The sequence below is a fragment of the Bidens hawaiensis genome, unplaced genomic scaffold, assembly GCF_021521415.1.
Source record: "Bidens hawaiensis isolate Kalapana, Puna unplaced genomic scaffold, B.hawaiensis_p1.1 tig00023712_1, whole genome shotgun sequence".
Taxonomy (NCBI): domain Eukaryota; kingdom Viridiplantae; phylum Streptophyta; class Magnoliopsida; order Asterales; family Asteraceae; genus Bidens; species Bidens hawaiensis.
Window position 1 is genome coordinate 2,303 of NW_027493727.1, and position 72,089 is coordinate 74,391.

The 72,089-nt window shown below is 40.7% G+C and overlaps 3 protein-coding genes and 1 pseudogene across 4 annotated transcripts; 1 reads left to right on the forward strand and 3 right to left on the reverse strand.

Moving 5' to 3' along the window:
* Nucleotides 1–27,842: 27,842 nt before the first annotated feature.
* On the forward strand, nucleotides 27,843–29,675 carry LOC143567922 (lysM domain receptor-like kinase 4). The gene has a single exon (XM_077054198.1). The coding sequence runs from the start codon at nucleotides 27,843–27,845 to the stop codon at nucleotides 29,673–29,675; it is 1,833 nt and encodes a 610-aa protein (XP_076910313.1).
* Nucleotides 29,676–34,982: 5,307 nt separating this feature from the next.
* LOC143567910 (alpha carbonic anhydrase 7-like) lies at nucleotides 34,983–37,005 on the reverse strand (annotated as a pseudogene). The gene is made up of 7 exons (XR_013141487.1): nucleotides 36,918–37,005; nucleotides 36,599–36,816; nucleotides 36,309–36,415; nucleotides 36,133–36,235; nucleotides 35,511–35,678; nucleotides 35,353–35,406; nucleotides 34,983–35,191 (listed from the first exon to the last, which is right to left on the reverse strand). The product of XR_013141487.1 is annotated as an alpha carbonic anhydrase 7-like (transcript).
* A 16,566-nt stretch (nucleotides 37,006–53,571) lies between these two features.
* Nucleotides 53,572–55,347, reverse strand: LOC143567912 (alpha carbonic anhydrase 7-like). The gene is made up of 7 exons (XM_077054190.1): nucleotides 54,992–55,347; nucleotides 54,690–54,907; nucleotides 54,506–54,612; nucleotides 54,284–54,386; nucleotides 54,010–54,177; nucleotides 53,863–53,916; nucleotides 53,572–53,774 (listed from the first exon to the last, which is right to left on the reverse strand). The coding sequence occupies exons 1-7, from the start codon at nucleotides 55,077–55,079 to the stop codon at nucleotides 53,688–53,690; spliced, it is 825 nt and encodes a 274-aa protein (XP_076910305.1). The 5' UTR covers nucleotides 55,080–55,347; the 3' UTR covers nucleotides 53,572–53,687.
* A 5,990-nt stretch (nucleotides 55,348–61,337) lies between these two features.
* On the reverse strand, nucleotides 61,338–63,038 carry LOC143567911 (alpha carbonic anhydrase 7-like). Its single transcript, XM_077054189.1, has 7 exons — nucleotides 62,872–63,038; nucleotides 62,552–62,769; nucleotides 62,318–62,424; nucleotides 62,096–62,198; nucleotides 61,834–62,001; nucleotides 61,677–61,730; nucleotides 61,338–61,594 (listed from the first exon to the last, which is right to left on the reverse strand). The coding sequence occupies exons 1-7, from the start codon at nucleotides 62,957–62,959 to the stop codon at nucleotides 61,508–61,510; spliced, it is 825 nt and encodes a 274-aa protein (XP_076910304.1). The 5' UTR covers nucleotides 62,960–63,038; the 3' UTR covers nucleotides 61,338–61,507.
* Nucleotides 63,039–72,089: the final 9,051 nt, after the last annotated feature.

The window sequence follows — 72,089 nt, forward strand, 5'->3', positions numbered from 1 at the left end:
TGGCCGGAAAATGGTGGTGGTGGACGATGATGGACTATGGTGGTGATGGTTGATATGGGTATGAAGAAAGATTCAATATTTGAACATAAAATGCATGGAAAGATTATGAGTTTGATGTAAAAAAGCAATCTTTAGAGATAAAATGCATGGAAAGATTATGGTGGTGGTGTGGTGGTTGGTGGTGGAGTTTTTAAAATGTTAGAACTTACAAATACTTATGCAAAAGATAATTTTAATCTAAAAAACCATCGACTCCCATAGATTTGTAACAAAATTTATCTTATTTGACAACTCTTCTTTCAAAGCAAAAAAAGATGAATTTAATCTAAAAAACCATCTTCAACGCAAAAAAAGATGAATTTAATCTAAAAAACCATCGAATCCCATAGATTTGTAACAAAATTCATCGGATCTGACAACTCATATTTCAATGCAAAAAAAGATAATTTTAATTTGAAATGCGTCCGAGGAGATGGCTTTCAAAAAAACGCGGAATTCGATGACTTTTGAAAACTCACGAGCTAGATAGATTTCATTGGAAAACCATGGTTTCTGTGAGAATTATTTTGGATTGAAAATTAGCGGGGAAGACATATTTCAATGGAAAACTCACGTCACCTTTACACGTGTCAACATTTGACTGGTAAACGAAATCCCATGTCACGAATCCAAAGGTGTTGACGGATATGAATTTTCAAGGACTAAAATAGGAATTTTGAAAAGTTTTGGACTATTTTGGATTTCTCTCTCATATTTTAGACTATTTTGAAATTTTTTCCTTTTTTTGAAAATCTTTTAGGAGTTTTTATCTTAATAAAAAATAGTTTTCAAAAAAATAATAAAAAAGTCACAACTCAAAATATAAATAAATAAAGTAAAATAAAACTAAAAAGTTTCTTATGTTGTCCTCGTTCAAAAAGAAAAAAAATAGTCCCGAAACCTGCTTTGACTCGATCCCGTCCGACTGAACCAAAACATCTCTTTTTTTAGTTGACCTGTTCTGACTCATAACCCGTTTTAACCCAACCCAGCCCTTTTCCACCCAAAGTGACTACGTCCCAATATTATGCCCTTTTGTTTTACGTGAGCAATAGTTGCAACTAGGGTTGTTCACGAACCAAGCTGAACCGAGCGAGCGTCTGCTTGAACTCGGCTCGTATTGAAACTGAGCGGCTCGGTTCGGTTCGAATACTGGGAAACGAGCAGAAAATTCCTGCTTGAACTCGCTTGGTTTACAATCGAGCGGCTCGGCTCGGTATTGGTCGTTCACGATTTCAGAAAAATGGTGACTCCCGTCCACCACTGATTCCATACCTAGTCCGAAGACATGGCATGACCAGAATTAGCGTTATCGTTGCTGCAACGACAACTGATGTTAATCGGTGACGATTTGAAAGGATTAATAACCTATAAGCGTTCACAATCTAGTGTCGATTTGAGGGATATGTGGAAACGAAGTTCCAATAGCCCAATAGGCGTTCATAAGCGTTGTGTCTTCCTCGTTCTAGTACTTGTTTAGCGCTGAATTGAAACAGTTAGTCTCCAGGAGAATTTATAGGGTTTGTGTACAGTGAGAATGGTAAATGAAAATGATGGTGGGTGGAAAACCTAGATAACATATTCAGGGATCAAAATATATGCAAAGTGAAACTCATTCATGAACCAAAACAAAACCTTTTAAAATACAAAGGACTAAATATGTAAGATGTATTTCATTCATTTGAATTTAAATAGATGATAATTATATATCAAACAAATAAAAAAAATATTCGAGCTGAACCGAACCGAGCAAGGCTTTGCTCGTTGCGTGGCTCGTTTGGAAACCGAACCGAGCAGAGCGGCTCGTTTACAATCGAGCAAAAAAACGAGCGAGCAATTTCCGAGCACTTTTCGAGCGAGCGGCGAGCGAGTTCAAACGACGAGCGGTTTGAACAGCCCTAGTTGCAACTTGCAAGGCCCACATGAGTTATCTAATTGGTCCGTGTGTTTATCAAATGCCGTAGCCCCGTTTGAGTTGGGGTTGCCCATTTATTCAACACATTCATTGTTTAGCTTAATCCCACCAACAATTAATTATGTTTCCATAGTTAAAAGTTGAACCAATGAAAAATGCATATCAGATTTATTTGTTTACCTTTTTGCTCAATCTAGTTTCTAGGCCACTGACAATCTGACATCACGACAACATTTTTAAACTTCAATAACACGGGTTTAACAATCTAGATTTTTTAAGTAATAAGAAACTCAACATACATAAAATGTTCAATAAACATGAATATCCTTAAATTACATTTGAACCATAAATCATTTCAAACTTTTGTAGATCGATGACATTATTACAGTTTTTTTTCTTGTGGCCTATATCACCACGTCTTGTCACAAATTTTAACAACTCAGACATATTATACATACAATGAGATATTATTGTGAGCTAACATATAACCTAAATAGACTAACATATATGTACATCTTTAAACTTTTACACGAATTGATTCTTCTTTGACCCGCTAGTAGGTTAAAAGAAATCAAGATGCAGAAAATGTCATTTTTAGATATTTAACCTCTATCAAAGCATAAAATACCATGACAAAAAATATTGACTTTGAATCTAAATCAAAACCAAATTTTAAATTTCCAAAGCAGTCTTTTGATCGGTCACCAAAGTCATGACCCCAAAGATTTGTCACCAAAGTCATGACCTGAAAGTTGAAACACAAATTTGTCCAGTTAACTCTTTTTAAATAAAAATGCTTTTAAAAAACCACCTCAAGCTGTATCAAATTATGAATCGATTAACAATATTTTGCAGTAAAAACGTCGTTCCTAAACTGCCCTTGCTAGAGATTTTGGCCCGTTAACTCTTTTTAAATAAAAATGTTTTTAAAAAACCACCTCGACTGCATCAAATTATGAATCGATTAACAATATTTTGCATAAAAAACCGTAGTTCCTAAGCTGCCCCTGCTATTGATTATAACATGAAATCAGTTTTTTTTTTCAAATTGTTTTTTTTTTCCAAATTGTCCAAAACCCTTGATTCAATTTAATTAATCTATTGTAAAAAATTGACTATAACAAAATACTCTTTTGCACTCATAAACTTATAAATTCCGATGTTCAACCTTTATTTTCTTAGCTACCTTGTTGCCTTTCACACGTCTTTGTTGATTACTAAAAAGCTAAGTATAATAGAAATAATGATGATATAAATAATATTAGTAACAATAATATTGTTGTTATTTCATATTTATTACTAGTTTGTATTTGTAATGAGTAATTATCACTTATTTGTATTTATTAGTTTCTATGTGGTAAAGTGGAGGATTAGAAAGCCTTATGTAGTGTCACATAGGATAAAGATGTGTTAGGAGATGCCATGCGGCATTATGGGTTTCTTTATTACCCATGTAAGATGTAAGATGCAGATTTCATGTTCACGTGTATCATTTTTAGCTTTCATCTCTTGAATTTGGAGTCTTTCGTAAACCTTCTATTGATTCTAGGTTTTCATTTTATTTCACACTTTTCATTATTTTAATCTGAAACACGTGCGTATACTTTCCGATCTCCCCTAAACTCCAAAGCATGCTCATAAATAATCCAAATATGTATCTTTAGTGCTCAATAGCCTTAAACACATAAACATGTGTGAAAGTACCATAAAACTAATCAAAACTAATAAAATAATACATATATATACACGATTTATACCTGATAGTCACCTATCATTAATAAGTACACATAAATATCTAGATCCTCTTTTAATCAAACTACATACCCTCCTTGGTCTGGTTGTATAGTTTCAAGCCTTTGATAAAACATTAAGAGTAAATTGCGGTTTTCGTCAATGTAGTTTGACCAAATATGCTATTTCAGTTCAATAGATTTAAACTAGCTATTTTCATCCATGTAGTTTAATTTCACTTGCAATCAAGCCCGACCCCATTAACACTGTTAGAGTATTCAGTCAAATAAAAGGCATTTGGGTCTTTTCACTTAGATATATAGGCCCGCTCTTTTTTGATCAATTTAAACTTAAAAATTACAAAAATAGAAAATACATATAAACTATTAGGGGTGCAAACGAGCCGAGCTGAGCCCGAGCTCGATTTCTCGTATCTGGGCGCGATGTAATGGTTGTGACTTGTGAATATGGATTATACCCATTTGATTTTTGTTCAAAAATTGCTGTTAATTTGATGTCCAAATTTAACCACCCTTTTAGTGAACAAGAATTCTGGGGATCATCGATATCCATTTTATGTTGTATTGTTGAGGGTGTGATCAAGTGACAACAAAAAAAGATCAATGGGAGCACCATTTTAGCCGGGAAAACAAAATAAGATCGGTGTGGGGTGGGGGGTGATGGTTATTTATTTTAAACACTTATTTTTCTTAATGTTAAAAAGACCATATTGCCCCTTCGTACTTTAAGAAAAGACTGAAATACCCATTCACTTAACAGAAATATTTAACAGTGTTAACGAGGTCAGGCTTGATTGCAAGTAATATTAAACCGCATGGATGAAAATAACAGATTTTAAACTATTGGATTGAAATAGCAGATTTGATCAAATCATATGGACGAAAATCGTTGTTTACTCAAACAATAATTTATTTTAGAGTAAAGTGCTAAAATCGTCCCTAGGTTTGATTAATTATGCGAGTTTGATCCAAAAAGTTTTTTTTTTTGCAACTGAACCACAGAGGTTTCCCGTTTCTTTTCAATTACGTCCAAATCATTAATAGACCTGTCATTCTATATATTTGTTATTTAAAAAGAAAACCCACACTCAAAACAAAATCCCTAAATAACCATTTTCTTCACTGAAGTGCCTGTAACAGGACAAAATCCTGTGACACCATCACAAGATCCAGCAGTACCACCGCAAACATACCATCGTTCTCCGGCAAAAAAAACCTATCCCGCCATAGTTTTCAGGGGCAAAGACCTATCCCCATGCCGGCAAATCGTGTCACCACCGTCGTCGCACAATCGCCACAACCACAGCCTCTACTAAAGCCGTTGTGAAGGATGGTTCGTGAGGGGCGATGATTGTTCAGATTTGGAGATGAGGGGACGAAGATGATGGTGTGTGACTGAAAAGAGAACGAGTGGGGACAGTGGCCGGAGATGGTGGTGGTGATTGGTGGGCGTTTGATTTAGGATTCCGATCTTTGTATTTATCTGTTTGTTTTCTAATCTGTACCCATTAAAACTGAAACCAAGAAGTTGGTCACACCTTGCCGGATTCAAATTATTTTCTGGGTGGTCGGATTCAGATTATGGGTTTTCAAAATCCATCTTCATTTGTTTTTTTCTTTTATTTTATTTTTTGTGACTTTTAGTAAATTAACAAAGGGTGTTTTTTATTGTTTTTATTTTGTTTAAATAACAAATAAGTAAAATGACATAAATGCCCTTGACCTAATGTTAAAAACTAAAGAAGTTAACGATTTGGACGTCATTGGCAATAAATGGGAAACCTCGGAGGTCCAGATGCACAAAAAAACATTTTTGGACCAAAGTCGCATAAATGACCAAACCTCAGTGACGATTTTGGCACTTTACTCTTTATTTTATAGTTTGAACCATTTCATGAAATTTTTACTTTTATTTTGAAAATACGTTTTTTCACACTTGAAGAAACGTAATCGGTAAACATACTTTGTCATTTCCTGATATGACATTTTTTCTTGATAAAGAAACTTAAATGTTTGTCACAACCTTCACATAAAAAATTGTATTGTTTCAGTTTAGGCTTGACTATACTTCAGACTAGGGCTCAGCTAAATTAACATATTAACTAAACAATAACATATACCCTAAACGTTTACACTACTTAGTGATTCGACCTATTATACGCCGGGTGTCGGTAATTAATCGGACACCCTTTCTCTCTCATATCTTGATCGTCTCTCTTTCTCTCTCCTTTCTCTTAGAGATCACATGCCAGTCGTTTGTCTACTACTTTAATGTTGTCGGGTTCCAATTCAGAACCCTAGGTGATAGTGATGTGGTCCGATGGATACATTTATCTTTGCAGGGCTTTATTTAGGAACCGTTGGCGGCGTTGCATGGTGGCGGTGGTAGTGTGATAGGGGTATGTGCTTGCCAAAATCGAAGCGGTCATATTAAGTGTTTCATCTACTATTGCCGGGTTCTATTCCAGAACCCTAGGTGGGGGTGGTGTGCTGGTTCTAATGTAAAACAAAACAGAAGCTTTAAACGGATGAAATAAGTAAAATAATTGTTGCTTGAATTTCCTTGTCATAAACATTTCAAATTATACCTGTCTCTTTCACATTTATAAAGTAACAAGACATGTACCAAAATTGACAATTTGACACGTCTTTTATTCTCCCCAAACTTCAATTTCTCACCTGTCAAAACCTTCGAAGAAATTTGTAAACAATCATTACAAAAAGGAAAAAAACTAAATCAGAGGTTAAGTCTATTCTAAACACGGTCTTTGCCTCTTTGGTCAAAAATCAAAATCAGTCTGCCATTTGACCCTTTTCTTCTTGAAGAGGTAGGTCCCAGCAGAGCCCAGTTGGACCCGCAAGACTCACCTTAAACAGGGAAGTCTGCGCAGAGACCAACTGGATCCGCAGAACCAACCATGCTCAGAGACGTGACGTCCTTACGCGCAGTACGCAAGCTGGTCCCGCAGGAAATGCCTCCCAATGGTGAAGGACTCCGCCTGTCCCCGCAGCCTCGGATACAAGCCATTAGGGAAGGCCACCCGCGCAGCATGGCTACACGCACAAGGCACTTAGCTCTCGATCATTCAGTATCACCTGAAGGAATGAGCCAAGCCGGGAGCAATCCCGCACAGAGGCGGGAGGGGGAATACTCCCGCCCAAATAAGCCAGTCCGTATACTGAAGGATCTTTTACTGTACCTGACGAGGTATGGGCGAAAGATCTGATCAGAGATACGACAGCTCACTGATACAGTATGGCGAGCAGCATGCTCCTGTACTGTATCACTATTAGCCGCTGCCTACTCACCAACTACTGTCATACCACGTGCGTAGCCGGCAGTTGGTGGAAAGGGAATAGTACACAGCAGGCCTGGTCACTATCAGCCGCTGCCTACCCACCAACTACCAACAGGGCACGTGCGTAGGCTACTGTTGATGAACAGGAACACTGTAGCAGCCGGCCATACCTCCTTGGAAACCTACCTTCGGCTATAAATACCCCAAATGGTATGATCATCTCAACATTACATTATCACATTATCATCATAATATACCTGATATCTGCTCTAGCAATCTCTTAATATACTTTTATATTTAAAGAGCAATCTAGTCTGATTCTCACGCCGGAGGGTGGTCACAAGGAGGAATCCCCCCCTTCTCAGTGACGAGCTCACGGTGTCTGTTTTGCAGGTTATCAGAAGAACCATCTTCCAAGGGTCTAACCCCTCGTGGGAAACATCTATCTAACCCCCAGGTTACCAGTAATCTGCCCGGGGTCCGGTTAGTGTTTCTTCATTGGCGCCATCCGTGCATAAAGCTAGAACTACAATTTTCTCCAGTTTTTTCAAACTTTTACAAAGATGGTTAGAGAAATTCCGGTAACCACAACCCCAGCTACTGGAGGGAATACCGGCAACACAGTTTTTACAAACACTACCCCGGCTACCGAAGCCGGGGCAAGTGAAGTAAATTTTACGAACACTACCCCACTTACCAAAGCTGGGGCAAGTGCAGTAAATGATCACCTACTGGGATCCACCGATATCCAGTTTGAGAAACGAAGACTCCCCCGCCAGACTCTCGATGAAGTTAAGGCATGGGCGGAGGCACGACAAAAGGAATTCCAGGCTGAGTTGAACGAACGCTTGCGTTCCGTGCAACAGGCCGACGAATTCGAATACTGGGAGGATGACTCGGAGGAATCCGACTCCGACGCGAACCCTCGCCATAGGGCAAAAGGGAAGCGTAAGGAAACGGAATCCCAACCGAAAAGGCATTTTGGACAAGCCTTCAAACCAAAAAGCACAGGTGGAAGTCCACGAGACTTCTCTAAAACGTTCAGACCAAACGTTGCAAATGCAGGAACGTCCAAATTTGCAAGGGACATTGCTGAAGCAATCGCCCCAAAGAGTGCCAAACAAATGCCCAACATAGGCACATATGACGGTTTATCTGATCCAGACGATCATTTGAACAGGTTCATAGCGGGGGCAACCGTCAGCAATTGGACGGAACCCACGTGGTGCTACATGTTCCAAATGACGCTTGTTGGGGCTGCTAGAGCTTGGTTTGATCGTCTACCGGTCAACCACATCTACGACTGGGCAGACTTCCAACAGAAGTTTAGCCAACACTTCAGCCAGCAACCGAAGTATACCGAGGAGCAATGGACAATCCTCAAATGCTTACGAGAGGAAGATGAATCTCTGCCAAACTTCATCACTCGCTTCAACTCAAAGAAGCTAAGTTTGGGCAATATCAGCGAAGATCTTGTTCGCGCTGTCTTCATCCAGGGCGCACATGACCCAGAGCTCATCCGCACCCTAACGGGTAAAGATGGCATGCCATCCACATGGGATGGCATCATGACAGCAGCAAAACGCTATGCGGAAACAGAGAAGCAACTGGGTAGAGATCTCCCACAGAGCACAAACCTCTACACTCAGAAGACGAGAGAAGACAACGTCCTCACCGCCAGACTAAATAAAAAGCGAAAGCTAGGCATTTGGCAGTCAAGGGTAAACTTTGACACCTCATCCGGCTTGCAACATCGAGTGGGCGGAAGGGATAATGTACAGTCGCACCGGAACTCCAGATGGACGCCACTTGTAACACCCCGACCAAAGGCGGATTATACATCGGGGCGCCACATATTGTTTCATTACTCGTGACACTATTGGGTGTCAATATTTAATAAATACATTCATTCGCGCACGCGCAAAGCAAACACAAATATAAATCAACATAAATCAATATATTATAAATCATAATATCCGAACAGCAATAACTTGTCTTGATACATTTTAATCTAGGTCAAAAATAAAGAAAACTTCCTATGTGTCCACAAGCTCCAAAACAGCTACTGCAAACCTGAACATGTGTTAAAATAAACGTCAAACACTTGCGTGTTGGTGAGAAATCAAGTTTAATACAATACATAGATAGCAATAAATCTGCGCGCAACATGTGTATGTCTGGTGTTTAACAAGGGTGCAATCAGATTGTGATCAAGCCTAAATAGATCATAGCTCATAGTTCATAGTTCAATCCGTGCTCCCAATTGAGCACAAAAACGAAAAAACATCTGTGCAAGTGTAAACAAAGAAAACCGTAAACGATAGGTCTCCCGTGTTCATCTAATGGATCCATGAAAACTGCGGAATAGGCCGAACAAAGCGGTTAATGATACACACATACAAATAAACAGCCAAGTAAACGTCCTCAACACATGGGATACTGCGCGACTAAAGCTCATAAACAAGTTTAAGACTCTAAGTTTGTATGAACACATGAACACCCCAAAACATTAAAAGCAAAAAGGGATTAGGTACGAGATTACTCACTTGATAAACGATGCGGTGTAAGATAAAGCAAGAACCAACTTTAAACAAGCACAAGTTAACCTATAATTAAAGATTATTGTTTTAATGATTGGGTTAAGTCTTGATTATAAGTTAGCATAATTAATAAGTTATTATATATAATATATTACCGGAAAACAGGGCAGAGGAGAGGAGAAAACGGAGGCAAGAGAGGAGGGAGGCGGCTGAAGAACAACGGCAGAGAGCAAAAAGGGAGGAAGAGAATAAGTGTAGTGTGTGAAGTGTTAAGAAAATAGTACTATATATAGGCAAACCCTAGGGGACACAAACCCTAGAAAAGATCTCCAAAAGTAAAAGAAAAGATATCAACAGTAAAAAGTTCTGAAAAGTAAAGATATCAAAAGATATGGTAGCAGGGAAAAAGAGAAAAAGACTGACAGGATTCAGAAAAAGGCATGGGAGAGGACAGATAAAGTTACAGGTCAGGCATGGAAAAAGCAGATCTCAAAAGATTATGTCAGTCACTTTATCTGTCAACCAATGGGGTTGGTGCGCATGCTGCGCCGAAAGTAACTTTTCAGACATAAAACAGATTAGGTCAACAGCTCAAAAGATAAGACAACTCAAAAGCAACGGCTAGATTAAACAGAAGAAAACTCAAAAGGGGTTAGCGCGAGAAGGCTGACACAAAAGGTCAAGAGAGCGCGAGCGCGAAGGTAGACAGAACCAACCTTAACGCGTCGCGGAAAGAACTACATTTCTAAGCGCGCCGCGGGAAGAATCACATTTCTTAGCGCGCCGCGGGAGGAACTAAAATTCCTAGCGCGCCGCGGGAAGAACTATAATTCTTCGCGCGTCGAGGGATGAACTACGATCCTTAGCGCTGCGAGAAGAACTACAAATCCTTAGCGCGTCGCGGGAAGAACTTCCGTTCTTAGCGCGCTGCGAGAAGAATTACAATTCTTAGCGCGCTGCGAGAAGAGTTCGTCTCGCGTAACGCTGAAACAGGTGGTCTTCACGCAGGATTCCTTGTAAGGGAGTCTGGCGCGTGGAGCTGCGCAGACAACCTTAGGCGGGAAGGAACAAAGGACAAGCAAAGAGTTAGAAGAAAAAGAGGGAATCAAGGCGTAAGGGCGGGACGGCGACAAGAGGGAAAAGAAGGCGGAAAGAGAGAAGGAGAGGGACGGGACGGCGGAAAGAAAGAGAGAGAAAGAGGCGGGAAGGAAAATATATATTATTATTATTAAAAGTAAAATATAAGTATAAATAAATACTAAATCATAAAAGAAAGAGATCGGGTCAGAGAAACGGGTACCTGGGTCGGGTCGGATCGGGCGGATGTCACAGTCTCCCCTACTTTAAGAAATTTCGTCCCGAAATCTATCTCGAAGTAGGTTGCGCAGAGAACAGGTGCGGGTACTTGATCTTCATTTGATCTTCCCTTTCCCATGTAAACTCGGCTCCGCGCTTGGACTCCCAGCGAACTTTAACAATAGGGATACGACTGCGCTTGGTTTGCTTAACCTCGCGATCCATAATCTCAACAGGCTTCTCAACGAAATGCATAGATTCATCAACTTGAACTTCATCAAGTGGAATGTGAAGGTTCTCGTCAGCTAAACACTTCTTGAGATAGGATACATGGAACGTTGGATGCACATTACTGAGTGCGGGCGGCAGGTCAAGTCTGTAGGCAACTTTTCCCACACGCGCGAGAATCTTAAATGGTCCAACATAACGAGGAGCAAGCTTACCTTTCTTCCCGAAGCGGACAACACCTTTCCAGGGCGACACTTTGAGGAGAACAAGATCACCAACTTGAAATTCGAGAGGCTTTCGCCTACGATCTGCGTAACTCTTCTGTCGGCTTCTGGCAGTCAGCAGATGATCACGGATCTTGGCGATTTTATCGGTTGTCTCTTGAACAAGTTCGGGTCCTGTGATTTGAGTTTCACCCACTTCGCTCCAACAAATCGGGGAGCGGCATTTACGACCGTAAAGTGCTTCAAATGGGGCCATACCGATACTGGAATGATAGCTGTTGTTATAAGAAAACTCGATCAAAGGCAGGTGTGAATCCCAATTACCTCCAAAATCAAGAACACAAGATCGGAGCATATCCTCAAGAGTTTGAATAGTTCGCTCAGACTGACCGTCAGTCTGAGGATGATATGCCGTACTCATGTCCAAGCGAGTTCCTAGCGCAGATTGGAGAGATTTCCAAAAGCGAGATATAAAACGGCCATCGCGATCGGATATGATGCTCAAAGGAGTACCATGGCGGCAGACGATTTCCTTGACATAAAGCTGCGCGAGTTGCTCAACACGGTAGTTTTCACGAATGGGCAGAAAGTGAGCAGACTTAGTCAATCGATCCACTATTACCCAAATGCTATCATGTTTGCTTGCTGTCAAAGGTAACTTGGTAATAAAGTCCATCGCTACACATTCCCATTTCCACGTAGGAATTTCTGGTTGTTCGAGCAAACCAGATGGGCGTTGGTGTTCAGCTTTTACTTTAGAACAAGTCAGGCATTTAGCTACGAACACAGCAATATCCTTTTTCATACCGGGCCACCAATAAGTAATGCGCAAATCCTTGTACATCTTATCAGCGCCAGGATGAACGGAATATCGAGATTTGTGCGCTTCACTCAGGATATCAGTGCGAAGATTCTCATCAAAGGGAATCCAGATGCGATTAAGATAACAGAGAATTCCACTCAGATTAGGGACAAAGTGCGCTTCCGCGCCACACGCTAACTCGGCGCGAAGGTTACCATTACTGATGGATGCGCGCTGCGCGTCACGAATACGCGATTCAAGGTTGCTTTGGATCGGCGCAAAGTGAAGCTGCGTGCGCGGCAAAATACAGTTAAGTTGGCAGGGTTTTCGGCTGAGCGCATCGGCTACCACATTAGCCTTACCAGGATGATACCGGATCTCACAATCGTAATCGCTGATGAGTTCGTTCCATCGGCGTTGCCTCATGTTAAGTTCCTTTTGATCAAAGATATGCTGAAGGCTTTTATGGTCAGTGTAGAGGATACACTTAGTACCATAAAGGTAGTGTCTCCAGATCTTCAAGGCAAAAACAACTGCACCAAGTTCGAGATCGTGAGTTGTATAATTCTTTTCGTGAACCTTGAGTTGCCTTGATACGTAAGCGATAACCTTGCCTCGTTGCATAAGAACACAACCGAGACCTTGGTTAGAGGCATCGCAGTACACGACAAAATCATCATTACCCTCAGGTAGCGCAAGAACAGGAGCTTCACACAACAAACGCTTGAGCGTTAGAAAGGCTTCTTCTTGCTTCGAGCCCCAAATATACGGTTTACCTTTGTGCGTTAGAGCTGTTAAAGGCAAAGCGATTTTCGAGAAGTTCGAAATGAAGCGCCGGTAATAACCAGCTAAGCCCAGAAAGGAACGGATCTCAGAAGGAGAGGATGGCGTAATCCAGTTCTTGATTGCTTCAATCTTGGATGGGTCGACATGAATACCCATCTTGTTTACAACATGACCAAGAAACTGTACTTCATCAGACCAGAATTCACACTTGGAAAGCTTAGCATAGAGTTGCTCAGCTCTAAGCTTTTGCAACACCAACCGAAGATGTTGCTCGTGCTCGGCCTTGGTCTTAGAATACACCAGAACATCATCGATAAACACAATCACGAATTTATCCAAGAAAGGCCTACACACCCGGTTCATTAGATCAATGAAAACGGCGGGTGCGTTGGTTAGACCGAAGGACATGACCAAGAATTCAAAATGGCCATAACGAGTTCGAAAAGCAGTCTTCGGAACATCTTCATCGCGGATGCGCAACTGGTGATAGCCAGAGCGGAGATCAATCTTCGAGAAACAAGAGGCACCTTGGAGTTGATCAAAGAGGTCGTCAATACGCGGTAAGGGATACCGGTTTTTAATGGTGAGTTTGTTCAACTCGCGGTAATCAATACACATGCGAAACGATCCATCTTTCTTTTTAACGAACAACACCGGAGCACCCCAGGGCGAAGAGCTAGGGCGAATGAATCCTTTAGCAGTCAACTCTTGAAGTTGGCTTGCCAATTCTTGCATCTCAGCGGGTGCAAGACGATAAGGAGATTTAGCTACGGGGGAAGCACCAGGGACAAGATCAATACGAAACTCGACTTCACGAGCGGGAGGGATACCAGGAAGATCATCAGGAAAAACTTCAGGGAAATCACGCACAACAGGGATATCGCGAAGCTTCTTCTCTTCAGCAGGTTTGACCACATGGGCTAAGAATGCAACACACTTCTTCCGCATGAGTCTTTGGGCTTCGGCGCAAGACATAAGTTTAAGACCGCTGGAGGGTTTTTCGCCGTAAATATGAAGATCACCATTTTCTCGAGGTATGCGAATCAATTTCTTGGCGCAAATAACTTCGGCGCGATTCTTCGAGAGCCAGTCCATACCAATGATAACATCAAAGCTTCCAAGAGGCATGGGGATGAGGTCAATCAGAAAATCGTTTTCGTTAAGGTTAAGCGTGCAATCTTTAATCACTGAGTTTATTAAAATAATTTCACCATTAGCCAATTCAACTGAAAAATCTTCTTTTAAGTCGCTGCGCGGTCGCGCAAGCTTCTGCTCGAAGGCGCGAGAGATAAAACTTCGATCGGCGCCAGTATCAAAAAGTATAGAAGCATAAAATCCGTTAAGCAAAAATGTACCATTAACTACGTCATTATTCGCTTGCGCTTGGTGCGCGGTTATGTTAAAAGCTCGTCCACGCGTCACTTGGTTCGAAATCTGGTTCACCGGATTCGCTTGTGTGATTTGCACTTGTAGTCTCGGGCACGCGTTCCGGAAATGACTGGGATCACCGCAGTTATAGCACGACCTGGGTCGTGGGTTTTGGTATGTTGGTTGTGGATTCTGCGGGTAGACTGGTGGTGTTGGCGCAATTGGGTTGGCGAGAGGGACTCTACAGTATTCAGCAGAGTGACCAACGCGGCCACATCGGTTACATTGACGACACGGGGTTTGGGTTGGGTGGTGAAGTCTACAGGTTGGGCAAAAGGGTTGATTTCCTGTGTAAGGTTTCTTAGGTGGCGGGGCAGGGAGTGCGGGATTGGTTAAGGCATAGTTGTGGACTATAGGAGGTGTTGGGTAGGCTGACAGTGGGTTAGGCGCATAAACTGGAGGTTGGTAGGTGGGTTGCTGGACAATGGGCGGGTTGGTAAGCGCATAGGCTTTGCGCCTGCGCTTGAGGTTGTTACGGTTTGAGGGTTCAGGTTTGGTTTCTGTTGGTTCAGGGACAGTCTTGGTGAGTTTGGTCTTCTCAGTTCCCCGCAGGAACAGGGTTCCTGCTCTGACATGGTTGTCGCTGAGCACAGCGGCCAACTCAATGGCGTCAGAGAGGGTAACTGGGTTTCTGGCCCATACAGAATCTTGAATTTCCATGGGGAGACCCCCAAGGAATTTCTCTATGGCTCGGCGGGAAGGGGTAACAAGGTGAGGGACAAGCAAACTTAGTTCATGGAAGCGCGTCGCGTACTCGCGCGCTTCACCGCTGTATTGCTTAAGATTCCAAAATTCCTCCTCTAGGCGCTTAATTTCGTTGGGAGGGCAGAATTCTCGCGTAAGAATTTCCTTAAATTCCTCCCAGAGCATGCTGGAAGCAGCTTCTGCGCCACGCGCATGAGCTACTCCATTCCACCATGTAAGCGCTCTGGATTCCAGGACACTGGAAGCATATAGGGTTCGTCTGTCTGAGGGGCATTGGGTATGGAGGAAAGTGTTTTCAATCTTCTCAAGCCACTGGAGCATCACGGTGGCTCCTTCAAGACCTGTGAACTTTGGAGGGTTACCCGCGTTAAAGGACTTAATGTTATAACTCGAGGTATTGTTTTGGCTCAAGGCTTGGGCTATCGCGGCGGCCATTTCCTGGGAACGTTGCTGTCTACGCATGCGCGAGGCTTCTCTTCTCTGAAATCGGCGAGATAGCGGAGGCATTCTATAAAAATTTTAATTTTAGTTAATATCTTGGTTTTAGCGCAAAGTTTTAATCTTATAAAGCTTGGTTTCGCAGGGTTAGATACTATCAAAAGTTAAAGTAAAATAAATGACCCAAAATGCAGACTTAATGAAGGTAACAAATTCGAATCAAGAATCGACAATTCATGTATCACCATGACTTTCCGAATTCCCAATTTAAAATATACGAGCAAACGAGTATTGGAGATTGACGATTCATGTATCACCATGACTTTTCAATCTTCAATATAAAACGTACAAGAAAATGAGTATTGGAGGTTGACAATTCATGTATCACCATGACTTTTCAAGTCTCCAACCTCAGAACATAATCGCAAATGGAAATTGAAAATCAGTTATTCATGCATCACCATGACTTTTCGGACTTTCAAATCCAACAAACGAATATGTAAGAAAAATCAATAAAAATCGAAATTTAGCAAAAATCGAAATATCGCGAAATAAAACATAAAATCATATACTGCGCAAGCGCGAGCATACTCATAAATAACGAGTAATTAACAATAAGCGCGCGAACATGAGATTTCTCTCATGCGCGAGAAGGGACTCTTAGGTATTCTAGGCCGTTACGTCTAACCACCTATCCTAAAGTCAACGAGCTCTGATACCAATCTGTAACACCCCGACCAAAGGCGGATTATACATCGGGGCGCCACATATTGTTTCATTACTCGTGACACTATTGGGTGTCAATATTTAATAAATACATTCATTCGCGCACGCGCAAAGCAAACACAAATATCCGAACAGCAATAACTTGTCTTGATACATTTTAATCTAGGTCAAAAATAAAGAAAACTTCCTATGTGTCCACAAGCTCCAAAACAGCTACTGCAAACCTGAACATGTGTTAAAATAAACGTCAAACACTTGCGTGTTGGTGAGAAATCAAGTTTAATACAATACATAGATAGCAATAAATCTGCGCGCAACATGTGTATGTCTGGTGTTTAACAAGGGTGCAATCAGATTGTGATCAAGCCTAAATAGATCATAGCTCATAGTTCATAGTTCAATCCGTGCTCCCAATTGAGCACAAAAACGAAAAAACATCTGTGCAAGTGTAAACAAAGAAAACCGTAAACGATAGGTCTCCCGTGTTCATCTAATGGATCCATGAAAACTGCGGAATAGGCCGAACAAAGCGGTTAATGATACACACATACAAATAAACAGCCAAGTAAACGTCCTCAACACATGGGATACTGCGCGACTAAAGCTCATAAACAAGTTTAAGACTCTAAGTTTGTATGAACACATGAACACCCCAAAACATTAAAAGCAAAAAGGGATTAGGTACGAGATTACTCACTTGATAAACGATGCGGTGTAAGATAAAGCAAGAACCAACTTTAAACAAGCACAAGTTAACCTATAATTAAAGATTATTGTTTTAATGATTGGGTTAAGTCTTGATTATAAGTTAGCATAATTAATAAGTTATTATATATAATATATTACCGGAAAACAGGGCAGAGGAGAGGAGAAAACGGAGGCAAGAGAGGAGGGAGGCGGCTGAAGAACAACGGCAGAGAGCAAAAAGGGAGGAAGAGAATAAGTGTAGTGTGTGAAGTGTTAAGAAAATAGTACTATATATAGGCAAACCCTAGGGGACACAAACCCTAGAAAAGATCTCCAAAAGTAAAAGAAAAGATATCAACAGTAAAAAGTTCTGAAAAGTAAAGATATCAAAAGATATGGTAGCAGGGAAAAAGAGAAAAAGGCTGACAGGATTCAGAAAAAGGCATGGGAGAGGACAGATAAAGTTACAGGTCAGGCATGGAAAAAGCAGATCTCAAAAGATTATGTCAGTCACTTTATCTGTCAACCAATGGGGTTGGTGCGCATGCTGCGCCGAAAGTAACTTTTCAGACATAAAACAGATTAGGTCAACAGCTCAAAAGATAAGACAACTCAAAAGCAACGGCTAGATTAAACAGAAGAAAACTCAAAAGGGGTTAGCGCGAGAAGGCTGACACAAAAGGTCAAGAGAGCGCGAGCGCGAAGGTAGACAGAACCAACCTTAACGCGTCGCGGAAAGAACTACATTTCTAAGCGCGCCGCGGGAAGAATCACATTTCTTAGCGCGCCGCGGGAGGAACTAAAATTCCTAGCGCGCCGCGGGAAGAACTATAATTCTTCGCGCGTCGAGGGATGAACTACGATCCTTAGCGCGCTGCGAGAAGAACTACAAATCCTTAGCGCGTCGCGGGAAGAACTTCCGTTCTTAGCGCGCTGCGAGAAGAATTACAATTCTTAGCGCGCTGCGAGAAGAGTTCGTCTCGCGTAACGCTGAAACAGGTGGTCTTCACGCAGGATTCCTTGTAAGGGAGTCTGGCGCGTGGAGCTGCGCAGACAACCTTAGGCGGGAAGGAACAAAGGACAAGCAAAGAGTTAGAAGAAAAAGAGGGAATCAAGGCGTAAGGGCGGGACGGCGACAAGAGGGAAAAGAAGGCGGAAAGAGAGAAGGAGAGGGACGGGACGGCGGAAAGAAAGAGAGAGAAAGAGGCGGGAAGGAAAATATATATTATTATTATTAAAAGTAAAATATAAGTATAAATAAATACTAAATCATAAAAGAAAGAGATCGGGTCAGAGAAACGGGTACCTGGGTCGGGTCGGATCGGGCGGATGTCACACCACTCACCAAAAGCGTCACTGAGATATTCGCCACTGAAGAGCTCCCATGGCCAAAGCCTCCAATAATCCGACATCGTCACGATGCTGATCGGAGCAAATACTGTGACTTCCACAAGACAAAAGGCCACAACACTGAAGAATGCATAGACGTAAAGGACATGGTCGAAGCATTTGTCAGAGATGGGACGCTCGCGCACCTCGTGGCACAATAAAGGCTGAGCAGGCGGGTGCGTATAGAACCTCAGCTGGGGAAGACACGAATCAATTCCAGCTTCAAAATCGAGACTACATGCTGCGTAAAGAACGAGATCCAGAACCAGGTGCGTATCGGCTCGATGGCACTCCCATCCCAACATGGAAGGGAGCTCATTTACACAGTCTGCATGTAAATCAATTCCAATTTGTAAAGAAAAGGCCAAGAGCCACTTCTAATGGAAATGATTCTCTTTAAGAACATCGAAGCTGATGATTTTACATTCATACTTTTCTGAACACTAATATGCCGGTTTTCACCGCATAATTACGTGAAGTCATTGCATGGGAAGGCGGTCCTACCCGCACGAACCCAATAACGTGACAAACCTTCACGCAGGTCAGTTTGGGAAAAAGTTCAGCACCCAAAAATGAAAGTGCCGGTCTATCCGCATGAATCATTAAAGGAAACTGAATAATAACCTATCAACAACCGCGCGTCGAACGGTTAAACTATGCAACACTGGTGACGGCGTTCACATTACGTGAAGTCGTTGCGTGGGAAGGCGGTCCTACCCGCACGAACCCAATAACTTGACAAACCTTCACGCAGGTCAGTTGAAGGGGAAGAGTTCAATTATCCTATTAAATGAAAGTGCCAGTCTATCCGCATGAATCATGAAAGGAAACCGAACACTAACCTATCGACAACCGCGCGTCGAACGGTTCAAAACAAAATTCTTAAAAAGGATAAGGAAAACCTACACGCAGGTCGGATAAGGGTAAAGTTTTGCCATCCTACTAAGTGCAAGTGACGGTTCTACCCGCACAATCACGAAAGAGGAAGCAAGACTTCCTGTTATCAACCACGTTCAAAGGTTAACTTATCCTCAAAAGGTGAGAAAAACCTACACGCAGGTCAGATAAGGGTAAAGTTTTGCCATCCTACTAAGTGCAAGTGACGGTTCTACCCGCACAATCACGAAAGAGGAAGCAAGACTTCCTATTATCAACCACGTTCAAAGGTTAACTTATCTTAATGCCTTAGAAATTTCGAAAAGGAAAACCTACACGCAGGTCAGATGAAGGTTAAAGTTTAGCCATCCTACCAAGTGCAAGTGACGGTTCTACCCGCACAATCACGAAAGAGGAAGCGAAACTTTAACCCATTATCAACCACGTTCAAAGGTTCTTATTCTAAACACTTGGAAAATTGCTAATTTAAACTAAGTATGCAAGTCATAAGTTTATAAAGCAAGGAACCCAAAGAAGGAAATAACAATCTTATACGCAAAAAGATTAATATTTCAAGAATATATTACAAGAATGGCCGGGTAACTACCCGCCTAAGAGAATAAAACTATACAAGTCTTAGCAATGGGAAGGGATCTTCAGGATCAAGCTTCAGGGACGCTTCCACTTGGACCCGCTCCGTCAGAAGAACGGGGTGGTTCGAGGAACGCTCTGAGGACAGCTAACCCATCATCAGCAGCAGCTACTTCGTCCACCTCTTCCACCACTGGATGCGGGAAGGCGGCGTATTGGTTCAATGCTTGGTCATAAATGGCTTCGGTATCCACATCGAACAAAGGGAAGTTGGAAGGCGGGACGCCTTTCTCAACAAACCCTAGACCAAGCAGGAAGCCGGCCTTTTCCCCATCCTCATGAGAAGCGTTGAGGGCTGCGGTCATAGCATCATCGTAAGAGGTCTCTGAAAAGACCCGACGCACAACCTACAAAGAAAAAATACAAGTATTAGAACCTTTTCTTACAAAAGAAAAGCGAGAAGATAAAGCTAAACATACCTGAGGCAACGCTTCTCGAAGAAGCCATTGGAGGGCAGCTTGAGCTTCGTTATGGGCGCGTTCGGCTTCGCTCTTGTTAAGGTTGGCAAGTAAAACTTCCTTTGCGGCAGCCTCTTCGACGCCCTTAAGCTTCCGCTCGGTGTGGTCAAGCACCCCTCTTTGGTCCAAGATTTCCTGGAGTTTCTTGGCATCTTCCATTGCCAAGGCATCATGAGCGCGTTGGAGAGCCTCTAATTTGGCCTTGAGCTCCTCATTCTCCACACGCAAAGGCTCAGCAACGGCTTCAGCCTTGGCAGCCCTCTCGGTTGCGTTTCGCGCAGTCTCCCTGGCCAGCCGAAGCTGTTCATTCACAGCTTGGGCAGCCTTGGAGCGGGCCTCGAGTCGCGCCTGAACTTCAACCTCGAGGGCCTTGAAGGCCTTCTCCTTGTCGGCGGCAGCTGCCGCCAGCTGTTGGTTCTCCTCCCGAAGAGCACGCGCCTCAGATACGTCCTTGGCGCGAGCTGCTTTCAACTTGTCGTTTTCACGACAAAGCAGCTCGACGCGCGGCTGCATCCGGGCTTGGAGAACCCGAAGCTCATTGGTTAGCCTACCCTCCTGGTAGCTAGCCATGGCTTCCCCCAACGCACCATGAGGAGCAGCGTGGCGAGCCCAGTCCACGCACTCCACAGGGGTACGAAGGGTTGTTCCTCGGCGTATGTTCCATCGCGGAACATACACTTCATTGGAATCCGACACTGCAAAAGAAACAAAGGCAGTAAGGAAAAGATGATAAAAAACATAAGGGAAAAAGAAAGGAACCCTACACACCTGTAGGGTCAATGACAGGCCGATAGCCGCCAAACCCATCACCTGAACCTAAAGGAAATCCATCCAACAGGTCAGGCAGACGGGAAGGGGGCAAAGATCGGCGGGAAGCCCTGCGCGTACCTGATGGTACGGCCGTAGGTGCCGGTGGCGCGGGCATGGTGGCAGCCGCCGTGGTCGCCGTTGTGGTCGCCGCCGCGGTCGCCGCCTCCTCAGCAGCAGCAGTAACCGCCGGCTCCGTGAAGGATGCTGTAAAAATCGCACTCACGGCCGGCGGTGACGTCATCTCGGCCGGAACAGTTGGCTCAAAGGAACGAGCAACTGGACCAGCGGATGCGGGCGCTGGCGCCTGGGTCGACGCCTCAGGAAGGCTGACCGAGCCTACCGTCATTGGCGGGGAGGTACTCCCCTGCGCTTCACCCCGGAATGCGTCAACATCCACGCCTGCACAAAGAAGAAAGTGTTAAATTTAAGAAGTAATAAATCTGCAAAGACATTATGATTGTACTTACGGGTTTTCTTGACCCTGAACGTACGGACGGGCGGGGAGGAACCCGATGGAGCCGGCCTCTTGGTACCGGTCACCGTCGTCTTCGTTGGTTCTCCGGAGGTAACGGTCGTAGCCTCCGGAACAGTGGTCTTCTCACCACCGGGCTTCCCCGCCACCTCTTCACTATCTGACTCCGAGTCAGATAGAACCACCGGACCAGCCGTGGAGGCCTTCTCCTTCCCTTTCCCGCCGGCAGCAGCTTTCTTCTTCCGCACCAATGGAGGAGCATCTGAGGATTCCTCAGAAGAAGACAGGTCAAGAATTCCAACAGCGGGTACAGCATTGAGAGATTGAGGAAAGAATATCGCCTTACCTGGCCGCCGGTGGCTCAGGATCTCGTGGCCCAGCGGATAGACCTCCACAAAACGATCCGCCGTTTGCTCCAGGATGGGCAACTCGCCCTCGTCCAGAGCACGAGTACCCATCCGCGCGGGACCGTCGGTTTCCCGCGGGAACAGAAGCGACTCCAAATTATTTCCCTCTGAAAGAAAAGAAACAGTTAGAAGACAAACTTGTATCAAAAAGAAAGACAAGACATACCATAGGGAATAGAGTTCAAACCGTATTCGAGAAGGATGGGAACCTGAGACGCATCTTTCCACACCCGGCTCATCCCTAACATAACCATCCCGGATTCCGCAAACCGGTAAACCGGAGATTGGATCCGGGATATCTTCGAAAACCATTCCGCCTCCTGGTAGTTGGGGGCGTGAAGGCTCGGTATCGCTTGGCCATTTTTAAACTTCATGGCAAGGGGGATGGCGCGGGCAGAAATGTAGAAGAATTCCTGCTTCCACGCACGAAGACTGCGCTCGGTGTCGCAAATCTTCAGACCCTTAATGCGGGTCGTCAGGGTGTACCACCCCTGGATGCACCTCCAGGTATAGAAGGTCATCAGGCGGTCCACATGGGGTTCGATGCCCAAAATCCGGCACACCCACTCAAAATGGCGAATCTTGGCGATCGCCATGGGGTGCAGCTCGGTCAAATGAACACCGTGCCTCTCAAGGACACGGTAAACAAATTTTGTCAACGGGAATCTAAGATTCCCATAGACAAAAAATGCAGCATAAACCCCGATCTTGCCTCTGGGGGCATCATACACGGTCTGGTGGGATTCAGGAAACTCAGGCTCGAGATGATCGAGCATGAACTTCCTGACAACATACCGGTACTGATCGCCGGGCAGAGCACACTGGCACTCGCCAGCAGTACCCCTGTCGTCAGCTATAGCTTCAGCATCACGAGAAGACATCTTGCAGAGAAAGAAGAGAACGATTTCGAGAGAATGCTCGATTGAATAAAGGAGTATTCGCCGGAAATCGCCTTAAAGATGAAGAGAAGAGTGAAAAGTGTGAATTGCAAATAACCCTCTCCCCCTTTATATAGTAATCGCAATTAATGCGGTGAATTTAATGCGGGGGAGAGAGAAATCGAATGTGCAATGAAACTATGACACGTGGCAAAAAGCAAGCTGGCAACAGCTGTTGAAAGGACGTGTGCCAGTAATTTCGCGGCCACGCGCCCGAAAAATCGCGCCCACGCGCCTGAAAAAGCGACTGGAATGACCATGTTCTGTCACGTCACCATAACTTCCTGCACGTCCTGACACAGTCAGAAGAAACCGTCGCACGACGTTTCAGAGGTTTGGACTGTTCTGATCTTTTCACCAACTCTTCGAATTTCAAAATTCAAAATTCGAAAATATTAAAAAGTAAGCGGGAAAATACCCCTTTACACCTTGGCAAACAAGTAACCGTAAGACGGATGCGGGTACAGTGTAAAGGCAAAACCCTTCACATACCTAGCACCCGCAGGGAATTGAAGCCAAATAAACCTTGGCAAACAAGTAACCGTAAGACGGATGCGGGTACAGTGTAAAGGCAAAACCCTTCACATACCTAGCAGGGAATTGAAGCCAAATAAACCTTGGCAAACAAGTAACCGTAAGACGGATGCGGGTACAGTGTAAAGGCAAAACCCTTCACATACCGAGCACCCGCAGAGAATTGAAGCCAAGTACCTCGGCAACCAAGTAACTATAAGACGGCTGCGGGTACAGTGTTCAGGCAAAACCCTTCACATACCTAGCACCCGCAGGGAATTGACGCCAGGAATACCTTGGAAGTAAAGTAACCGTAAGACGAGCGCATGTACAGTGTTAAGGCAAAACCCTTCACATACCTAGCGCTCCGCTGGGAATTGAAACCAAGAAGGATCTTCTGGGCAATGCTTGCGGAAACGAAAATAACATCCCCGCATAGCGGGAACGTCGAGAACTATGTTGTTTGAAGCTCCATGATGGAATTGGTGGTCTTAACATAATTGATCACTATGTTCAAAACTACCAAAACCTCATGGAAAATCCATACAACTGGGACTCAATGCTCCTGACTTGCGAGGAGGTTACAGACCTACCCGCATCATACCCAAAGACCAAGCAGGAAACTCGGGCATTTCTGCAAGTGACAAGGACTTCCGCGGAAAGAATCCCCATGGAAAACCTTACAAAACCCTTTTCAAAACCCTTTGCTCAAGTCCAAAAGTTCACCTCACTTTATTAAACACTCATGAGAAGAACATTGGACTGGGGGGACTTGAAGAGGTAGGTCCCAGCAGAGCCCAGTTGGACCCGCAAGACTCACCTTAAACAGGGAAGTCTGCGCAGAGACCAACTGGATCCGCAGAACCAACCATGCTCAGAGACGTGACGTCCTTACGCGCAGTACGCAAGCTGGTCCCGCAGGAAATGCCTCCCAATGGTGAAGGACTCCGCCTGTCCCCGCAGCCTCGGATACAAGCCATTAGGGAAGGCCACCCGCGCAGCATGGCTACACGCACAAGGCACTTAGCTCTCGATCATTCAGTGTCACCTGAAGGAATGAGCCAAGCCGGGAGCAATCCCGCACAGAGGCGGGAGGGGGAATACTCCCGCCCAAATAAGCCAGTCCGTATACTGAAGGATCTTTTACTGTACCTGACGAGGTATGGGCGAAAGATCTGATCAGAGATACGACAGCTCACTGATACAGTATGGCGAGCAGCATGCTCCTGTACTGTATCACTATTAGCCGCTGCCTACTCACCAACTACTGTCATACCACGTGCGTAGCCGGCAGTTGGTGGAAAGGGAATAGTACACAGCAGGCCTGGTCACTATCAGCCGCTGCCTACCCACCAACTACCAACAGGGCACGTGCGTAGGCTACTGTTGATGAACAGGAACACTGTAGCAGCCGGCCATACCTCCTTGGAAACCTACCTTCGGCTATAAATACCCCAAATGGTATGATCATCTCAACATTACATTATCACATTATCATCATAATATACCTGATATCTGCTCTAGCAATCTCTTAATATACTTTTATATTTAAAGAGCAATCTAGTCTGATTCTCACGCCGGAGGGTGGTCACAAGGAGGAATCCCCCCCTTCTCAGTGACGAGCTCACGGTGTCTGTTTTGCAGGTTATCAGAAGAACCATCTTCCAAGGGTCTAACCCCTCGTGGGAAACATCTATCTAACCCCCAGGTTACCAGTAATCTGCCCGGGGTCCGGTTAGTGTTTCTTCACTTCTTCTTTCTATCTACATACCAAATAGGCAAATACAATAGTCAAAAACTTGTACTAACCAAAAAGAAATGAATACTTAAGGCTTAAGATTTCCTTCAATATTCTTGATTGTTCTTTTCATAATCTTTTGTTTACCTTCTTGTTTTTTTTTTTGAAAGGCAAACAAATTTGATTAATCCTTTTATAGTTCTATATCTCAAGAAGTTGGTGAGCTCCTATAAATCCATAATCTGGGACTCAAACTTTTATCTTTATCATATTTTATAAGCCTTTCATTTAATAAAGATAAGCTTATGGTTTTACTTGTCCATGATGTAATAGGGTTAGTCCGAAACAAGTTGAAAACCATAAGTTTATCTCAAAATAGCAGTAACCGTGAACTTGTGGTTGTTCTATTTCAAAATAGCCGTGAACAATATATAGAGGCAAACATATGGTTTTAGCCGTCCAACGATGCACACTTCTAAATGAAAGGCTTGTAAACTATGATAAAGATAAAATTTTATAGAATATGTATCGATGTTAACTTACAGTTACATGCAAAATAAATACATAAGTGGTGTACTAATTAATTATATAGCTTATTATGCTACATGATGCAGTATCTAATCAAGGCCGGTTCAACCATTAAATAACCGTTTGATAAAACTTTATAGACCGGATGATCAACCAAATAACTAATCATTTACACCATTTCTTTTCTATTAATTTATAGCTCAACGTCGTAAATGATTGAATTCATTTGTATGCATTAATAATGATTTTGTAAGTCACTTTGCTTATTTTGTGTTTAAAAAAATGTTTGAAATGTGTAACTATCTAGTGAGGAAACCCCGTACGTACAATTATGTTTAAATAAACATTCAGTATGATAAAATATTTGCATATTTTGCTAATTGTATTATTTAATGTGAAAATTATATTTTTTTGGCATACGCATCCAATTTAGTCTTCATATTTGTCTGGCCATTTGACAATTATTAATTTAATCACAAAGGATCATTGCAAAAACTTGTATCTAATATGTTTCTAAAGGGCCTTTAGTTGTCCTTTTTCTAAGAGAATCACTTAAATGGACAACGATAAACGACACAAAATACATATTAATTACAATTAATACTTAAGTTTTAATTAATCACAAATCTCAATGATTTTATAAATTATAATTTAACATATTTTAAATTATTGGTCGATCACTAACTAAAGGTCGGATGCGACTGTACAGGTTGGTAATATCTTAGAAAGAAGGCGTTTGATGATTGAGTTGGTCTAATAGTTTTCTTTCATTTTATAAACAGCTTATTTATATATGATTGGAAAATAATATCATTAGAATAACTTTTTTGTTTTTTTAGTTTATATTGAATCGGTCTAGGTTTTGAAGGGGGAGACAGGGAGGCTCACTATTAATGGAGGTTTGATTTTAAAATCAATCTTAATTAAATTTACTTTTCTTTTGAAAGGACATATAATTTCCACGTAATTGCCATATTGGCATCAGAATAAAACCAATATATATGACCTGTTAACTCATAACCTGATAATTACGTAAAACTAGAAGAGTAAATCAAACCTAAGTGACCTTTGATAAAAAAAAAAAAGACAATGTTAAGTTATTTTTGTAGAATAGAATACAAACTTGGTTAGTATTTTATGAAGTTTCAGTTTTTAATTTACGTATTTTTGTTGAGTTACTTTTTTATCTTTTTCACAGTGTTTGTGAGAAGGGTATATTTAATAACACTATTTTTTTTAATTATGAAACAATATGACATATTTCTTTTATAATAAAAATTTTAGGATTCGTTGTATGTCGAATATCACCTCATATGTACTAATAGTAACAATAACAATATATCATATATATGCTACATTAATTTTTTTGAATTGTCAAACTCACAATAGAAAACTGGTGATATGCATTGTTGTCCGACGACATAAGTTGTTGGTAATCAAACGTTTGACTATCCATCGACGATCTTGTCCATAGATAATAAAGCTAGACGTCTACTGATTCGTGAATAAGCTGTACACACTACCAATTTTTACACCCACTTCCATTGGCGGATTTATTCGTGTGTGAAACCATATATATAATCCCTCGTGACTCTTCGAAATTTATATGATGCCTAACAAACTCACTAGACAGAAACAGAAATAGCAATGCAATGGATGTTACACTAGAAGGATCACATATGACATGTCCAATTATCCATATCATTTAACTACTAAAAAAGTTTTTATTTTTTTAAAATAATTTCTATCCCTATTTGATAACCAACAAAACAACAACAACCGCTCCCAGTAAAAATCCCACTAGTAACTTATAACCAACGGAAGAAAATAATAATAATAAGTTTTCGCAATTGATCATCAGAATTTGTATTACTCATAGATTTCATATGTAGAAACTTGAAAGTGCATGTGTTTCAATTTTGTCAAAGATATCCTCACAGCTAAACTACAAACATATATTTTCAAACTATAACTGTACACATATATTGGAGACTACTTCATCGGCCGGCTAGCTCTTGATGCTGCTTTCAATCAAAATCAGTCTAGTAATTAATTTATTATTTCCAACTAAACTATTTTGTTAATAAATAAATAAATTGTCTGTTAATTACATCATTCATCACTTCTTAATACACTCTAGCTTAATTACTTTGCTATTTGTTGGAAAGAATATGAAATGTTCCATAGCAATTATTAACATGATGATTCATATTTGGTTATTCATTTTTGTGAGCTCGATCTACTCTAGCCGCGGGCAAGCATTCTACGATCCAACATCTTGCAGAAAGGCTGGTAATGCTCCGGGCACAAGGTACACTTGCGGTAACAACACGTTTTCATGCCAGACTTTCTTGATTTACCGAGCAAGCGAACGTTTTCCAAACATCTCTGCAATCTCCACGCTGTTTAATTTGCCACCCGACGCGTTATTTCAACTAAACGGTATTCATTCATCTTCAGAAAGTCTGTTTATAGGTAGAGAAGTATTTGTTCCCATTAATTGTTCTTGTTCGGGCGAGTTTTTTCAAACTAGAGTCAACTACATGATCACGGATAACACGTCAGTTTCAGAGACTGCTTGTGGGATCTACGAAGGATTGGTGAAAGCGGTTACAATTCTCGAGGAAAATCGGAATCAAGAAGTTGTTAAGGTTGGTTTTGTTCTTGATGTGGCTTTAAAATGTGCTTGCCCTAATAATGAGTACAAGTTATTGGTTACATATCCTTTGGTTTCAGGAGATTCTGTAGATATAATAAGTGCAAAGTTTGGTATTTCTAAAAGTGATATTTTGGCAGTTAATAATCTACAACCTGATACAACTGTTTATCCAGAAACAACCATTTTGGTACCATTGCGTTCAAAATCAATTACTTTTATCGTGTCGAATCTTCAACCGCCAGCACCAGAATTTCTTCCAACAAAACCTGTTGAAGGAAATGCTAAATCCATGAAATTAAAGAAAGTGTACATTGTTGTTTCGGTCATCGGGTTTAGTTTGGTGCTTGTGATATTAATTGTCACTGGTTTATATCTAAACGTGTTAAATAAATGCAAGCGCGACGTTTTTATCATACCATCCACCCGTAGAAGCTCTTTTACGTCGTTTTCAACACCTCCAGCTAGTTCCCCAAGGTCAAGACCAAGCCCGGCCACAAGAAGCTCGCCGAGCTCATGTTTGTCACCGGATCTCCTTGCTAGCATAAAGTACTCTTTGTATAACTTCTCTATTGAGGAAATTAGAAGCATCACAAAAGATTTTAGTGTTGATTGTAAAGTGAGTGAAAATACTTATAGAGGGTGGTTTGATGATATGCAAGTGCTGATCAAAGAGATTGAATTCTCCGAAATACGCCATGTAATTGATCTACATTCAAAGGTTAACCATGTCAACATATTGAAACTACTCGGGGTATGTTACAACGAGTCATCATGGTCATATATCGTACTAGAGCACCCGGTAAACAAGAGTTTAAGGGATTGTTTGATTAACTCTTCTAGTTTGAACTGGCAACAAAGAACTCAGATAGCGTTTGATGTCGCAATGGGGTTGCATTATTTGCATTACTGCATAGTCCCTCCATATATGCAAAAAGGACTATGTAGTGAAAATATTTTTGTAACGTCGAAATGGAGGGCAAAACTGGCTGTTTTATCGCGAAATTTGAATCCTGGAATCATGGGATCATCAACCATGATCCTAGGATCGGAGTATGAGAAGTTCGATGTTTTGAAAACATTAGAGAAAGAAAATATATGGGAATTTGGAATGGTTTTGCTTGAAATATTATCGGGGAAAGTGGCGATCGATAGAACATCATTACGCGAATCAATCGCTTTTTTGGGAGGAGAGGGTGCTGAAGGAGGGTATTTTGAGAATTTGAAGAATTTTATGGACCCTTGTTTGAAGGAGGACTACCGTTTGGCTGAGGCTTTGTGTTTAGGAGTGTTGGCTAAAGCTTGTGTGGAAAATGATCCTTTGCATAGACCATCCATGGAAGATATCCTCAAAGTTCTTGCTAGAATGGTATGATTTTCAAGGGTAGGAAACATGAATCTAAGGGTGCTTTTGCCTTGTATAATACAAGTAAAAGTTAATTTGTACACAATATTCAATATATATATTTCACAATCTTAGGTTTTGTGTCAATAGTTCTAAATTTTCTCACATTAATATTTGGTATTTTGTTTAACATAAATATCTATCAATTGTTGGGTTTAGTGGAGCCTTGATTTGGGGCGACTAGAAGATAAATTAAAGTGACAAATTAATTAAACCGAAGACACTAGTTTTGTATTAATTAGCCGTTATTTGCATTCCTGGGAAACAAGTTGAAAACCCTACTGTAATATTGCACTTTGTAATTCATCACAAGTGAACCAGCACAATAAAAGAATTATCCTACGAGCTAGTGAGACAATGTAATAAAAGCATTACCCTGGTTGCAGCATGTAGGTTAATCTACTCCAAACCACGCCGTTTATTTGCTTTCGTGTTTGTTTCAATTTCGTGTGTGTGCATATCCTAACATCAATCGTGTTTAATACCCGTTTAATATATACAATATTTAAATGATTTCACTATTTAAATTAAACACGGTTTAATTAGTTTACAAAAGTCAATTCAGAGATTTTTTACTCGTTGATTTCAAGTTAGCTGTAGTTATTTATTTATATGCAACAATTTGTGAAAATATACGGCATATTTATATATATATATATAAAGATCAAGTGTTGGTGCCACAATATATGTTATGTGTTGCTAATATATAAGATTTATTTATGGGTTAAAAAACCATTATCATTGTGTGGTAAGCTTGCTTTGTTAGTTTCAATGTATTTATTTAATTTCGGTGACTTGTTCAAGTTCGAGACCTTTACATGCCAATCTCTTTGTTTTTTTTAAATATTTTTACAACTACTACAAATTTTCAGCATTTACGTTACAAACGGCTTTTTTAGAATACTTTATTTGAATTCCTTTTTGTTTAAAATATGTTTTTTTAAAATATATTATATAACGAATTCATATTTTGGGTTTAGTGTCCGACTGTCCGTGTTGTAATGAACCCAACTAATACCAATCGAATTCGCATCACTAGCTATCGCACGCCCGAATTTAACCAATGCCTAGGTTTACCGATTTTTGTTGTCCTTCCATTTTTATGTGTTCCTTTTACGATCTTTTATGGGTTTAGTGTCAATACGCAATGAACCTAACCGATACCAACCAAATTCGTATTCTTTCGATCAAAAGTTTGTACGCATATAGATTTTTGAGCGTTTATAGATTTATATATTTGTTTTGGTATCGGTGACGTAATAAACTAATTAGCCGATACCAACCCGCCGCCGCAACGCTGCTGGTATTACCTAGTTATAGTTTAAAAGCATGCTAAACGACACAACTTTTGGTAAACTATAAATATACAATATATTATAATTTTCACCCTAAACATATTTACAACAATATAGTAAGACCCTTACTTAGTACTTGGTAGTAGTACTTAGGCCATGTGTAGTAGAGGAGCTACAATTGGAGACGAATTGTGACAAGTGGCGTCCAGTCAGGATGGAGTGGAAATTTATTTTTGGGGTGTAATGGTGCAGGGGCTACAAGTTGGGCCAACAGTGTGTTTTTTATTATTTTCTTTTTATAATTAAACTAATTAAATAAAAACCAATTTATTTAAATAATTAAATAAAAATATATTAAAATTAAAAAATAAATACAAAAAAATACATAAAACTAAAAAAAAAAATACACGAATAATAAAAATAAATTATAATAAAAAAACACACCACAACAAAATACATATAAAAATACAAATAAAAAAACTAATCTATTCGTCTTCGTCCCCGTCCTCGTCATCGTCCTCCTCCTCGTCTTCTTCCTCGTCTTCGTCCTCGTCCTCGTCTTCGTCCTCCTCAACGAGACGATTATCCCACACGTGTTGAACCAAATCCGTTTTCAGTTGGTTATGTATATCACTTGATGTGAGCTGGTGAATGTTATACGTTCGTTGGTCTTGGGTTGGTTCAGGGAACTGTTCTGGAACACTTCCTGGTATATAGTGTTGACATATTGCTTTTCCCTCGTCTTCTAAAATCATATTATGCAATAGATACACGTATACATGGCATCACTCATTTTTGTCAACGTCCATACACGACAAGGGTTTTTCACATAATGCCAATGTTTTTTTAGAACCCCGAAACACCTCTCGATATCTTTTCTCGCGGACTCTTGCTTCTTCTTAAAATAATCTCTTTTTTCTTCGATAGGGTCTTGAAACGTCTTGACGATAATCGAGTACTTTGGATATATCCCATCTCCCAAATAGTATCCGTGACGTAGAAGGTATCGTTGGCATAAAACGGTAAGACCGGCATGCTACGGCTGATGTAAGACTCTAACACGGGTGACGCGTTGAGAACGTTTATGTCGTTGTTGGACACGACTGAGCCGAAGTAGGCTGACCAAATCCAGAGGTCGTGTGAACAAATGGCTTGAAGACTAACCGTTGGAACTCCATGGTTACCACGAGTGTATTGACCTCGCCATGCGGTTGGACAGTTGGCCCACTCCCAATGCATGCAATCTATACTCCCGATCATGTCTGGAAAAGAATGTTTGCTTTCGTGTACATCATATATGCGAGTCAGGTCGTTTGAAGTAGGAATCCTCAGATAACGACGAGAGTATAATTGTATTATCCCTATACAAATAAATTATTAAACAATATTTATATTAAAAACAATAGTTAATACAAACAATTTAAATATTACCGATGCAAAAATTCTCCAACGCATCTCTCGTTGTTTTCTCAGCCATCTTTAAATACTTGTCATTGATATCGGTCGTATTGTCATATGCGAGGATGCGTAGAGCCGAAGTACACTTTTGGATGACGGAGAATCCTAAATATTCTCTTGCGTCGGGTTTCTGTTGAAAATACTCATACTCCCGCTCCATATCTCCAACGATGCGCAAAAATAAACGCTTGGACATCCGAAAACGACGTCGAAACATAGCGTCGTTAAATGTAGGTGTGTTGTCGAAGTAGTCCTTCATTAAACGAGTGTTCGCTTGCATACGATCCCGAAGGATATATGACCGTCTACGTGGTGCCGTAGATGGAGCAAAGCCGGACACCATGTTATTGGCGGCGGCCCGAACCGCGTTCGTGACCTCTAAATGCTCTTCCGTCACTTGTCGATGAATCTGATGAATTCTTCGACTCTCGTTGATTAATTGATCCCAAATCTCGGCAGAGTTCGTGGAATCCGGGAACTCATTGGGTTTGAAGAAGTATAAAAATGATTGGTATTTTTATGTTTGGGGTTGTGTATGATAGGGTGAAAATGGTTTAATTGGTTTGATATTTATATTAATTTTTTAGATTAATTTTTTTTTATATATAGCCGTTACCCCCCAACGGTAACATTATTATTATTATATCATTATTTATTCAATCTCGCCGGCGGCTAACTAACCCCGCCCCCGCCCCAAATCGCCCAAATATCGCCCAGAGGGGCGGTGTTTGCGCCCTTTGTCGCCCAATATCGCTCCAAACCGGCGCCCACTACATATAGCCTTTGTAGTTTAACATTGTTTCTTGGTCGATGAAATGACAAGAGGTAAATGTTTTATATTTCACTTAATGCAGTATTTCTTGGTTGATTAAATGATAAGAATCTCCATGAAATGTATAGTTGTATTCTTAATTAGTTCAAAACAAGCACTTTTGGCTTATTATAGTTTCTGGTCTGATTTGTTGATGTTCAAAGGGTCACTGCAATGACCCAATACACATTTTGCTCCTATCTTTTAAAAGCATTTATGTACTATATCATTTTTTTTTGAACAACTACTTTTGTTTCCTTGAGGCTTGAACCCCATTACTGGGTAGCACCAACAACTTTACCCGCCACACAAGGGGTGAGGCATTTACGTAGTATTACCTTCTATTATTTGGAAGGATCATGTTTTATTTTCGACTTCTAGTTTTGTATTTTTTAAGTGCGCTCTCTCTTTTTTCCGAAGTATGTGTAGAGTCGGTTTCTTTAATTTTGCTAATCATATTGCTTTTCCATCTTTTATGTAGGCGGAAAAGCATGCACGTGTAGGGTTATTCGGTATCACTACCAAATATTTCCTCACTGATTCTTTTTAACTCTAATCACAAAGCGGTAACAATTCATTTACTAAAAAGGGTCACAAATCAATAATTGCTAAAAAGCGGTCACAAATCATGCAAAAAGAGCCAGTCACAAAATTTCTGCTCCTAATGGCAAAAACAACTGCTAATTTTGGACCCCAAAAAATATCAGCGTTCGCAAAGTAGTCGCGAAATAAGATTATCGTAAGTAGTCGCGAAATAAGATTATCTACGGAGGTTTTTGTGACCCCAGTTCCGGTTGTAAATACGCAGTTTCTATCTGTTTAAATTATAGTAAACCTTAACTCTATCAAAATCCCTAAATGAAACACTGGCATCAGACCTATAGGTAGTGACTGGTGAGTTAAAATTATAACAAACATTAGTTTTGTAAAAACTAATAATGGAAGCAACTGGCCTGAGTGGATTTAAAATAATAAAATCATTGAGATTTTGTGGTTAAAGATACTACTTTAATTTAATTTTTAATTTAATAAATATTTTATGTCGTTTTATCGTTGTCCATTTATATGATTCTCTTGGGAAAAGGATAACTAACGGCCTTTAATTAGAGACTTATTAGATACAAACTGTTGCAATAATCACGTATAATTGAATTTCTAATTGTCAAATGGCCAGGTGAATATGAAGACTAAATTGGATGTTTATGTGAAAAATATATTTCTACACATTAATTAAATAATACCACTTCTAAGTTAATAATCCAAATATATTATAAATCACTATGTGATTTGAGTGTTTAAAAGACTTTATCTTTACTACTAAGTCACCAACCCCATGATAACTTCGCATATTAGTTAGCTTCGCTACTTTTTTCTTTTTTGCAAGTTGACGTTTTAAAAACAAGACTGATAAAGATTTCTAGTTTCGATCAGTTTAGTCAAGAAATTAAGTCGATTGATTGGCTGACCAAAAGGGGTGAGTTGGCTTTAGTTGTTGCTTTGCACATGCTTTCGTCAATTTTGTGGTTAACCCAAAACGAACATAATATGTGCCAACACCATTAGCTAGTAGTTGAACCGACGACATGAATAATTGAGGTTTAGACTATCAAAACTGTATGTTTTGGTTGGATTTTCAAAACACCACTTATTATTGTCGTGTTATATTTTTAAGCATAATAGTTTTCCTTTCTAGTGTTCGTACGTTTCAAACATTTTGTAAATGTAAAAATAGCAAAGTAACATTTAATCTTATTTATGCATACAAATAATCATACAGAATAAATTAAATCATATTCGACTTTGAGATATAAATTATCAAAATTTGATGGAAGCAATTAGCTATTTGATTGATCATCGGGTCTATAAAGCTTTATCCAACGGTTGTTTAAAGGTTGAACCGGCCTTGAGTTAGCTTCCGCATCCTGAAATAGAATAAGCTAAAATTAATACACTACTTATACTAATAATTTGAGAAAGGTGTGTTAAATTTAACATCATACATTCAGTATACGGCAATATGTCTATATATTTATCGTATTTTATATTGCATTTCGTATAACAAAATATACATGCAGAAGCTTACATGGTGGACAGCTTCCCGGATTGCATGGAGTTGTTCTCGAGAAACCGTTCTCACCTGGCAAATTTTAAAGCAATAATTGTGTTAACTAATATTCCAAATTAACTAATTAAGTATCGACTAGTGTAAAAGTAAATAAAATTAATAGTTATCAATTTTACCTTTTTAACAATGGTCCAAATAACATTTTGGTAGCAAGGTGGAGTAGTAAGTGATCCAATATATCGATAATATTTTCTGCTCCCAACTTTTATTTCTCGGGGATCCATAATCCCAACGCTCATCTCGACTCCTTTTGTAGAAGCCAGCGATTTAAAATACGGTTCCATCTAGCATATCGAATAAAAGTACGGGTAGAATCAAAATCTTTCAAACATAAAACCTTTTTAGCAAAAGTTCTTTTCACAAGGAAAAAAATTAGACAAAATCTGTAATGAGTTTTCATATTTAATAGCTTCTAAAAAATATATAACTAATAATAAATATATTAATTAACTTAAAAAAATTATTTGATTCCACCTTAGTAAAGAAAGAAAGTGATATAAAAATGTCCATAAAAAATGACAAATAATCCTTCCTATATTGCTGAGAGAAAAAGTTAGTTAAAAAACTTTATTTAAAAGTGACTCACAGACACAAACTTTGCAAGTAGTTTAAACTTGTAAGGTCTTTTTAAATGTTAGTGGGTATGAAATTAACGATCGCTTTTTGTAAAAGGCAAATGAATTAATAAAACTATAACTAAAAGTTTAATATTATCAAAAGAAAGGTTTATAGACATACCAATGATAAGATTGAATCAGGGCGACCAATTTTGTACACGATTCCAACCACAGCAATTTTTCCATCACTACTCTGATGAACCAAATGCAGCTCCAGATTATATCTATTCATGTAGCAAAAGTTAATATATTTATATAATCACTTTTTTCTTTACTCAATATGATAATATATTGTACCTTCGGCCATTGATGGTATGCTCGGTAGGGGTGTGCCAGTGAAGCTGGTTAAGCTGATACTTTGTTCCGTTAATATTAATACGTCCAGCTCCCTTGGTCCATTTCAACTATAATATAGTCATATAGATGTCATTATATATGATCAAAGATCATCAGTACTTATAATTATTTCTACGTAGTGACGGATTTAAAAACTTATTTTTAGTTTTATGAATCGATATCACTCAAGTGTCGTATATGTATATAACTAACACATAATTATAACACATAAATTAAAAGCAAGTACGCACCATCATATCATGGCCTCTATTAACAAGAGTTGCGTTGGCAGCCTTATAATCTCTATCAAGCCTTCCAAGACTTGAAGTCGTTTGAACCCGTTTATGTGTGAGATCAATTGGAGACTGCAAGTCTCCTTGATTACACATGCTCCACTCCGGATGGATCTCTCCCCAATGATTCGGTCCGTTGGGACTATTCACATCATATGTGAACTCATGTTCATCCTCTACACCAACATTAACATTAGTATTTTAATTAGATCATAAAACTTAACAAAGAAAAAAAATTTAAGTTCAAGAGGATTATATTATATATATAGAAGCTCACCAACTTCTTAAGATTTAGCACAAGGTACACACAAGATGATGAAAAGAACAATTACGATTGAAGAAAGTCTTAAGCCTAGGTTATCCATTTCTTTTTGGTTGTATGAAATATTTTCTGGTTAGACTGTTCTTATCCTTACACGCTGACGTCCCTTCAACGGTTAGACTGTTCTTATCCTTTCACCAACTCTTCGAATTTCAAAAAGATTCAAAAAGATTCAAAAGTAAGCGGGACTATACCCCTTACCTTGGCAACCAAGTAACTATAATACGGGTGCGGGTACAGTGTCAAGGCAAAACCCTTCACATACTTAGCACCCGCAGGGAATTGAAGCCAAGAATACCTCGGCAACCAAGTAACTATAAGACAGGTGCGAGTACAGTGTCAAGGCAAAACCCTTCACATACTTAGTAAGCCAGGAATACCTTGAAAGTAAAGTAACTATAAGACGAGTGCGGGTACAGTGTCAAGGCGAAACCCTTCACATACTTAGCACTCCGCAGGGAATTGAAACCAAGAAGGATCTTCTGGGCCATGCTTGCAGAAAGGGATATAACATCCCCGCATAGTGGGAACGTTGAGAATCAGATTGTTGGAAGCTCCAAGATGGAATTGGTTGTTTAACATAATTGATCACTATGTTTAAAACTACCAAAACCCCGTGGAGAATCTACACAAGTGAAACTCAACGCTCCCGACTTGCGAGGAGGTTACACACCTACCCGCATCATACCCAAAGATCAAGCAGAACAGTGGGAAATTCTGCACGTGACATTAGGAAACCCGCGGGAAGAATCCCCGCGGAGAACCTTAAAACTAAACCCTTTTCAAAACCCCTTTGCTTAAGTCCAAAAGTTCACCTCACTTATTAACAATTCATGAGAAGAACATTGGACTGGTGGGACTTGAAGAGGTAGGTCCCAGCAGAGCCCAGTTGGACCCGCAAGACTCACCTCAAACAGAGACGTCTGCGCAGTCGGACCCGCAAGACTCACCTCAAAGAGGGACGTCTGCGCGGTTGGACCCGCAAGACTCACCTTAGAGGGACGTCTGCGCAAAGACCAACTGGATCCGCAGGACACACCATGCTCAGAGACGCGACGTCCTTACGCGCAGTACGCAAGCTACTCCCGCAGGAAACGTCTCCCAATGGTCGACGTACTCCGCCTGTTCCCGCAGCTACGGATACTAGCCATCAGGGAAGGCTACCCGCACAGCAAGGCTACACGCACAAGGCACTAACTCTCAAATAATTCAGTAATGTCACCTGAAGAAGGAATGAGCAAGCCGGGAACACTCCCGCCCAAAGCCGGGAATACTCCCGCCCAAATGAGCCTGTCCGTACGATACTGGAGGATCTTTTGTACTGTACCTGCCAAGGTATGGACAAAAGATCTGACCAAAGCTACGACAACTCACTGACAACAGTACGACGGGCAGCACGCTCTAGTACTTAAAGTCACTATCAGCCGCTGCCTACTCACCAACCCCTGTCGGGGCACGTCCATAGCCTGCAGTTGGTGGAAAAGGAATAGTACACAGCCGGCCTGGTCACTATTGTGACATCTGACCCGATCCGACCCGACCCAGGTACCCGTTTCTCTGACCCGATCTCTCTTTTATTATTTAATATTTATACTTATATTTTACTTTTAATAATAATATATATTTTCCTTCCCGCCTCTTCCTTCTCTCTTTCCGCCTTCTTTTCCCTCTTGTCGCCGTCCCGCCCTTACGCTTTGTTTCCCTCCTCTTTGCTTGTCCTTTGGTTCTTCCCGCCTAAGGATGTCTGCAGCTCCACGCGCCAGACTCCTTACATGGAAGCCTGCGTGAAGACATCTTGTTCCTGCGATGCGTGAAGAGAACTCTTCTCGCAGCGCGCTAAGAATGCATGTTCTTCCCGCAATGCGCTAAGAATGTATGTTCTTCCCGCGATGCGCTTAGAATTCTTGTTCTTCACGCAGCACGCTAAGGATTTGTGATTCTTCCCGCAGTGCGCTAAGGATTGTTGTGCCAGCCTTCGCGGCCTTCCCGCGCTTAACCCTTGTATCTTCTGTTTATTCCAGCCTGTATGCTTTTGTGTTGTCTTATCTTCTGTGCTGTTGACCTAACCTATCTAATGTCTGAATAGTTACTTTCGGCGCAGCATGCGTACCAACCCCATTGGTTGGCAGATAAAGTGACTGACATTATCTTTTGAGATCTGCTTTTGCCATGCTTGACCAGTACCTTTATCTGATCCGCCCATGCCTGTTACTGTTCCCTGTCAGCTTTTATCTTGCCCCTGCAGCTGCCATATCTTTTGATATCTTTTGCTTTTGGATTCTTATGCTTTTTGATATCTTTTGCTTTTTAAGATCTTTTCCCCTTTTCTAGGGATTATGTCTCCTAGGGTTTTTCTATAAATAATAGTAGTATTTTCTTAACACTTCACACACTACACTTATTATCTCTTCCTCCCTTTTTGCTCTCTGTCGTTGTCCTCCTGCCGCCCCCCTCTCTGCCTCCGTCTTCCTCCTTGTTCTTCCTGCTTTTCCGGTAATATATATTATATATATAATAGTTTACTTATTAATTATGCTAACTTATAATCAAGACTTAAAACCAATCGTTAAAACAATAATCTTTAATTATAGGTTAACTTTGCTTGTTTAAGAGTTGATTCTTGCATATCTATCACCGCATCGTTTATCAAGTGAGTTATCTCGTATCTAATCCCTTTTTTATTTTAAATGCTTTGGGATGTTCATGTGTTCATACAAAACTTGGGTCTTAAACTTGTTTATGAACTTTAGTCGCGCAGTATCCCATGTGTTGAGGACGTTTACTTGGCTGTTTATTTGTATGTGTGTATCATTAACCGCTTTGTTCGGCCTATTCCGCAGTTCCGTTGGTACCATTAGTTGAACACGGGAGACCTATCGTTTACGGTTTTCTTTGTTTACACTTGCACAGATGTTTTCTCGTTTTTATGCTCAATTGGGAGCATGGATTGAACTATGATCTATGAACTATCTTAGGCTTGATCACAATCTGATTACACCCTTGTTAAACTCTAGACATACACGTGTTGCGCGCAGATTTACTGTGATTATCTATGATTATCTATTAAACTTGATTTCTCACCAACACGCAAGTGTTTGACGTTTATTTTAACACATGTTCAGGTTTGCAGTAGCTGTTTTGGAGCTTGTGGACACGTAGGACGTTTTTACTTTTGGACCTAGAATTAAAATGTATCAAGACAAGTTAATGTTGTTTGAATGTTATAATTTATAATATATTGATTTATGTTTGATTTATGTTCTTTATTTTCCCCGCTGCGCGTGCGCGATAAAATGTGTATTAATAAATATTGACACCAATAGTGTCGCGAGTAATGAAGCAATATGTGGCGCCCCGATGTATAATCCGCCTTTGGTCGGGGTGTTACAGATTGGTATCAGAGCTCGTTGACTTTAGGATAGGTGGTTAGACGTAACGGCCTAGAATACCTAAGAGTCCCTTCTCGCGCATGAGAGAAATCTCATGTTTGCGCGCTTATTGTTAATTACTCGTTATTTATGAATATGCTCGCACTTGCGCAGTATATGATTTTATGATTTATTTCGCGATATTTCGACCTTTGCTGAATTTCGATTTCTATTGATTTTTCTTGCATATTCGTTTGTTGGGTTTGAAAATCCGAAAAGTCATGGTGATACATGAATAGTTGATTTTCAATTTCCATTTACGATTATGTTCTGAGGTTGGAGACTTGAAAAGTCATGGTGATACATGAATTGTCAACCTCCAATACTCATTTTCTTGTGTATTTCATATTGAAGATTGAAAAGTCATGGTGATACATGAATCGCCAATCTCCAATACTCGTTTGCCCGTATATTTTAAATTGGGAATTCGGAAAGCCATGGTGATACATGAATCGTCGATTCTTGATTCGAATTTGATACCCTTATTAAGTCTGCATTTAGGGTCATTTATTTTACTTTTAACTTTTGATAGTATCTAACTCCGTGAAACCAAGCTTTTCGAGGTTATACTTTGTGCTAAAACCAAGATATTAACTAAAATTAAAACTTTTATAGAATGCCTCCGCTATCTCGCCGATTTCAGAAAAGAGAAGCCTCGCGCATGCGTAGACAGCAACGTTCCCAGGAAATGGCCGCCGCAATAGCCCAAGCTTTGAGCCAAAACAATGCTAATACCTCCAGTTATAACATTAAGTCCTTTAATGCGGGTAACCCTCCGAAGTTCACAGGTCTTGAAGGAGCCACCGTGATGCTCCAATGGCTTGAGAAGATTGAAAACACTTTCCTCCATACCCAATGCCCCTCAGAAAGACGAACCCTATATGCTTCCAGTGTCCTGGAATCCAGAGCGCTTACATGGTGGAATGGAGTAGCTCATGCGCGTGGCGCAGAGGCTGCTTCTAGCATGACATGGGAGGAATTCAAGGAAATTCTTACGCGAGAATTCTGCCCTCCCAACGAAGTTAAGCGCCTGGAGGAAGAATTCTGGAACTTGAAGCAATACAGCGGTGAAGCGCGCGAGTACGCGACGCGCTTCCACGAGCTAAGCTTACTGGTCCCTCACCTTGTTACCCCTTCCCGCCGAGCCATCGAGAAATTCCTTGGGGGTCTCCCCATGGAAATTCAAGATTCTGTATGGGCCAGAAACCCAGTTACCCTCTCTGACGCCATCGAATTGGCCGCTGTGCTCAGCGACAACCATGTCAGAGCAGGAACCCTGTTCCTGCGGGGAACTGAGAAGACCAAACCCACCAAGACTGTCCCTGAACCAACAGAAACCAAACCAGAACCCTCAAACCATAACCAGAAACGTAGGCGCAGACAAGCCTATGCGCTTACCAACCCGCCCATTGTCCAGCAACCAATTTATCAACCAGTTTACGCGCCTAACCCACTGTCAACCTACCCAGCACCTCCTGTAGTCCACAACTATGCCTTAACCAATCCAGCACTTCCTGCCCCGCCAACTAAGAAACCTTACACAGGAAACCAACCCTTTTGCCCAACCTGTAGACTTCATCACCCACCTCAAGTCCCGTGTCGACAATGTAACCGATGTGGCCGCGTAGGTCACTCCGTTGAGTACTGTAGAACCCCTCCCTCCAATCCGATTGCGCCAACACCACCAGCCTACCCGCAGAATCCACAACCAACTTACCAAAACCCACGACCCAGATCGTGCTTTAACTGCGGTGATCCAAGTCATTTCCGGAACGCGTGCCCAAGGCTACAAGTTCAGATTACTCAAGCGAATCCGGTGAACCAAATTTCGAACCAAGTGACGCGTGGCCGAGCTTTTAACATAACCGCGCACCAAGCGCAAGCGAATAACGACGTAGTTAATGGTACATTTTTGCTTAACGGATTTTATGCATCTATGCTTTTTGATACTGGCGCCGATAGAAGTTTTATCTCTCGCGCCTTTGAGCGGAAGCTTGCGCGACCGCGCGATAACTTAAAAGAAGATTTTTCAGTTGAATTGGCTAACGGTGAAACTGTTTTAATTAACTCTGTGATTAAAGATTGCACGCTTAACCTTAACGAAAACGATTTTCTGATCGACCTCATCCCTATGCCTCTTGGAAGCTTTGATGTTATCATTGGTATGGACTGGCTCTCGAAGAATCGCGCCGAAGTTATTTGCGCCAAGAAGATGATTCGCATTCCTCGAGAAAACGGTGATCTTCATATCTACGGCGAAAAACCCTCCAGTGGTCTTAAACTTATGTCTTGCGCCGAAGCCCAAAGACTCATGCGGAAGAAGTGTATTGCGTTTCTAGCCCATGTGGTTAAACCCGATGAAGGAAAGAAGCTTCGCGATATCCCTGTTGTGCGTGATTTTCCTGAAGTTTTTCCTGATGATCTTCCTGGTATCCCTCCCGCTCGTGAAGTCGAGTTTCGTGTTGATCTTGTCCCTGGTGCTTCCCCCGTTGCTAAATCTCCTTACCGTCTTGCACCCGCTGAGATGCAAGAATTGGCCAGCCAACTTCAAGAGTTGACTGCTAAAGGATTCATTCGCCCTAGCTCTTCGCCCTGGGGTGCTCCGGTGTTGTTCGTTAAAAAGAAAGATGGATCGTTTCGCATGTGTATTGATTACCGCGAGTTGAACAAACTCACCATTAAAAACCGGTATCCCTTACCGCGTATTGACGACCTCTTTGATCAACTCCAAGGTGCCTCTTGTTTCTCGAAGATTGATCTCCGCTCTGGCTATCACCAGTTGCGCATCCGCGATGAAGATGTTCCGAAGACTGCTTTTCGAACTCGTTATGGCCATTTTGAATTCTTGGTCATGTCCTTCGGTCTAACCAACGCACCCGCCGTTTTCATGGATCTTATGAATCGGGTGTGTAGGCCTTTCTTGGATAAATTCGTGATCGTGTTTATCGATGATGTTCTGGTGTATTCTAAGACCAAGGCCGAGCATGAGCAACATCTCCGGTTGGTGTTGCAGAAGCTTAGAACCGAGCAACTCTATGCTAAGCTTTCCAAGTGTGAATTTTGGTCGGATGAAGTACAGTTTCTTGGTCATGTTGTAAACAAGATGGGTATTCATGTCGACCCATCCAAGATTGAAGCAATCAAGAACTGGATTACGCCATCCTCTCCTTCTGAGATCCGTTCCTTTCTGGGCTTAGCTGGTTATTACCGGCGCTTCATTTCGAACTTCTCGAAGATCGCTTTGCCTTTAACAGCTCTGACGCACAAAGGTAAACCGTATATTTGGGGCTCGAAGCAAGAAGAAGCCTTTCTAACGCTCAAGCGTTTGTTGTGTGAAGCTCCTGTTCTTGCGCTACCTGAGGGTAATGATGATTTTGTCGTGTATTGCGATGCATCCAACCAAGGTCTCGGTTGTGTTCTTATGCAACGAGGCAAGGTTATCGCTTACGCATCAAGGCAACTCAAGGTTCATGAAAAGAATTATACAACTCACGACCTCGAACTTGGTGCAGTTGTTTTTGCCTTGAAGATCTGGAGACACTACCTTTATGGTACTAAGTGTATCCTCTACACTGACCATAAAAGCCTTCAGCATATCTTTGATCAAAAGGAACTTAACATGAGGCAACGCCGATGGAACGAACTCATCAGCGATTACGATTGTGAGATCCGGTATCATCCTGGTAAGGCTAATGTGGTAGCCGATGCGCTCAGCCGAAAACCCTGCCAACTTAACTGTATCTTGCCGCGCACCCAGCTTCACTTCGCGCCGATTCAAAGCAACCTTGTATCGCGTATTCGTGACGCGCAGCGCGCATCCATCAGTAATGGTAACCTTCGCGCCGAGTTAGCGTGTGGCGCGGAAGCACTCTTTGTCCCTAATCTGAGTGGAATTCTCTGCTATCTCAATCGCATCTGGATTCCCTTTGATGAGAATCTTCGCGCTGATATCCTGAGTGAAGCGCACAAATCTCGATATTCTATTCATCCTGGCGCTGATAAGATGTACAAGGATTTGCGCATTACTTATTGGTGGCCTGGCATGAAAAAGGATATTGCTGTGTTCGTAGCTAGATGCCTGACTTGTTCTAAAGTGAAAGCTGAACACCAACGCCCATCTGGTTTGCTCGAACAACCAGAAATTCCTACGTGGAAATGGGAAAGTATAGCGATGGACTTTATTACCAAGTTACCTTTGACAGCAAGCAAACATGATAGCATTTGGGTAATAGTGGATCGATTGACTAAATCTGCTCACTTTCTGCCCATTCGTGAAAACTACCGTGTTGAGCATCTCGCGCAGCTTTATGTCAAGGAAATCGTCTGCCGCCATGGTACTCCTTTGAGCATCATATCCGATCGCGATGGCCGTTTTATATCTCGCTTTTGGAAATCTCTCCAATCTGCGCTAGGAACTCGCTTGGACATGAGTACGGCATATCATCCTCAGACTGACGGTCAGTCTGAGCGAACTATTCAAACTCTTGAGGATATGCTCCGATCTTGTGTTCTTGATTTTGGAGGTAATTGGGATTCACACCTGCCTTTGATCGAGTTTTCTTATAACAACAGCTATCATTCCAGTATCGGTATGGCCCCATTTGAAGCACTTTACGGTCGTAAATGCCGCTCCCCGATTTGTTGGAGCGAAGTGGGTGAAACTCAAATCACAGGACCCGAACTTGTTCAAGAGACAACCGATAAAATCGCCAAGATCCGTGATCATTTGCTGACTGCCAGAAGCCGACAGAAGAGTTACGCAGATCGTAGGCGAAAGCCTCTCGAATTTCAAGTTGGTGATCTTGTTCTCCTCAAAGTGTCGCCTTGGAAAGGTGTTGTCCGCTTTGGGAAGAAGGGTAAGCTTGCTCCTCGTTATGTTGGTCCATTCAAGATTCTCGCGCGTGTGGGAAAAGTTGCCTACAGACTTGACCTGCCGCTCGCGCTCAGTAATGTGCATCCAACGTTCCATGTTTCCAATCTCAAGAAGTGTTTAGCTGACGAGAACCTTCACATTCCACTTGATGAAGTTCAAGTTGATGAATCCATGCATTTCATTGAGAAGCCTGTTGAGATTATGGATCGCGAGGTTAAGCAAACCAAGCGCAGTCGTATCCCTATCGTGAAAGTTCGCTGGGAGTCCAAGCGCGGAGCCGAGTTTACATGGGAAAGGGAAGATCAAATGAAGATCAAGTACCCGCACCTGTTCTCTGCGCAACCTACTTCGAGATAAATTTCGGGACGAAATTTCTTAAAGTAGGGGAGACTGTGACATCTGACCCGATCCGACCCGACCCAGGTACCCGTTTCTCTGACCCGATCTCTCTTTTATTATTTAATATTTATACTTATATTTTACTTTTAATAATAATATATATTTTCCTTCCCGCCTCTTCCTTCTCTCTTTCCGCCTTCTTTTCCCTCTTGTCGCCGTCCCGCCCTTACGCTTTGTTTCCCTCCTCTTTGCTTGTCCTTTGGTTCTTCCCGCCTAAGGATGTCTGCAGCTCCACGCGCCAGACTCCTTACATGGAAGCCTGCGTGAAGACATCTTGTTCCTGCGATGCGTGAAGAGAACTCTTCTCGCAGCGCGCTAAGAATGCATGTTCTTCCCGCAATGCGCTAAGAATGTATGTTCTTCCCGCGATGCGCTTAGAATTCTTGTTCTTCACGCAGCACGCTAAGGATTTGTGATTCTTCCCGCAGTGCGCTAAGGATTGTTGTGCCAGCCTTCGCGGCCTTCCCGCGCTTAACCCTTGTATCTTCTGTTTATTCCAGCCTGTATGCTTTTGTGTTGTCTTATCTTCTGTGCTGTTGACCTAACCTATCTAATGTCTGAATAGTTACTTTCGGCGCAGCATGCGTACCAACCCCATTGGTTGGCAGATAAAGTGACTGACATTATCTTTTGAGATCTGCTTTTGCCATGCTTGACCAGTACCTTTATCTGATCCGCCCATGCCTGTTACTGTTCCCTGTCAGCTTTTATCTTGCCCCTGCAGCTGCCATATCTTTTGATATCTTTTGCTTTTGGATTCTTATGCTTTTTGATATCTTTTGCTTTTTAAGATCTTTTCCCCTTTTCTAGGGATTATGTCTCCTAGGGTTTTTCTATAAATAATAGTAGTATTTTCTTAACACTTCACACACTACACTTATTATCTCTTCCTCCCTTTTTGCTCTCTGCCGTTGTCCTCCTGCCGCCCCCCTCTCTGCCTCCGTCTTCCTCCTTGTTCTTCCTGCTTTTCCGGTAATATATATTATATATATAATAGTTTACTTATTAATTATGCTAACTTATAATCAAGACTTAAAACCAATCGTTAAAACAATAATCTTTAATTATAGGTTAACTTTGCTTGTTTAAGAGTTGATTCTTGCATATCTATCACCGCATCGTTTATCAAGTGAGTTATCTCGTATCTAATCCCTTTTTTATTTTAAATGCTTTGGGATGTTCATGTGTTCATACAAAACTTGGGTCTTAAACTTGTTTATGAACTTTAGTCGCGCAGTATCCCATGTGTTGAGGACGTTTACTTGGCTGTTTATTTGTATGTGTGTATCATTAACCGCTTTGTTCGGCCTATTTCGCAGTTCCGTTGGTACCATTAGTTGAACACGGGAGACCTATCGTTTACGGTTTTCTTTGTTTACACTTGCACAGATGTTTTCTCGTTTTTATGCTCAATTGGGAGCATGGATTGAACTATGATCTATGAACTATCTTAGGCTTGATCACAATCTGATTACACCCTTGTTAAACTCTAGACATACACGTGTTGCGCGCAGATTTACTGTGATTATCTATGATTATCTATTAAACTTGATTTCTCACCAACACGCAAGTGTTTGACGTTTATTTTAACACATGTTCAGGTTTGCAGTAGCTGTTTTGGAGCTTGTGGACACGTAGGACGTTTTTACTTTTGGACCTAGAATTAAAATGTATCAAGACAAGTTAATGTTGTTTGAATGTTATAATTTATAATATATTGATTTATGTTTGATTTATGTTCTTTATTTTCCCCGCTGCGCGTGCGCGATAAAATGTGTATTAATAAATATTGACACCAATAGTGTCGCGAGTAATGAAGCAATATGTGGCGCCCCGATGTATAATCCGCCTTTGGTCGGGGTGTTACAACTATCAGCCGCTGCCTACCCACCAACCATCAGCATGGCACTTGCGTAGCCCACAGTTGGTAGAACAGGAATACTATTCAGCCGGATGTACCTGCTTGGAAACCTACTTTCGGCTATAAATACTCCAACACCTTGGAACGGTATCATTATCTTATATCTCCATATATTATCTGATATCTGCTCTAGTCATTTCTCTTAATATACACTTATATTCAAGAGCAATCTAGTCTGATTCTCACGCCGGAGGGTGGTCACAAGGAGGTACCCCCCCTTCTCAGTGACGAGCTCACGGTGTCTGTTTTGCAGGTCATCGGAAGAATAACCATCTTGCCGGACACAACCCTCGTGGGAAACATCTATTTAACCCCAAGATTATCCGTAATCTGCCCGGGGTCGATTAGTGTTTCTTCAGTTTGGTACGAGTTTTTGAATTTTGCATATGGTGCATATAAGTATATAACTATATATATACAGCACAGAGAGAAGAAAAAGGTCAAAAGGTATGAACGTGGAGTAATGGAAGGCAAAGACCGTGTTTAAAATAGACTAATTAAGGTTTTCTTTGTTGGTAATGAGTGGTTTTTTAAAACTTTCTTCACGGATTATGTGGCAGGTGAAATTTGAAGTTTCTTCACTCTTTCATCAAAAGAGTGAAATTTTATTATACAAATGTGAACGAGACAACTATTTGATATGTTAATCAAAAGGTATTGAAATTCAAACAAGACCTATTTGTTACTACTTTCTTCATCCTTTAAAGGCTTCTATTTTGTTTTTAGGTCGAATATGCATCAATTTTGATTTGCTAAATAAATTAGGATCGATAGTGTATTATTTTTTTGAACAAAATAGTCTCCAAAGATATTTCTTATGTTAAAAATTGTAGTGGTTTGACACTTGGCAGTTCAACTCAAAAATAAATCTAATTAGCGGGGTTTTACGCGGAGGAAATTTGGTTGGTATTGGTTCGGTTGCACGACATGCATGCATTCTCTATAGCAATCGAAAAGGAACCCGGAAAAATAAAGCCGTGATATACCTAATAGGATATTGACACGCATTTTACATCGATTGAAAACCATAAAAGCAAATACTGGTACTGAGTGAAAATATCGATACATGTATCGATGTTGTTTAGTCGTAATTAGTTTAGCTCGTCATGATATCAGTATGCGTGTATAACTTATTATACCAAAAATACTTTTATCATGTATATAATTTCGTTTCAAATGTGGTGAAAATAAACAAACATAACTATGAAAACCATAATAATGAATACCCGTAATGGTTCCAAAAACAACATTATGGGTTTCGAAAATGTCGATATCGGTATCGATGTTCGGGTGGAATCAGTTTGGTTCGCTACAATACTGACACTCAGTTAGCTTACGATCCAAAAGATATATACACACTATATATTTTGAATACATCTTTGTTTTAAATAACTTATGCAGAAATGTCAAAATAAATAAATAAATAAACACACCCACATATTCAGTTTTTTTAAGCGTTAACGAAGACAAATTACCAGAAAAAAATCAAATTGAATAAAAACTAAATGTATTAAAATTGTATATTTTTTTAAGTATATTGGGTGGAAATTAAATTTAAAAAATAATTATATATATATATATATATATATATATATCACTGCATGTATATATAATGTTGTGGAGGATTAAAACTTATGTTAGTTTGTGTTTAATGTTTGGAGGGGCTCTAAGGACATTTGGACAAAGTTGAAGGTTAGAAGGTGGTGGAAGCTTAGGTGGCTAAATGGCATATTATGTAATGAGCTGGAGTTTCATTGTGTTCACTTGTTACCTGCTGCTGGCTGCGCGCAGTTGATATTAAGTTATTTTAATTATATGTGCATCAAGTTGATCTTGTTTATTTAGAAGTTTAGGTTATTATTAGGGAGGTTTGTTGTTTAGTATTGTTTCATAATTTAATTGTGAAGTATTTTCATGAATATTAGTCTTAATTTGACAGAACTTTACATCTTATTTTTTTCTTTGTTATCTTATTTAATATTTAAAGCTATGATATATGAAATTTTTATTGGTAAAACCTTTTCAGTTGTATTCATTATCTTATTATAGATAATTTTGACAACTACAAGAGAAAAATATGCATTTAACTGTTACAAAGTTGGTATTAACCATCAATTCAAACTTTGATACTATTATCATATAAAAAAAGCTTAACCTTCGAGTTTGACAGCAATTAGTTTAATTATATTTGATGTACCTTACTAGAAGGGGTGGAAGCTGGTGGGTAGTTGTTAAGTTTGTTAGGACTATATGACGTTCAAAGTTGATGTTCTTGGACTATTAGGTTTAAATATTAACAGTTTAACACCTAGCTAATTATAAATCTCTAAAAAGTTTTCCTTTTAAAATGACTTTTAATTTTTACATTAATTTATTAAAGAGCATAACCAAACCAATATGTTTAGATAGCGAACACTATACAAATAAAGTTTTTGCAAACCACTTAAGTTAGGGCTCTAAATTAAACGTATCACATGAACTATCTGTATAATTAACTATTTCATTTATTGCTCAAGTAAGGTTTATTGATCATTAAAACCATATTCAGTCAATCTGTATTTTCAGTTTGAAATTACAGAAACTTTAATTTATGCAAAAAAATGTGTTTCTTAATAAGTTTCGATTTACATAGCCAAATAAATGGGTCGGCACATGCTTTGTCTCAACTGCTCAATCAAGTACTGTAACTTTAAAGAATCTTTCAACAATTTACAAAAAATTATATGGAACACGTTTGCCTTTTGAAAGTTAAAGTCGACTTTAATTCCGTGTAAAAAGTCTTTATTTATTTAGATTTACACAAATTCCAAAATGAATTCTTTTAAGGTTTGTATCATGAACACATGTTCTTTAAATTTTAATTAATAAAACCGTCTTGATAGATAAACCCAACAACCACCAAGGTGAAGTTTACCCGTCTTGATAGAGTAAGTTTATTCGTTTTCGTCCAAAATTTATTATAATTAATGCATATTTATCAGTTTTCGTCAGAAATTTGGAGCCACCCCAATTTCAACCAAAATTTTGTGTCCTCTCCCCTCCCCTGACGTTTTCGTCCAAACTTCATTACTTACCACAACTCTTTTAGTTTAGTTTAATATGACAACCGATTAAGACTGTTTAAAAAAGTTAAACATGTTAACAAAATAATAATAATAATAATAATAATAATAATAATAATAATAATAAAGAGTTAATTAAATTGTAATTTTTAAGGTGCAAAATAGTAATTTCACATTATCCATGCACTTAATATTTGAAATAAAACTATGTTCATAAGAATAAAGTTAATAGTAAAAACTAAAAATTAAATTTCAGAGACAACAAGAATAAAGTATGACTATATATATCAACATCAAATTAAATATTCAGGTTTTTAATAAAGTTTGACGAATATTAATTGCTCCGTATATGTTAGGCTGAGGGGTGTGGGGCTTCAACGGGGGCGCTAGAGCCCCTCCGCTCGCGCCCCCAGGCGCGACCACCACACCACCAGGCGCTATCGGGGGCGCTAGCGGGGCGCGAGCACGAAAAACAAAGCAGGCGTGATGGGGTTAGCGGCAGCGGAGGGCATAAAGTGGCCTTGGGAAGGTACAAAGAGCCGTTGGTAGTGTTTCAAAGAGTCGTTGGCTCTTATTTAATTAAAAAAAAAACGTTTTTTCCCTATATAATACCCCATTTCATCCCATTTTTATACCACAACTTCAAACCTTCACCGAAAATCAATTCATCTTCTCAACTTTTTAAAAAAAAAAATGTCGTGGTACTCGTCTGATTCCGACTCCTCCGAAGAGGATGATTTGCTTCTTCATGTAGGGGGAGTTTTGACCGCAACCGTGGTCGATCTCTTGCAAAATCAAGCCCATCAACCTCGAGTCCCGAGGGTTAGAGCACCACCTCGTGATCGTGATCGATCGGGTGCTAACGATACTTTGATTAGGCATTATTTTAGCCCTCAACCGGTATACGAGGAGTCGGATTTTCGAACTCGTTTCCGAATGAGCAGACAATTGTTCATGCATATAGCAAGTGATTTAGAGGCACGGTATCCCTTTTTTCAACAAAGGGAGGATGCTAGGGGTCTCCCCGGTTTTACCCCTCTTCAAAAATGCACGGCTGCTATCCGTCAATTAGCGTACGGCATCTCGTCGGACGCTTTGGATGAGTATTTACAAATGTCGAAAAGGGTTGCACGTGAATCCCTTCATTTTTTCTGCCAAGGTAAAAAACATTAATTTTACTTTTTATTAAATATTTATTACATTTTGTAATATATATTATATGTTTATAGATTATTTTATATACGTAGGAGTCATATCGATTTACGCTCGGAGATATCTGCGTAAACCTACAATGTATGACATCCAACGCATATATGAGGTGCACGCAGAAAAACATGGTTTTCCTGGGATGCTAGGTAGCATCGATTGTACGCATGTTGGATGGGCTATGTGTCCAACGGCCTGGCGAGGTCAGTTCCACCGTGGTGATCATGAAGGGCCGACCCTTATACTTGAGGCGACGGTGTCACAGGATCTTTGGTTTTGGCATGCTTTTTTTGGTGTTGCTGGGTCAAATAACGACCTTAATGTTATCGATCAGTCACATTTGATCAACGACCTTATCGACGGGGTTGAACCACCTCAATCTTTTGTTGCAAATGGAGAACTCTTCAAGTACGGGTACTATCTGGTCGATGGTATTTACAACGAATGAGCTTTGTTAGTTCAAGCTTTTACAGATCCAATCGCCGACAAACGGAAGTATTTTAAGAAGAAGCAAGAGTCTGCTAGAAAAGATATTGAAAGAGCTTTTGGAGCTCTGAAAAAACAATATTATGTTCTGGCGAACCCGATACGTTATTGGACTCGGGAAAGGATAACGGACGTCGTCTACACGTGTCTGATCCTACACAACATGACGTTAGAAGACGAGGGCAAAGCTATCTGCCAAAACTACCAAGGTGACATTCCGCCACAACCGTCCAAAATCAGTGATCAACAAAGACTTCATAACATAGCAAATATCAAGAGCCGTGAGATACACGGGGATCTTCGACATGAGTTGGTTGAATATTTGTGGGCGAGGCGACCCGATGATCTTGTATTAGATTAGTGTTATTATTAAGTATTATTGTTTGTTTAATTTTTAGTATGTTTTTTTTTGTAATTTGAATTTAAAAAAAATGTGTGTTTTTTTAATAATTTATAAGTTTTTTTAATAATATGTTGTTTGAATATATTTATAAAAAAATAAAAAAAAATTCGCTGGAGCCCCTGCTGGAGCCCCTCCACACCAGGGCCGGGGGCTCCAACACCCCCTTATCCAGTTTCTCTCTCTGCCACACGTCATAATATTATTGGCTGGAGCCCCCACTAAAGCCCTCATTAGAGCCCCACACCCCTCAGCCTTGGTGGAAAACACACTCGTGTATATATAACTATCGTCTGTACGATGACGTAATTTCGTGGTAGGAACAAATTTCTAGTTTATTTTTATGCATTCATTAATTTGTTTTTATATTAAATAAAAAGGTACACATATTTATGGTGAAATGAATTATTTGAAATGACATAAAAATTATTATTACTATTTTTTTAACCGAAGGAAGAGATTGTACAATTTCTAACAACTGTAAATTTATTATTTATCTATCATAAACAAGATTTGATATTTGAAATTTACGTCACCAGTAATTGTATATATCTCACCTATCTAAATATCTAATTTAATAACAAATGTCTTTAAAAAGCTTTGAAAATGTATAATGAGCTAAACCTGAAAACAGGGAAATTCAAATGTATAGTATAAAATGAATAAACAATTGTTCATTATTTTTCTCTTGCAATAAATCTCATGACATGTTTTTCGTTTATTGTTATGACTCTTTTACAATAATCAAAAGCTTTCCGAGAAAAAAAAAGTATATGTGTAACAATATGCATCATTATTATTTCTTAAGTAAATAATCACTTGTATACAAAATCATACAACTCAGAATGAAAAAATAAATTAATACAAATCAACGACCAATATTAAAATGAACAATACATATATAAATATGCGGGAATCCTTTCGCTAAGGGCAAATAAATCATGTCGACCCTAATTTGCTTCATCGTCATCTGGCCTGTAAAGCTTCAACCAACGATTATTTAATGCTTGAACAGGTCTCGCGTTAGCATCTGCTTCCTGTTACACAACAATTTAAAATTAACATACAAGTTATATATCAAAGGTATACAAACTACTTATGATATAACATATATGTAAAGCTCACATCATGGACTGCTTCTCGTATTTTACGTAATTGTTCACGTGAAACTGTCCGCACCTGAAAGTGGAAACATCTTTTAGTGATCAGATTCTTAAAAATGGTAAAGTTGGCATGAGATACTATAAGAGCAAGTAAATATTTCATACGTACCTTTCGAACAATGGTCCAAATAACATTTTGGTCGCATGGTGGAGTAGTAAGTGAGCCAATATATCGATAGTATTTTCTACTCCCGATCTTTATTTGTTGGGGGTCTATTATTCCCACAGTTTTTTCCACATCTCTTGTAGATGCCAATGCTTTTAAATAAGGTTCCATCTGATGATAGATTTTGAAGAATATACGAACAATTATGAGACATGTATAGAGAAATTACAGTTACAGCTTTAGGTAATTGGGGGAAAGAAAATGCTTACTAACGTACCGTTGTTATAAATGAATCGGCACGACCAATTTTGTATAAGATTCCAACAACGGCAACCTTTCTGTCTATACTTTGATGAACCAAGTGTAGCTCGAGATTAAATCTATGTATATTGTAAGAAATCATATATATTGTCGTTAGATGAAAAGTTAGCTTCTTGGTAATAAATTAAGGTGACTTGTGGGATGAATTCTAAGTTTGATCTAAAAGATTTGTTGATACCTTCTGCCATTGATGGTGTGTTCTGTAGGTGTGTGCCAGTGAGCTTGATTAAGCTGATATTCAGTTCCATTTATATGAATATGTCCGGCTCCTCCTATCCATCTCAACTGTATATATTCAAAATAAGTTACTATATGTCATCTTAAAATTATGAAGTTAAACTTGTGCATGCTTGCTTGCTTACCATCATATCATGGCCTCGATTAATAAGTGTCGTATTAGCGGGTTTATAATCTCGATCAAGTCTTCCCAATTTGGATGTGACATGCACCCTTTTATGAGTGAGATCAATTGGTGATTGCATGTCTCCTTTATTACACATGCTCCATTCAGGATGGATCTCACCCCAGTGTCTAGGGCCATTTGGACTGTTCACGTCATATGTGAATTCGTGTTCATCATCTGATCCACAAATAACACGCATATTTCAAGATTTTTAAAAAAAAATTACGTTCAAACAATCAAAAAGACAATTATAATGCTTACCAACTTCTTGAGATATGGCTAGAGGTACACAAGAGAAAATGAAAAGAGCAATGAACAATAAGCTTTTGTTATACATTATTTTGTACATATACTAAATGTGTTTAGGGTTTTGTGAAAGTTAATGATGTTTCCCTATCTATATATAGGGGACATGCATAGAAATATAGAGGGAGTTGGGGTTCAAAAAGGTTATGTGAATGCGAAAATTGGAAGTTTCGTTTTTGAACATAGACTATGTTTTATTTAACATATGAAGGTAAATAAATTATTAATTTGTTTCCAACGAGTGGTAAGAAATTTCTTTGTAGCCAAGGTTTGAAGGGTGGGAACACCAATAAACTTTTCAATTAACGACCAAATGAAATATTATATATGTAACTCAATATATATGAGCTTAGTTTAAATAAGATCATTCTTTTGAACGACAAAATGCATAAGATATTGAGATCATATGTAGACTATAGTTAGAATATTTAAAATTAGTTTTCTGGAAACATATATACTTCTTTTTAGCTTAACAAATACACATTTACACCACTGGAATTTAAATATTTCTGTTTGCAATAAGTTTCTTATTATTAGTAGAGGGTTTTCCTTAAGAGTTTCTTCCTGAGGAGGTCTAGAGTTTGATATTCTGGAGTGTAAAAAATTGGGACGATAGAAATCCCGTGACAGGACTCTAACTTAGGTAATAGTGATCAGCAGGGGCGTAACTCTTTGGGGACTGGGGTGGCGCGGGTCACTACTGTTTTCTCCATTAGTAAGCTAAATTTCGTGATTATTCCTGAAATTTTTTATAGGTATTAACCACGGTCACCCCTTATGTGTTTTTCCAAAATCCTAGTGGCCACCACTGATTTTTCTAAAATATAATACCCCATCGTTTGTTTTTTTATAAATTAAACCTCGCAGTATTTATAAAAAAAAGTTACAAAATAGTAGTCGAGTAGTAAAATATTTGTTTTTATAAATATTTTAGGTCTTTGCAATTCTTAATCTATGTATTCACCCTTAGAAATGAGATCAGTACCCAACCGGTACCGAAATCCTAATCCCGAAAATCACAAATTTTTGATACCAGTATAATTGAAGGAAAATTTTGGAGAATACCGGTACCGAAACTCAAAACTATGGTACCTATTCGGTACCGACGATACTAAATCAGTACCAATACCATATTATCATGAATATTTTAGGTCTTTTTGGTTAAAAATTTATTTTTTTTATTGTAAGAACAAGTGTTTGAATAAATGAAGAAAAATCTAATATATAGATGTCATATGTCATATTGTTTGATTGGACCCGACCCAAATCGTCGACACGAACCGAATCATTGACCCGAAAATTTTTGAGTCCATGACTTCGATCACCTCGGTGACTAAACCCAAGCTTCACCAATGGTGATTAGTGAGCCAAAGGGTTGCCGCAGATCCAAACGCCATAAAGTTAATTTTAGTGTACCTGCAATTTTGAAAGAAGAAAATTGTCTTCTCATTCATGATTGTTATTGAATTTGGCTTTGACTTTCAAATTGATACATTTGAATTGTATACGTCAATATCAAATATTGACCGGGTAATGTAATTTTCCAACAAATAGTCAAATTAATGGTACTCCGTACTTCTTACCTGTTACTATGTTTGTGATGACGGATTGGAACACGAGGTTGAATTGCAACAAATTTCACTTGTCTTCTCGAAACATTCGTTTTGCTTTGCTTTGCTTTGCTTTGCTTTATATTAAAAGAAATACACATTTTACATTTTATTAGTGAAATGAGTTAAATGAACTATATAATATATACACTGTTATTCGGCAGAAATTAAGGAAGAATGTCATTCATTGTAATTATACGTCTATATATTTATAATTTTTGTTCGGTTTCTATTAATATTCGTTTAGAATTGATGATAAAACTATATATAATTGAAAATTACAATATTATCATCAATATATTTGATAAAACTAAATGTGTTGTTTGAAGCAAGTTTTTGTAGGAGACCGTACTGATAGAATAAATATACACTTACTAACTTTTTGTTAATGTAAATTACAATGCCAAAAGGAATATAAAGCTAGAAATTACAATTCTTTTGAGAAGTAAAAAACTACGACGGTGTGAAATTATATATGAGAAAATTGTAGAAACATAAAAAGATGGCTAAGGTTCGTGTTCTACACTGGTCCCTTATTAAAGATTGCGGGTCTCCCAAAAGAATTCATATGTATGCCAGAGTACAACATCTGAAGTAGTGTGCATTGCCAAACTCAAACTCATAGAAAGGTGATGAAGAAAGGATTGAAGGAAGCTTTTGTATTTCTTTGTAAGTTGCTGGGAGCACATTAAGCAATAGTCTTGCTTTTATAGTGATAACAAGGAGGCTAAAATCTAGGTTCTCAATTTTACAAGAAAACCCGAAAAAACCAGACCGTTAATGCCTTCGCTATTAGGTAGTACTATGCATCAAAATATGATATTTGTGTGTTTTTCTTTTAGTTGAAAACTAGTTCAAGTAGACATTTAGGAGATTATGGAAGACCAGTTTCTCTAAGTAAAACTTAAACTCACAATTTAGTTTTGCGATTTTCTACATTTTAGGCATTCGTAAATCTCTTTCCTTATTATAAAAACGTGCAGTTTTTAAACGCTTTCATACTTTAACCACATGAAAGATGTAAGACTTGGGTAGCGTTTTGGTAGCATGAATAAGAGGCTGAATGAAATAGACAATTATGATAGAATGAAAAAAATATGTTTGGTTGGTCAATAAAATGGAATCACCCATTACTATGTCCATTTCATTCTCTCTAAAACACCCAAATGTAGTGTTTGTTATGAAGGAATGGAACGTAGAATGTATTAGTCATTCCAAATGAATGAAACTCATTTTATTTTTAAGATTTTTATTCTTTTGGGTATGAGTGTTTTTTTCATTTCTTTAAGAAATGAAAAAATCAAAAGAGTCAACAATCATTATTAGTATTATATAATTATAATAATATTATTATTTTCCGATTATAGTTATTAATTATATTATTATTATTATATAATTATTCATTATTGTTTTGCATATTTTAATATAACTATTATTATATTAGAACTATTACTACATTATTAATATTAGTTTTTTAAATTTGACGAATTAATATTTCACAATGCACATACGTGATTTAACATTGTTACGATTATTTTTATTCAGTTTAAAGATCCCGTTGCAGCACGAGGGTCCAAGAATTAGTTATTATGAATATTCATATTATTATTAAAATTATTTATTTTTCTATTTCATTATTATTACTAATAAAAATATTAATAATAACAATAATAATAATAATAATAATAAAGTGATTAAACATTTCATTCTTACATGATAACCAAACATTGCAATGGAATGGTAATGATCTATTTCATTCATTTGTCCATTCCATTACCTTGTTCATTTCATTCCCTCATCTATTACATTACCATATACCAAACATACCTCAAATTCTCACATTGTAACCAAACATGCCAAGGGATTGGTAATAATCCATTCCATTATCTCATCCATTCAATTCCTTCGCTCATTCCATTCCATCGTTCATTCCATTAATCTCTAATATGGTTCTACCACTAGGGGTGTACACGGACCGGACGAGAGCATGTCCGTTTCCGTCCGTTAAGCTTTTGACGGACAAACGAACGGTTAACGAACACTCTACCGAACGAAAATTCATCTCCGTATCTGTCCATTAAGAAATTGAGTTTGCCCGTGTCCGTCCGTTAATATTCTAAACGAACGTTAACGGGCAATAATGGACAAACAGATACTAATGGACATTAATGGACAAAGAACATGTGAACATTAATGGACAACGGACATTAATGGACAAATAAACAGTTACATATTAATACCAAACATAAATCTAACTTCACCTACAAATTTGGAATTACACCATATAACATCCAAATATACTTAACACGTAGTATATTAACATAAAGTGAATCACTATAATATAAGAGACATCAGACATGTGTAGTAATACAAAAATGTGATTAATAACACTAGAAATTCCACAATTATATTACAATACTGGATAGATATAAACACTAACGATACCGGGAGGACATTACCGAACATAATCGGACCTTCACGAACACTATCAAACGGACTTGGCCCTTGTCCTTGTTCGTCTGCTAAGCTTACCGAAAATTTTTTTTTTGTCCATGTCCGTTCGTTTATTAAACGGACGAATATAAACGAACTTCTTGCCGAATGGACGACCGGGCGTCCGCCGAATGTCCGGTTCGCTTACAGCTCTATCTACCACTACTAGAAAATGCATTGGTTTGCTTCAGAAAATTCAGACGAAAAATTGTGTCGTAATTTTTTACATTCTGACAAAAAGTCAAACCGTAATTTTTTTTGTCAAACTTTACGACACATTTCTGTCAAAAACTAAAAAAATACAAATCGCGTCATAAATGTGTGAGTTTCCGACACACCACTTTAATTTGGATTTTTTATGCTTTTATCATAATAATACAAGAAATGTGTCGTAAATTCTGACGCATATATGTATATCTAACATGACAGTTGTCGGGCGAGTTTGTGAGTGCATTTAGCTATTAAGATTGTGGATGACCTAAAAATCAATAATGAATTTTGTACGTTGCAAGTTTCTTAGAGTATATTTATTAATTTTTCCTACCTATGTGTATGTTTGCATGAATTGTATTAAAGTGCCGTTTGTTTTTTCAGAGGTAAATTGTCTGTAGTATGTGAACCATGTCCGCGGATATTTATAGAAGAAGATACAGACCAAACATGTGTAGTCTGCAAGAAGAAGTCTGTATATTTTTAACGTCTGTAGTCTGCTAAAATAATTGGTGGTAGTGTGCGAACTGTGGTAGTGGGAAGTGGGCGGTGATAGTGGTAGCGGACGGAGGTGGTGGAAATTGGTGAGGTGGTGGAGAATGGTGGGTGATAGTGATGGACGGTGGTGGTGGTGGTCGACAGTGATTGTGGTAGACGACGGTGATGGTGGGTGGTGGATGGCGGGTGGTGAACGATGCTGGGGGTGGACAAAGATGGTGGCGGACGGTGATTGGTGGTGGTGGGTAGTGAGTGTTGGTAGAGTGTGAAGAAGTTGGATATTAGTTTATTTTTAAAGATAATAAAAACATTTTTCAGGTCTTTTTTAGAAAATAAAATAAATGGTTTTCAGATGTCTATATCTACGCATCCACATACACAAGCATATAATAGACATTTTAAGCAAAAGCAAAACAAAATTCTTTTAGTGGGATGAGAAATAGTTGTAACTGTTCACTCTAATTTTACAACACTTCAATGGATATCATTTTAGTCAATATTTATAACAAAATTAACTTATAAAAGGTGTTTGTTTTCAATATCATAATATATGACAAGGGAAAATATGAAAGTGGAATGGTAAAACCATTGATAAATTCAAAGCATTTACCAACTTCTTAAATTAAACATGTTATTGAATCATTATTTAATTATTGTGGAAATATTTACCGAGAGAAAATTTATGTTTGAGTTTTCTTGTACGGTAAACAAAGTTATAAGGACAAAATTTTAAACAATCAAAATAGAAACTTTCAACGCACGTACTTGATAAACATAATCGAGTGATGCTGGCATTGCCTTTGCTATCATCACTTTGGTGGGGGTGAGACGGTTTTCCTTGGGGTTAAATTTCCTTATGGGAGTTTCATGTTGCTTGACGTTCTGAAATAAGAAAAACATCATTTTAAAGGGATTCAAACTTGGGTAGCGAAGTTATAACACTTCGGGAGAGACACCATGCAACTACGACAAGTCGACAACGCCTTAAAAAGGTCGACATAACTGTGTGTGATCAAGAGGGGGTTGGTATTGGAAGAAGTCACCGATTTCCGTACTTTAATTTGGACTTCTTTATTCAATGTTAATTTGTATTACAAAATCTTCACCAATAGTTTCATTTGCGTGTCCCTTTTTCTTTTTTTTGTTAAATGTTCATAAATGACTTTTTAATTTGAACTAACTATTTTGTTAGACAGAACTCCAACCAAAGTAGCATTGGTAAAAAGGAAGGTTTACTTGGCATCCACAGTATTTGATGTATGCGTTAGTCAGTAATTATATTTGGACGGACCCATCAAACCTATGATGAATTGGTGTTTTGTTTATTCATTTGAGCCCATAAACAAGTTAACAAGCAATAAATTACTTGGTAAACAAGTTAGAGCTAATCATTATCTAACTTAATAACAAATGTCTTTAAAAATCTTAAAAATGTGTAATATTGAGCTAAACCATGCTATAAGATGTACGCTTATAACAATATGCATCATCATTATTTATAAATGTAAATATATAATCACGTCTATACAAAATCATACGTACAACCCGGAATGAAAAAATAAAGAAAAACATAAATCAATTATTAACATTGAAAATACACAACAATAAATATATAAATGTGTGGATCATGTTGCAACGTGCAAATAAATCATGTGGAACCCTAATTTGCTTCATCGTCATCTGGCCTGTAAAGCTTCAACCAACGATTATTTAAGGCTTGAATAGGTCTCGCGTTAGCATCCGCTTCCTGTTACACAACAATTTAAAATTAACATACAAGTTATATAGTCAAAGGTATACAAACTACTTAACATATATGTAAAGCTCACATCATGGACTGCATCACGGATTATACGCAATTGTTCTCGTGAAACCGTCCTCACCTGATGAATAATGAAGTTGAAAAGTCTTTTAGTAATCAAATTCCTTGCATATGTTAAAGTTTGTATGGGATACTATAAGTGTTATAAGTAAATATTTTCATACCTTTCGAACAATGGTCCAAGTAACATTTTGGTCGCATGGTGGAGTAGTAAGTGAGCCAATATATCGATAGTATTTTCTACTCCCGATCTTTATTTGTTGGGGGTCTATTATTCCTACGCTTTTTTCCACATCTCTTGTAGATGCCAATGCTTTTAAATATGGTTCCATCTGTTCACAGATTTTAAAGAAAAAACGAAAAATTATGAGACTTAATTATATAGGTAATTGTAGTATTGGTGAAAATAAATGCTTACTAACGTACCTTTGTTAAAAATGAATCGGCACGACCAATTTTGTATAAGATTCCAACAACGGCAACCTTTCTGTCTATACTTTGATGAACCAAGTGTAGCTCGAGATTAAATCTATGTATATTGTAAGAAATCATATATATTGTCGTTAGATGAAAAGTTAGCTTCTTGGTAATAAATTAAGGTGACTTGTGGGATGAATTCTAAGTTTGATCTAAAAGATTTGTTGATACCTTCTGCCATTGATGGTGTGTTCTGTAGGTGTGTGCCAGTGAGCTTGATTAAGCTGATATTCAGTTCCATTTATATGAATATGTCCGGCTCCTCCTATCCATCTCAACTGTATATATTCAAAATAAGTTAATACTTACTAAATTAAGTATTAAGGTTAGTTAAATTATTTAACTTAAATAATGAATGCCATCTTAAGATTATGAAAGTTAAATAATTTGTGCATGCTTGCTTACCATCATATCATGGCCTCGATTAACAACCGTAGTATTAGCGGGTTTATAATCTCGATCAAGTCTTCCCAATTTGGATGTGACATGCACCCTTTTATGAGTGAGATCAATTGGTGATTGCATGTCTCCATTGTTACACATGCTCCACTCAGGATGGATCTCACCCCAATGATTCGGGCCATTTGGACTGTTCACGTCATATGTGAATTCGTGTTCATCATCTGATTCATAAATAACACACATATATCAAGAACCTTAACATATACAATCAAGCAATTGAAACGAAAACTATGATGTTGAAGTAAATCTTTTTAGGAGCTTACCAACTTCTTGTGATATAGCTAAAGGTACACCAAAGATGATGAAAAGAGCAATGAACAACAAGCTTTTGTTATACATTATTTTGTGCATATACGAAATCTATTTACGTTTGTGTGCAAGATATTGATGTTTGCCTGTCAATATATATAGGGTACGTGCATATAAATATAGAGAGGGTGAAGAAACACTAAGTGACCCTGTACAGATTATAGATAATCTGGGGGTTAAGTAATGTTTCCCACGGATGAGGTCTAGCTGATAAGGCTGTTCTTCAGGAGACCTGCAAAACAAACACCGTAAGCTCGTCACTGAGAAGGGGGGGGGGTTCCTCCTTGTGACCACCCTCCGGTGTGAGAATCAGACTAGGTTGCTCTGAATATAAGTGTATATTAAGAGATTGCTAGATAACTGGATAGCAGATGATCTTACCATTCCAAGATGTTGGAGTATTTATAGCCGAAGATAGGTTTCCTAGAAGGTATAGCCGGCTGAATAGTATTTCTGTTCTACCAACAGTGGACTATACACAGGCCATACTGGTTGGTGGATAGATTACGGCCAACAGTAACTATGTCGGCTGCACTATTCCTCCAACTGTAGATTATGCACGTCCTACCTACTGTGGATTATACGCAGGCCATGCTGGTTGGTGAATAGGTTACGGCCAACAGTAACACTATTTCACCAACTGTAGGCTGCGCACGCCCTACAGTAAGGGTTGGTGAGTAGGCAGCGGCTAATAGTGACAAACAGTACTAGAGGGTGCTCCTCCTCGCACTGTTGTCGGTGAGCTGTCACCCTGTGATTGGCTCATGGGTTGTTCTGGTCAGATCGTCTGTCCTATCCATACCTTGGTAGGTATAGTACAGAAGATCTTTCAGAATCGTACAGACTGGCTCATTTAGGCGGGATTGTTCCCGCCTTGCTCATTCCTTCATGTGACTACTGAAGTATCTATTGTCTTGTGCGTGTAGCCCTGCTGTCCGCGGGTAGCCTTCCCTTATGGCTTGTATCCGCAACTGCGGGAACAGGCGGGGTACTTCACCATTGGGAGGCTTTCCCTGCGTGTACAGCTTGCGTACTGCGCGTAAGGTTCTATGAGCATGGTGGGTCCTGCGGGAGCAGATGGTCTTTGCGCAGACGTCCCTGTTTAAGGTGAGTCTTGCGGGACCAACTGGGTTCTGCTGGGACCTACCTCTTCAAGTCCCCCCAGTCCAATGTTCTTCTCATGAATGTTCAATAAAGTGAGGTGAACTTTTGGACTTTAAGCAAGGGGTTTTGAAAAGGTTTTTAGTTTTAAGGTTCTCCGTGGGGATTCTTCCCGCGGATTTCCTAATGTCACTTGCAAAAATTCCCGATTTTTTTGCTTGATCTTTGGGTATGATGCGGGTAGGTATGTAACCTTCTCGCAAGTCAGGAGCGTTGAGTCTCACTTGTGTGGATTCTCCTTGAGGTTTTAGTGGTTTTGAACATAGTGATCAATTATGTTTAAACCACCAATTCCATCCTGGAGCCTCAAAACAATGTATTTCTCGACGTTCCCGCTATGCGGGGATGTTATTTCCATTTCCACAAGCATTGCCCAAAAGATCCTTCTTGGTTTCAATTCCCTGCGGAGCGCTAGGTATGTGAAGGGTTTTGCCTTGACACTGTACCCGCGCTCGTCTTACAGTTACTTTACTTTCAAGGTACCTCTGGCGTCAATTCCCTGCGGGTGCTAGGTATGTGAAGGGTTTTGCCTTAACACTGTACCCGCATCCGTCTTATGGTTACTTGGTTGCCAAGGTAAGGGGTATTTTCCCGCTTACTTTTGAATCTTTTTGAATTTTGAATTTTGAAATTCGAAAGGTTGGTAAGGATAAGAACAGTCCAGACATCTGAAACGTCGTGCGACGGTTTCTTCTGACTGTGTCAGGACGTGCAGGAAGTTATGGTGACGTGACTGAACATGGTCATTCCAGTCGCTTTTTCAGGCGCGTGGGCACGATTTTTCGGGCACGTGGCCGCGAAATTACTGGCACGCGTCCTGTCAACAGCTGTTGCCAGCTTGCTTTTTGCCACGTGTCATAGTTTCATTGCACCTTCGATTTCTCTCTCCTCCGCATTAAATTCACCGCATTAATTGCGATTACTATATAAAGGGGGAGAGGGTTATTTGCAATTCACACTTTCCACTCTTCTCTTCATCTTTAAGGCGATTTCCGGCGAATACTCCTTTATTTAATCGAGCATTCTCTCGAAATCGTTTTCTTCTTCCTCTACAAGATGTCTTCACGTGATGCTGAAGCTGTGGCCGACGATAGGAGTACTGCTGGCGAGTGCCAGTGTGCTCTGCCCGGCGATCAGTACCGGTATGTTGTCAGGAAGTTCATGCTCGATCCCCTCGAGCCTGAGTTTCCTGAATCCCACCAGACCGTGTACGATGCCCCCAGAGGCAAGATCGGGGTTTATGTTGCGTTTTTTGTATATGGGAATCTTAGATTCCCATTGACAAAATTTGTTTACCGTGTCCTTGAGAGGCACGGTGTTCATTTGACCGAGCTGCACCCCATGGCGATCGCCAAGATTCGCCATTTTGAGTGGGTGTGCCGGATTTTGGGCATCGAGCCCCATGTGGACCGCCTGATGACCTTCTATACCTGGAGGTGCATCCAGGGGTGGTACACCCTGACGACCCGCATTAAGGGTCTGAAGATTTGCGACACCGAGCGCAGTCTTCGCGCGTGGAAGCAGGAATTCTTCTACATTTCTGCCCGCGCCATCCCCCTTGCCATGAAGTTTAAAAATGGCCAAGCGATACCGAGCCTTCACGCCCCTAACTACCAGGAGGCGGAATGGTTTTCGAAGATATCCCGGATCCAATCTCCGGTTTACCGGTTTGCGGAATCCGGGATGGTTATGTTAGGGATGAGCCGGGTTTGGAAAGATGCGTCTCAGGTTCCCATTCTTCTCGAATACGGTTTGAACTCTATTCCCTATGGTATGTCTTGTCTTTCTTTTTGATACAAGTTTGTCTTCTAACTGTTTCTTTTCTTTCAGAGGGAAATAATTTGGAGTCGCTTCTGTTCCCGCGGGAAACCGACGGTCCCACGCGGATGGGTACTCGACGAGGGCGAGTTGCCCATCCTGGAGCAAACGGCGGATCGTTTTGTGGAGGTATATCCGCTGGGCCACGAGATCCTGAGCCACCGGCGGCCAAGTAAGGCGATATTCTTTCCTCAATCCCTCAATGCTGTACCCGCTGTTGGAATTCTTGACCTGTCTTCTTCTGAGGAATCTTCAGATGCTCCTCCACTGGTGCGGAAGAAGAAAGCTGCTGCCGGCGGGAAAGGGAAGGAGAAGGCCTCCACGGCTGGTCCGGTGGTTCTATCTGACTCGGAGTCAGATAGTGAAGAGGTGGCGGGGAAGCCCGGTGGTGAGAGGACCACTGCTCCGGAGACTACGACCGTTACCTCCGGAGAACCGACGAAGACGACGGTGACCGGTACCAAGAGGCCGGCTCCATCGGGTTCCTCCCCGCCCGTCCGTACGTTCAGGGTCAAGAAAACCCGTAAGTACAATCATAGTTGTCTTTGTAGATTTATTACTTCATAAATTTATCTAACACTTTCTTCTTTATGCAGGCGTGGATGTTGACGCACTCCGGGGTGAAACGCATGGGAGTACCTCCCCGCCAATGACGGTAGGCTCGGTCAGCCTTCCTGAGGCATCGACCCAGGCGCCTGCGCCTTCATCCGCTGGTCCAGTTGCTCATTCCTTTGAGCCAACTGTTCCGGCCGAGATGACGTCACCGCCGGCCGTGAGTGCGATTTTTACAGCATCCTTCACGGAGCCGGCGGTTACTGCTGCTGATGAGGCGGCGACCGGGGCGGCGACCACAACGGCGACCACGGTGGCTGCCACCATGCCCGCGCCACCGGCACCGACGGCCGGACCATTAGGTACGCGCAGGGCTTCCCGCCGATCTTTGCCACCTTCCCGTCTGCCTGACCTGTTGGATGGATTTCCTTTAGGTTCAGGTGATGGGTTTGGCGGCTATCGGCCTGTCATTGACCCTACAGGTGAGTAGGGTTCCTTTCTTTTTCCCTTATGTTTTTTATCATCTTTTCCTTACTGCTTTTGTTTCTTTTGCAGTGTCGGATTCCAATGAAGTGTATGTTCCACGATGGAACATTCGCCGAGGAACAACCCTTCGCACACCTGTGGAGTGCGTGGACTGGGCTCGCCACGCTGCTCCTCATGGTGCGTTGGGGGAAGCCATGGTTAGCTACCAGGAGGGTAGGCTAACCAATGAGCTTCGGGTTCTCCAGGCCCGGATGCAGCCGCGCGTCGAGCTGCTTTGTCGTGAAAACGACAAGTTGAAAGCAGCTCGCGCCAAGGACGTATCTGAGGCGCGTGCTCTTCGGGAGGAGAACCAACAGCTGGCGGCAGCTGCCGCCGACAAGGAGAAGGCCTTCAAGGCCCTCGAGGTTGAAGTTCAGGCGCGACTCGAGGCCCGCTCCAAGGCTGCCCAAGCTGTGAATGAACAGCTTCGGCTGGCCAGGGAGACTACGCGAAACGCAACCGAGAGGGCTGGCAAGGCTGAAGCCGTTGCTGAGCCTTTGCGTGTGGAGAATGAGGAGCTCAAGGCCAAATTAGAGGCTCTCCAACGCGCTCATGATGCCTTGGCAATGGAAGATGCCAAGAAACTCCAGGAAATCCTGGACCAGAGGGGGGTCCTTGACCACACCAAGCGGAAGCTTAAGGGCGTCGAAGAGGCTGCCGCAAAGGAAGTTTTACTTGCCAACCTTAACAAGAGCGAAGCCGAACGCGCCCATAACGAAGCTCAAGCTGCCCTCCAATGGCTTCTTCGAGAAGCGTTGCCTCAGGTATGTTTAGCTTTGTCCTCACGCTTTTCTCTGTAAGAGAAAAGGTTCTAATACTTTGTATTTTTTCTTTGTAGGTTGTGCGTCGGGTCTTTTCAGAGACCTCTTACGATGATGCTATGAGCGCAGCCCTCAACGCTTCTCATGAGGATGGGGAAAAGGCCGGCTTCTTGCTTGGTCTAGGGTTTGTTGAGAAAGGCGTCCCGCCTTCCAACTTCCCTTTGTTCAATGTGGATACCGAAGCCATTTACGACCAAGCATTGAACCAATACGCCGCCTTCCCGCATCCAGTGGTGGAAAAGGTGGACGAAGTAGCTGTTGCTGATGATGGGTTAGCTGTCCTCAAAGCTTTCCTCGAACCACCCCGTTCTTCTGACGGAGCGGGTCCAAGTGGAAGCGGCCCTGAAGCTTGACCCTGAAGATCCCTTTCCATTGCTAAGATAGACTTGTATAGATTTACTCTTTCAGGCGGGTAGTAACCCGGCCATTCTTGTAATATATCATTGAAATATAAATCTTTTTGCGGATAAGATTGTTATTTCCTTCTTTGGATTCCTTGCTTTATAAGCTCATGACTTAGTTTAAGTTAGCAATTTTCCAAGTTTTTTAGAATAAGTTAACCTGTTGAACGTGGTTGATGATGGGTTAAAGTTTCGCCTCCTCCTTCGTGATTGTGCGGGTAGAACCGTCACTTGCACTTGGTAGGATGGCTAAACTTTAACCTTCATCTGACCTGCATGTAGGTTTTCCTCATTTTTCCTCGAAATTTCTAAGTATTTAGGATAAGTTAACCTTTGAACGTGGTTGATAGTGGGTTAAAGTTTTGTTTCCTCTTTCGTGATTGTGCGGGTTGAACCGTCACTTGCACTTGGTAGGATGGCTAAACTTTACCCATACCTGACCTGCGTGTAGGTTTTCCTTATCCTTATTTCTAAGTATTTTTTTTTTTTTTTTTTTTTTTTTTAGGATAACCTTTGAACGTGGTAGATGATAGTTTGAAGTTTTGCTTCCTTATTTGTGATTGTGCGGATAAGACCGTCACTTGCACTTACAAAGATGGCTAAACTTTACTTACATCATACCTGCGTGTAGGTTTCCCTTATTTTTAACGTTGTGTTTAAGCGGGTTTTGCCGCCTTCCACACGCAACGACTTACTTCTCCTCATTTATGCGGTAAATACCGGCACCAGTGGGGAGTTCATAAGGATAAAGGTAAACACATTATGAAAGGAGAATCATTTCCATTAGAAGTGGCTCTTGGCCTTTTCTTTACAAGTTTTGGAATTGATCTACATATAACATTTGCGTAATTGAGCTCCATTCCATGTTCTTGGGATGGGAGTGCCATCGAGCCTTTCGAGCCGGTATGCGCCCTTTCCCAGAACCTGTTTGATAACGTATGGCCCTTCCCAGATCGGGGCCAACTTTCCTGGGCGTTCTTGGTTCGAAGCCTCGTTGTTACGCAGTATGTAGTCTCCTTCCTTGAAGTTGCAGAGTTTTACCCGCGTGTTGTAGTACTTTTGCATTTGTCGTTTGTAGTTCTCTTCACGCACTGCGGCTAAGTCTCTGCGTTCCTCGGTTAGCATAAGATCCAACCGTCTTTCCGCATCATTGTCTTCTGGCTGACTCAAGACCCTTGGTGAGGGTAGACCAATTTCGACCGGGACCATGGCTTCAGTGCCATAAGTGAGGCTGAACGGGGTTTCTCCCGTACTGGCCTTCTTCAACGTTCTGTTTGCCCAAAGGACGTGCGGAAGCTCGTCCACCCAGCCGGATCTGTGTTTCAAGAGTCTTTTCTTTATGCCTTCGACGATGCTTTTATTTGCTCTTTCCACCTCACCATTTCCTTGCGGGTGTGCCACTGAGGTAAAGGTGTGGGTGATTTGAAGTTCTTTTAGCCACTGTTGTAGCTTTTTGTCAGCAAAGTTGGTGCCGTTATCGCTCACCAAATTCTGGGGAATGCCAGAGATCATTGCTACACCCTCAGCTGTTGGCCATCCCATCATGCCATGGACTGAAGATACCACGGCGTTGAATCTTGCCATCCCGTCTCTTCTGAATAGGATGTCGTACGTATGATGTGGCTTTTTCATTACGACAAAATCCACGTCTTCTGTGCGTGAATGATTCCCATCAGTAAGAGTAACGGGGAAAGATAGGATACCCAGGGGTGTTTCTGTACTTCCGTCAAACCCTTCCATTGAAGCGTAGACCGTTTCCAGGCGTTCTTTGTCTTCATCATCCAGCTTATCAAAGAACTGTCTGTACATCACTGTCGACGAAGCGCCGTTGTCAGCAAGAGTGCGTGAAGTGATGTAGTGCCCCAGCTGGCTTCTGATGACGATGGGGCCTTCTTTGCTGGGGCCTCCTGGCACTCGCGGGAAGCGCACCTCAGCTTCCTTCCACGCGCATGGTTCTGCCACCCGTCTTTTTCTTCCTCTGACCTTGCCATTAACCATGTTGATGCTGATATCGACGGGCTTTCGTCCGTTACCTCTGTACCGGTTGTCATTCCTTCCTCCCTTCCTGATCGATGCCACAAGATGTGCAAGCCTTCCGTCCTTGACAAATGTCTCAATAATATCCTTCAAGGATGTGCACTCTTCAGTACCATGACCCTTTGTCCCGTGGAAATCACAGGATTTGCTTTGATCCGCATTAGGTTTCTGCCGGATCAATGGGGCTTTAGGCCATGGCAATTTTTCCGTGGCAAATATCTCCGTGACGCTCTTCGTGAGTGGCGTCCACCGGTGTTTTCGGTTTGAAGGGTGTGTGTTGTCCCTTCCGCCAACAAGAGGGCGAGAGCTGGATGAGGTGTCAAAGTTTACCCTTGACTGCCAAATACCTAGCCTCCTCTTTTTGTTCTGCCGGGCGATCCGGACATTGTTCTCTCTGGTCCTCTGCGTGTAGAGGTGTGTACTCTGGGGAAGATCTCTTCCCAGTTGCTTTTCCGTCTCGGCAAAGCGCTTTGCCGCCGTCATGATGGCATCCCAAGTTGATGGCATGCCATCCTTACCCGTCAATGTGCGGATAAGTTCTGGGTATTCGGCGCCTTGGATGAAGGCGGCGCGAACCAGATCTTCACTTATGTTGCCGAGACTAAGCTTTTTGGAGTTGAAGCGAGTGATGAAGTCTAGTAGAGATTCATCCTCCTCTCTCTCACGCAGTTAAGGATCGTCCACTGCTCTTCAGTGTACTTCCTCTGTTGGCTGAAATGCTGGCTGAACTTGTTCTGAAAGTCCGCCCAGTCATATATGTGGTGGATCGGTAAACGATCGAACCATGCCCTGGCCGCTCCGACCAGAGTCATCTGGAACATGTAGCACCACGTGGGTTCCGTCCAGTTGCTGACGGTAGCCCCCGCAATGAACCTGTTCAAATGGTCGTCTGGGTCGGATAGACCATCGTAAGTGCCAATGTTGGACATTTGTTTGGCACTTCTCGGGGCGATTGCTTCCGCGATGTCCCTTGCGAACTTTGACTTCCCTGCATTTGTAGCAGTTGGTCTAAAGGTTTTGGAAAAGTCACGCGGGTTTCTCTCCACGATTGGTTTAAAGGCTTCCCCAAAATTCCTTTTTGGTTGGACGTCCGTTTCCTTACGCTTCCCTTTCGCCTTATGGCGAGGGTTCGCGTCGGTGTCGGACTCCAACTCGTCGTCTGAGTACTCGCAGTCACTGCTCATATTGAGGTGTTGGCGAGTACTGGCGAATTCGTCAGCCTGTTGAACTGAACGCAAGCGTTCGTCCAATTCGGCTTGGAATTCTCTTTGCCGTGCTTCGGCCCACGCCTTCACTTGATCTAGTGTTTGGCGAGGAACCTTCGTTCGTTTTTCCAGTTGGGTATCGGAGAACCCCAATGGAATATTTACTCCACTTGCCCCGGCTTGGGTAGTCGGGGTAGTGTTCGTAAGGATTGTATAACCGCCGGTGTTCCCCCCAGTTGCTGGGGTTGTTACCGGGGTTTCTTGGTCGGTTACTGGCCTTTGAACCGGAGTAACGTTAACCATTTCTTCAGAAATTGTGAAAAAACTAAAATAGTTCTAGCTTTTATACACGGATGGCGCCAATGAAGAAACACTAAGTGACCCTGTACAGATTATAGATAATCTGGGGGTTAAGTAATGTTTCCCACGGATGAGGTCTAGCTGAGAAGGCTGTTCTTCAGGAGACCTGCAAAACAAACACCGTAAGCTCGTCACTGAGAAGGGGGGGGGGGTTCCTCCTTGTGACCACCCTCCGGCGTGAGAATCAGACTAGGTTGCTCTGAATATAAGTGTATATTAAGAGATTGCTAGATAACTGGATAGCAGATGATCTTACCATTCCAAGATGTTGGAGTATTTATAGCCGAAGGTA

What these genes read in the sequence shown, in the direction of transcription:
- LOC143567922 (XM_077054198.1), top strand. Translation starts at nt 27,843, where the DNA reads ATGATGATTCATATTTGGTTATTCATTTTTGTGAGCTCGATCTACTCT.
- LOC143567911 (XM_077054189.1), bottom strand. Translation starts at nt 62,959, where the DNA reads ATGCACAAAATAATGTATAACAAAAGCTTGTTGTTCATTGCTCTTTTC. An exon ending in AGCTATATCACAAGAAGTTG is followed by an intron (nt 62,770 to 62,871) that starts GTAAGCTCCTAA and finishes TTTATGAATCAG; the next exon opens with ATGATGAACACGAATTCACA. An exon ending in ATCGAGGCCATGATATGATG is followed by an intron (nt 62,425 to 62,551) that starts GTAAGCAAGCAT and finishes GAATATATACAG; the next exon opens with TTGAGATGGATAGGAGGAGC.
- LOC143567912 (XM_077054190.1), bottom strand. Translation starts at nt 55,079, where the DNA reads ATGTACAAAATAATGTATAACAAAAGCTTATTGTTCATTGCTCTTTTC. An exon ending in ATCGAGGCCATGATATGATG is followed by an intron (nt 54,613 to 54,689) that starts GTAAGCAAGCAA and finishes GAATATATACAG; the next exon opens with TTGAGATGGATAGGAGGAGC. An exon ending in TTTGGACCATTGTTCGAAAG is followed by an intron (nt 53,917 to 54,009) that starts GTACGTATGAAA and finishes TTCCACTTTCAG; the next exon opens with GTGCGGACAGTTTCACGTGA.